Source organism: Tympanuchus pallidicinctus, unplaced genomic scaffold, assembly GCF_026119805.1.
Source record: "Tympanuchus pallidicinctus isolate F22 unplaced genomic scaffold, pur_lepc_1.0 scaffold7, whole genome shotgun sequence".
Classification (NCBI taxonomy): Eukaryota; Metazoa; Chordata; class Aves; order Galliformes; family Phasianidae; genus Tympanuchus; species Tympanuchus pallidicinctus.
In genome coordinates, this window is record NW_026294791.1 from 13379357 (window position 1) to 13450329 (window position 70973).

Here is a 70973-nt window from a genome sequence, read left to right on the forward strand (position 1 = left end):
GTTTATAGAATTAAAAAGAAATTCCCTGCTATGTGAGTAACTGGATGTTTAGACAGCCTGATATAGGAAATAGTATACAGTCTCTTCGTAGGAAAATTTGATGCAAAATCAGTTTCCTGTTCTGATCCTGCCCCATCAGAGCTTATAGTAATGATGGGCAAGGGAGTAGCTCTCCAAGGAAAAATCATGCCAAAATAGAGGGCATGGCACAATACAAAGTGCTGTTCACAAAGCATCATTTTATTTATTTATGTAGGGAGGTGGGGGGAGCTGGAAAAAATATCCTTGGTTGCTTTTGTTTTTCAAATGAGAAAATACAAAGACTAGAAGCGCTGGCCTCAAGTCTTTCTACTTGTGCCAGAGCTATGGTTAATGCTGCTCTGCCTTTCATCTATACTAGGAGTCCACCCTGTGAGCTGCTTTACAATCAGTGCAGCCCAAGTGCAGATTCATTTTTCCTGCTTACCTGAAAAGGTAATCCACATGTGATTTACTTTTGCAGCCCAAATCCTGAGTTCTGCAGCAGAAATCTAGTATTTTGTACATTGCTGGACATGGCCTCAGTCTTCATGCAAGTTCTCTTCAAGCCTCAACCCAACTAAGCATTACACTGCTGCATTTATTGACACCACTAGCCAATCTTCTTTAAGCAAAAACTTTTATATGAGAGTATAAAACAAGGTCTCCCCATCATCATTTTTGTGTACCAGGCAACATTCAATCACCATCCAAACAGGAAACAAAACAAGTGGTTTACTTTTAAGTAGCATTTTATTTTCCTTTAGCTTCGTATACTGAGTTTCAGCCTAGCTAGCACAAACCATGCACTACAAGTAGCTCTAGAGACAAACACGTTCATGATATGCCGTTGCAACATCACTGGTTCTAGAAAGCACAATTTTACATATTTTGCAGAACACCAAACTAATGAAGTAGTAATTGCACAAGAACATTGCATTATAATGGCAAAAACAAACAAATGTAAACCTTTGCAGCATTATTCATAAATACAGCACTTACCTTGAAACGTTAGGCTATACCCTTTCTAGCTAACTTGTGTTACAGAGGAGCTCTCTGAACAAGGGCTTGCTGTGTTTATAAGCCAAGGTCTGCTGAGAAATACCCCAGTGCCTTCTACAAAACTGCAACTCAATCTTTAAGCCAGGTGGTGGTTCTGCTTTGGCCAGCACAATCCAGATACTTGCATGCAAGTTGTGTCAAAAGAATTTGCCCAAACCAAACAACTTATCACCTTTTGGATTCATACAACATGCTCTTGATGTTGTTCTCCAACAACTTCAGGCAGCCAAAACTTCCCAAAATGAAGTCGTTCGTTGACTACAACCAGGTTTTCTCTAAGACAACACAGGTAGCTCTTGTTATATTACAGCACCGAGAAATTCATGTTCCAATTATTAAACTAAAAGTTTACAACTTAAAAACATTACCCTTGAACTTTAAGTTGCTGGATTACTATTAGAGCATAGTCTCTAAGTCAAAACTTCAGGGTTTTTGGGCTGTGGCTGCATCCACGCTAGACAATCAATCAGTAATAATGCTGAAAGCCCTTCATCGCTCATTTTCTCATGGCCTCTTCATCCCTCAAGCAACGTCTAGTAAGAACTGCTTGTAAATCAGAGGTTAAACATGAATTGATTGTCTGATCCTGTCTGGATCGCTTTGTAATCTTGTAGGGATTATGTTGTCTTTGGGATTTTTATTCTTTAATTTCTATTTTAAATAGCTTAATTGAGCCTACGTATAAACCTATGTTATTTAGACACCCCTTAGAAGTTTGCCCTCTTACAACAGGGCTTCAGGTATCACTTCCCTCAGTGGCAGAGCAGTTACAAAGAAGGGTGAGCCACCCATCTGATATTATCTGGAAGTAAGAAGAGAGCATAATGAACCCAGCCATGCTTCTTTGCTCTTAGTCCACCCTCCACAGCTAGCTACGTGACAGCAGCAAAGCGTGCAGCACGTCTCCCTGCAGCACTCATGCCTGTGTGGGAGCAGTAATTGCTCTTGTGCTTTCCGTAATGTCACATCCTGACGATTTATGGTTGACTTGGATATACACATGCACAGGTATTTGGTCTTCCCATCACAGCTGGGTTTCTGGCAGAGCTTTAATAAACCATCAAACTACCTATCTTGAAAGTAAGAGGAGTAAAAGAAAAGGTAAGTATGAACTATTTCATGAACTTTGTAAACACAGAAAGCAAACAGGCCACAAATTCTGTCCAGCCCAGCCTATAGCCCTTCTCAAGAAAACTCTCAAAGCATGAATACCATGCACTGGAGGGTCTCACTATGTTGTTTACATTTTGTTTCCATGAACAAAGAAGTTTCTCATATGTGCTTACTCCAGTCACAAAAAAAAACTAATTTCAGGTGTCTGAAAAAGGAAAATTAAAACAAACAAACAAACAAACACAAACGAGAGAGAAAGACTGCAGCATGAAGGTTTTTTTTTCGTTACAAAGTGTTTTTCCATCAGGCAATTATTTATAAGAACTTTTGTTAACACTGGAGTTGAGGCTCTGGAACAAAATGGATATATTGTTTACTAGCTTTGTCAGTCGATCTGCTCTTACAAAACTTCTCCCTTCCCCCTCCGGTTCTCAGCCAAGTCAGTCTCTTGAATCACTCAGGAGTTGCCATTTTCACTAAGATCTCCTTTCCCACAAATTGTCCCTTGAATAATGCCATCTTCAATGTACTGCCCTGTGGTGTCTGTGCTCCTGCCAAGCACAGTTGAGGGGATTCGTGATGAGCGTCTCTCCTGGTTCTTATCATCAGAGGAGCAGCAAAGCATTCTCTTCATGGTACCCCACATCTCATCATCTTTATAGGAATAAATTACTGGATTCATAACAGAGTTCAGCAGGGCCAGGAGAAGAAACCACCTTTTCACATTCTGAACCCCACAGTTGGTGCAGTTCAGGCCATCGAGCAGCAAGACAACCAGGCCAGGAGTCCAGCAGACAACAAATGCACCTAGAAATAAAGGAGAGTGAGAAAGTCAAGCAAAAAAAACAACCAAACAAAAAACCCTTCAGACTGCCAGGGGGTTTCTTTTTACATCGTTTGAGGCTATGTGTTCATCAAAAATTTACAAAAAATAAAAATAAAAAAAGGAGAGGACAAAACACTGTCAGTAGCAAAACTGTAGCTACAACAGCTTCTCTGCCTGGCCCAGAACACACAACTTGCAGGAGCCTGCAGGGAGAGAGCATCCAGCTGCTGGCAGCCCCAGCCTGAACACAAGTAGGAAAAGATCCTCACAATAGCAAAATGTCCAATCTGGTAGATAAATAAGACCTCTGAAGATCACAGCTAGCACTTTGAATGGAGATGCTGTCCTCTCTTCATTTCTCCCTTGTACTCCACGCTTCCCACTTCCTCCACTTGTAAGGGAGAATAGAGAAATAAACTAATAGATGAGTTAATGAAGATGAATCAAAATGAGAGTGGTGAAACAAGACGACAAAAGCCCAGCCCTGGAGCAGCAGGATTGTCCCCACCTGGGGGTGAAGCTGGTAGGGTGGGGGGGTTAGGATGGGACATGGCAATCCAACAGGCTTCCAGCCCCAAGAGGGGTCCCAGCATGTCCCCACCTCTGCCTGCTTCCTGCAGCACCACCAGCTCCCAGGTCCTCGCCTGGGAGCCCACTGAGAACACGGCCCTGGTGATGCTAACTTAGCACAAGCCACAATTGCTGCCTGACATACTGAAATAGAAAATTATAACTGTGTGTGAAAGCACACTTCAAATATTATACTGAGGAAATTCCAATCATTTATAACATTTTTGGCCTTAAAAAATAATGAAACACATAAGGATGATAGCAGCTACATGCTAAGAAGCTCTCCTGGGATTCTCATGATCTGTTTTGTCTATTTTGGTCCTGCTCATTTCCAGGAGACTGCTGATTGTTCCCATGCCCAAGCTGTGCCCAGAGCCCAGAGCAGCCCGGCTATTTGCAGGACCCAGTCTAGAAGCACCTCTGGCATCCAGCACTCATCCAGTGCAGCACCTGCTTGTGTAGCAATACACACAGCCCCCAGCCAGGAGTTCAGTGGGCACAGTGCCCATCTGAAGGGCAAGCCATATAACAGCATATAAAATGAACTCATACATTATACTGGATACTGAGCATTGTATCCAGGGCAACACAGTGCACATCTTGATGGAAAACGATCCTCTTGCAGATATTTCTTTTCTTTTGAAGAGCTTCAAAAGGAATCCAGGTGAAGTGCAATCAGTGAGTTTACTGTGTTCCTAGAAGTACTATGCAGAATGCAAAGGCAAGAGACTAACTCCTTCAGAAAACACATTTTCTATTCTGCTGTGCCAAGATGTTTGTGATGCTAAGTACCAATTTCATAGTGTTAGTTTAGAGTTAATGGTCAGCATCAGTAACATTCCTCCAGCACCACTGGCACCAGGAGCAGCAGGCTGACACCACAATGCACTTTCTCTGGTCAGTCCCCACACTATGCACTGGTTTGGCCCCACCATGCTGAGTAAGCAGCGGTGACAATAAGTTCTACAGTCTGCAGCGGAGCAAACATTGCACTGATTTACCATCCTGGGGCTAAAGGCAAATCCCACCCACGGCAGCCAGCACTGAAACCAGACCACCCAGACCAGAATGACTACATGAGAGGCTCAGCAAGTATTCGGACACAGTGCTTTTGCAGGCCACCAAGGGTCACTGGTGAACTTGTTGGCAACCATGCCAGTTCCATGCAGAAATTAATGTGGCAGCATGCTCTTCCCTGAGCAAGCACAGAAAACATTCTTTTCACAGTACCAAAGCATGCAAAGTGCAGCACTGCTTTCCTGAAAGTCAGCAGGAGAAGCAGACCCAAAGCCTGGTTTAACAGAAGTCACAGAGAAACCCCTCCTTCAAACAAATCCTGAGCTCAGCAGGTGGACTAAGTCAATGAATTCCCAGGATACAGAGCAGGAGACCTATCAGTATTGCAAAGGCAAAAGGGTGCAGACAGCTCTATGCTATCCAGAGCACAGCATGCAGAACTTTAATTCCCCACTCTGGGAGGCTGCATCCTATCCATGACCAAGGACAGGGATAGAGAGGAATGCAGTGACAGCAGTGGGGCTCCTACTTCAACTCCACCCAAAAAAAGCACATTGTTCTGTAGGGATACAACCTAAATCATTCACATCCTACTCACAGCAAGGTGCTGGTGAAAGCAAGGCACTGAGACTTACAGCCTTTCTAGGATTAAGATATTTTTAACCGCAGACCTTTCAGAGGGAGCCATAGTTAAGCATAAATATAAGCCTTTCTTTTGTCCCTCTGGTGATTTTCTTTGCAGTCTTTTCATCCCGTAGCAGATCCTCTTCCTGACATTATGCCACACTTCCAAAACAATTTCTTTTCTGGGACTCTAAAATTCAGAGTGTGACATAAAGCAAATCCTGGCTGCAGCGTGAACCAGAATTACTCTGAGACTTCACGCTGGACTAATGGAGATCAGGTATCACAGTGCCTCAAGGTCAACGTGAGGATTTTCCACTGGTTTGCAAACATGGATTTCCTCGTAGACTGCATCATCTATACTTAAAAATGAAGGAATTCCTGTGTACCTGGAAGTGCTGCTGAGCCTTTGCCATAAATCTCTCCACATGCCAACACTAAGAAGGAAAATTAAAAAAAAACAACAAAACAAAACCAATCACAATCAATGTGGCAGCTTCCAGTTGTCCTTGCCACACGTGCACATAAGTTAAAACAGAATGTTACTGGTTAAACCATGTATTTACTAGAACTGAAAGTCATCTTCCTCAAGGAAGCTTTTTCATCAGGAATGTCACTGCCAAGTTCAGATGAGCAGTGGCACACACCCCACCTGGACATCACATACACCTGCCTGGGCCTTTCCTCTAAGCCACAGCTGCACGCTCTGCCAGTACTAAGGCAAAGCTAAGGATTTTAGCCTCTTTTGCTAGGTTTCCCATTTCCAATCATGCAACTCCTCACAGTTTGGCATGCCAAAGGAATGCTATTTCTGCTGCTTCTAACCTGGAAGCAGGTTGGACCTGGGGACCAAAGGCAAAAGGAGAAATGACAGGGACCTCAGTCCAGGTCTCTGAAAGAGCTATGCAAAGAGTGGTGCAAAGAACTCTCTGCAGCTGAGATCACCATGCACCCAGAAAGTTAAACTGAAATAAGGGCTCACTGGCACCTAACTGCAGGACCAAGGGAGAACTCCACTCATAGAGGATAGCAATGTTTTGGAAGCGATGCCTTGCCTCCACCTCCTTCCCCAGGGAGGAGAGTAAGCCAACAGCAGGCAGACCGCATGGCAGCAGGATTTTGTCCTGAAGCTGCCACGATGCCAAGAGAGCATGTTAGCAAGCACCGTCATTCTCATCACATTTCTTCCAGCAACAGAGCTTCCTGGAATTACTCTTAACTAATATCATATCAGGCTTTTATTGGAAAGCATCTTCACACATTTAAGAGCAAACCACTGAAAGTAACTGCCTTGAGCTGAAAACCCCAAATCCACATGTGGCACGCAGCTATATGTTGTTGCAACAGTGGAAATAAGAATAGCTTTAAAAGCATCAGAAATGGTCACTTGAGGGCTCTTTTGGTAATCAGAAAGACCAGAAAACATGGCTATCCAGTTTCTAATGCCTTTTGCATAATGTGCTTGGATGACTAGGCCAGGAATGCATATTCAAGCTGTTCTAAGAAATCCTTATTCCTAGAAATAATCATTTTATAAAAAGTCTGACAGAGCTAACATTTGTAGGATTGGTATGAAGGAAAATGCTAAGAAACATTTCCTCTGACACTGGAGTTTGGAATAGATGACACATGTATTCATTTGACTTTTATGGAGGTAATTTCTGTTTTGATTTTGCTTCTGATTGGACATGTAAAAATGATGAGCGTCAAAGCAGCGCACAGACTTTCTAAGTTAAATTTGCCTGTCCCAGCAAGCTATGCCACCAGATGCTTTGCCTGAATCATAGTTTAATCTGGTGGCTTAGGAGCCATTCTGGAAGAAAGAAAAAGCTGACATTGATCTCGAAATCAACCCTAAGGCCCCTTATCCCCAGCAAAACTAAAAAAGAACTTGAAAGGAAGGACATGAACTTTGAAGTAGGTTATTTCTTTCCTGAATGCCTAAGAAGGAGCAGGAATGGATTCATACTGCCTCAAGAAACAAGTGTAAATAATTACACCCAGAGGGCTTTGTTCTGGTCTTTGGACTTAATCCTGCAGGTGCTCTCCACACCGCTCACTCTCTCTGCCTGTACCAGCTCAATAGCCTTCTTCCCAGTACAAAGACCTCTTAGCTCTGCTGGGCAAACACATACTAGCACTAAGAGCTAACAGAGTTATTCCCAGATTTTACTCAGCCCCGTCCAGCTTTGCTTTATACAACATTACAGCAATAGCCTTCACTAAAGAATGATTACAAATAAATCTCTGCTTTCCTTCTTTATCTTAAGGATTTCTTGTCCACACATCTGACCTCAAAAATGGAAAAGACTGGCGTAACTGAGGTTTGTTGAGGTAAAAGGGAGATGGCAGAGTAGCCAGCTGCCTGCAGTACAGAGCACAGCAGAAGGTCTGGGTGAAACTTCCTCAGTTCCAGAAACATCTCTACTACTGTTCCTGAAGGAGCACAGCTAAGCTAGATGCAAGTACAGCACCACTGTACAGCACATAGCTGTGCCCCATGTACATAGGAACATCAACTTCCCCCAAATCTCCATCTGTCCTGCACTGGCTCGTACAACATCAGAAGTAAAGCCATATTCATGGCTTCAGAGTCCCCATCACCTGAGCCAGTGGCAGCCCAGTTCCACAGCAGTGAGCTGCACAAGCCATACTTAAGCGAAGTCTGTCTTTTACATAACATCCCATTCAGATTGAAGTCTTCCTTGGTAAAATTCACCACACCAGCCAGCATTTTCTTCCAACAAAACAGCCATCCACTCTGGGCCCCTCTAATTAATTTGAAAAGCAGCTGCATCACAACGAGCTGCAGTAAACTGAGCTGCTTAACTATCCAGAGCATCTTCAGGGCAGATTCTAAGCAAAATCTCAAGATGAAGGTGAATCTTCCTCTTAGGAAACTAGTCTCTGGCAGGAGAAAAAATCACAGATCCACCAAGCATCCTTTTCTATCCTTTCCAGGGAAGGTGCATTTGCAAGTAGAATAGCTAGTGAACTTGGGAAACAGCCAAAAGGATTCAGGACGTTGTGCAGATATAGAAGAACATCTTTTGGAAAGTATTTTTCTGGGTAGCGGTGATTCTTCCTAAGCCTTCCTCCACAGCTATGTTACAACTCACTCTTCCCACCAACAAAGAATGTATAATTTGTATTTTGTAAAAAGCTGCCTACAAACAAGCAGCCTGAGCATTTACCAAACAGAGATGCTTATTTTCTAAGAGTTGACTGGCCGTGTACCTCAGGCTGCTGTTTCAAGCAACATTTATTTCACAGTTCAAGTTGGACAGAAGGCTAACGAACTTCAGGGCTTTAGTGAGTTTTCATTTTGTTTGTACACATGATTGGCTACCTGGTTGGCAGCCTCTTACCTAAAAGAGTCATGACGGTCTTCATAAGCTTCACAGGGGTCCTCCTGCGGCTAATAGATCCACTAGTGTGCGATGACAAGACATTAGTTTTCCGCTGGACATACATGTAGATTCTTATGTACACCACCACCATAATGAAGAAAACAACAAGGTTTAGGACACTCCAGAACACCAAGTAACTTCTACTGTAAATAGGTGCCAGGGAAGAGCAGGCAGAAATGTCACAGAGGCAGTTCCAACCCAAGGTAGGAACAGCACCCATGAAAATGGCAATGGCCCAAATAGATATAATTAAGAAGGTGACTCTCTTCTTCGTGAGATTACTGTGGATCTTCATCCGCATGATTGACATGTGCCGCTCAACTGCTATGACCAGGAGATTCACCAGGGAGGCCGTCAGGCTCGTGTCCAGAAGACCCTGACGCAGAAACCAGCGGTTAACAGTTAATGTCTTAGACACAGGACCAGTGTGGAACATCAAGAAGACATAAGCAATCCCAGCAAAAAAGTCTGCAGCAGCTAAATTGGCCAACAAATAGTAAAATGGAAAATGAAACCTCTTGTTCTTGACCACAGCTGCTATGACCAGTGAATTCGAAATGAAAATGAAGAGGCAAAAAAATGTCCCAAAACACAGAACACCAATCAGTGGTGGCCCTGTCCACTCATCTGCTGTGTGAGTGTTTGTCCTATTATAAAAGAAGTCCATGCTCTTATCATAGTAACATTCATTCATCCTGGATTACAGCCCCTGCATCCTAGGAAGGGAAAAAAAGGAAAAATTAAAATTAACTACCAGTCCTTGCTTGAATCACCATAACTAGCAGCTTTCTGGGGCAAGGGAACTAGCAGGGGGCAAAGGAAGGAGTATGAGAAGGCATATATTTGCAGGCCTCAAGAAGATCATTCATATTGTACAATTTAATGCAGGAGGTATTTGTCCACCAAAGGACTGCAATGCACGATGCTTTGATGAACTACGAATTTTCCCAAAGTCTTCCTTGCTTCTAAGCCCCCAGCAGTCCCCCTGCACTAACAGTCACACTGTGCAGGCAGCAATGTGGAAGTTAAGAGGTTAATAGTGACTTCCTGGAGGTCAAAAAAGTCTGAGCAACAGCCAGGCCCTTCTGACTGTGAAACCCCATGTTTGAGCCACAGCCCCATCATTATTTCCATTTCTTAGTGTATCCAGTCAGGACAGAGAAGCATAAATCATAACTCTTCCATTTTACTGGCTAAACAATGAAAAGCCTATTACTGGAAACGTCTTTTTTTTCCATTATATATTAATGAACGTAATAACATATGCATATAAAATGCTAAAGGCATATATATTCTGAGCATGTGCCAGTTATTTACTGCTACAGGATTTAAGTAGATGTGCAGAAATGGGAAAGAAACACTGCACATATTTGACGGCACTGAAGCCACAGATTATTTTATTGGGCTGTCAACCCAAAGCCCTGTGAGCAACACACCCACCCACCAATTATCTTCAGACCCAAAACACAGTCCCCTAACCAACTGCAGCTCACAGAACACCCCAACACAGCAGTAGCGCGGGGCTGTTCTCTTACACCCACTCAGCACTGCTTTGGACTATGAATGTGATGGAGGGGGAGGTCTGGTTTCCAGATGACAGCACAGTTCAGCTTCTCCAGTGAGGTCAGTGTCAGCTGCCTGGGCAATCTGACTGCATTTTTTGCAAACCAAAAGAGCTCAAACTGATTCACGTAGGCAGTGGCTGCTCTTGGAGAGCAAAGGCTTTGCAGCCGGGTGTGAATTGATGTAATTGATGTCTGATTATCACTAGGCTTCATGTTTTCTGTCAGAATCTGAGTAAGTGTTTTAGCAATGATTTCACTAACAGATCCTACATAATGTTTACCAAACCCAGGAAACCAACTGCAGGACAAGATGCTGGTCACAGCAGGCACCACACAGAGCAGCTCCCAAGGACAGGAGCTGCAGGGACACAGTGATGCTGGGGGAAACACAATGCCAGGTCCATAAGCCTCCTCAGGAGCCTTGGGGTGTAAGTGACACCAAGAAGAAGGCTTAGCGGGGCCAAAAAGAGGAAAAAGTAACAGATAAAATGGGCACAGGCAGAGATGTAAAGCAGGCATAGGCTTTTTACTTCTGTAACTAATTCTGAATACAGATAAAGATCAGGTTCACTTAGGTAATCACAGGCTAATAATGGACTAGCAGTTATATTTCATCTCTGTAGTGACTGAGAAGCAAATTAAGCAACCCCCAGCAGGCTGGCTAACAATTCACATTTATATTAAAAATACTTTGAGTTATAAAAGATTTGTCTTCTTTTATTTAAGTTATACTACACTGGCTATTTCCTCCAATATTTGTCATCTAATTTTAAATCAATTCATACTGCTCCACCATTATTACTTGCAGCAAGCTGAACACTTTTTGAATACTTCATTTTCCTGAACTTGCTCCTTGCCCCTTCTGGTTTCAACCCTACACCACGCAGTCAGCAGGAAGGCCAGCTGCTTGACATTGGTTTCTATTTTATCATCCTCAAGAACACAGGCAACCACTTTTTAAGAAAAAGATCTCTTATTTAAAGCATCAAATTCAAGTAGCTAGAAGTAAGAACAGTTGTTTAAGGACAGGAAGGGGAAGGAAGCAAGTAAATCATCCCCTGCACTGAAATATTACAAAGCAACTCTCCATCTAAAAATAAAGGGGTTTCAGCAACTCTTGATCTACCATCAGGAGTCACAGAGAGATCCGTGCCTCCCTCTTGCTGCTCAGCGCAGCATGGTAGAGTTGAGCAGTCAGTAAATCTCACATTTTTACTCAGAAACTACTCAGAACAAGCTGCAATTAAATCTGTAAGTGACCAGAAGGCCCCAGGCAGCTACAGAAAACAGCCACTGGAGCTGGGAGCCCTGCCCAGTGCAGGTGGCTCCGGGCTCACCCACTGAGGCAGAAAAGGGCTTGCTGAGCCTGGCAGGGAGCTTCTGCAGAACAACACAAGCGCCTGCATATAGAACTAGCATTTTGGGCAAGAACAGCAGGGGAAAAAAAATCTGTGAAAATTACAGGGAAGGATTTCTGAACATGTATCTTACTGTGTAATCATCTCAAGAGGTGGATCTCTTGCTTGCAAGTGACAGGACAGTAAAGAGATCTGCAAACATTCTTTTGTATCTTATCTGGGGAATGAGCTTAAAGAAACCTGTAATATCAACTCCGAACTTTAATTCTAAATACTACAGATTATTGAGATGCCATCCTCATTTGAAACAGTTCCCTCCCCAAAAAGAACAAAAACACCCGTCAGTACTTCTTCACTAAAATAATCGTGGTACACTCACTGTCACACAGCACAGCTCAAACGACAAATGACTTTGGAAGCACTGCCTTGTGATGTTGAGCTAACGCAGGAGGAGCAGAACACCGTTCAGCTGAGGTCTCAGGCTCACAGTGCTGGCTCTGGATATGTCCAGGCAGAGGCTGCATCCAAGTGAGAGCTGAACAGCTGAACAGCTAGTGTGCATCCCAGTGCTGCAGAGCTCCAGGCTGCCAGTACCAGTCTATGCATGCAGAGCACACCTCACTCCAGAGTCCATCCAGAGTGTGGGTATTTCACACCTCCATTTCACTGCTGTGTCCTCACAGCAGAACCAGGCTGACCTCAGGGCAGCTGTATCCTCACAGGTGCTGCACCACATGGGAGGAGATATCCCTTATTTCCCAGAATGGCACAGGTTAGCACACTGCAGGATTTGATTCTCCAGGTCATCTCTTCTGCAGCCAGACAGGAGATCGTTTTCTTAATTAGGGCAGATCTAAGCATAAGAAGAAAAATAAACGCATTAAATATTAGACATTTTAGATTAAGTATTTTTAAACAAATAATTGAAAAATCAGTCATAATATTGTTAGTCCAAGTTATAAAATTAATAGAAACTGAAGCAGTAGAAAAAAAAGCTAGACCTTTTATTTTGGAAGTAGCTTTCACCAGCTTGATATTTGCAGCTTTTGTGGTGAAAGACAATAAGCAATCTCCATTCATCACCTCTGCATCGCTCACAGTATTACAGACCTCCACAAACTCTAAATATATGACTGTATCAGTCAATATGACTATGTCAGTCAATGTACAGTAGCTATATACTGTGTATTCTACAGGTGGGCTATTCTATTTGCTTGCAGCAAGTCACTTGAAAGTGAAAACTTTAATAGTGCCAGGAAGCATATCCTTGTCAAAAAGGCAGTTTTCCTCAGTCTGTTTAATGAGTTCAGTTCAACTAACGGTGGCTACAAATATCAGGAGCTGACAGACTCTGAAGTAAGCTTTCCTTTAGCATACCAAGTACGCATACACTTTGTGTGGGAGAAGTTATCTGCTCCAAAAATATCAAAAGATTTGGTTTGGTTGAACTGTTTGCAAACATAAAAAGCGTGCGTTCTGAATGCTCCCCATTCCAGGGTATCTTCAGCTCTGCTGACTGAAAGACAGCTTGCATATCTGATTCTACATTTCTCTATGCAAGAGCACCTTGTGTGAAGGATACATTCTGACTTGACACTTTGATCAAAATTAACTTGGCCTTCTCATCAGTTTCTCATCATTAATGCAGCCAGTTCTGAAGGAAAACTCAAACAGCATTTTAGTCAGAGACTTTTAAGAGAAGGTCATCCAAAAACTTCACCTGCAAGCCATGGAGTGATTCACAGCACACACCACAGCTTCCCTGCCTTTCCTGCCCAATGAAAGTCACGTTGTTTCAAGGTATTTGTTATAAGCTCATGGCAAAGCTGGCATCAGCTGGGGACATGAAAAGCTGCTGCCCTTCTGCTGTATGAGGGCAGCAGGACAGGAGCAGACAGGCTGTGAGGAGCAGTTAAGGTGCTCTCCAGGCTGCAGCAGGGCAGGAAGGCAGAGCAGCGCCATAGGCCGCAATAGGACAGAGCCCTAGCAGGTCTTGAGACTGATCATAGGACAGCTCAGGCACACAGGGCTGATCACACTGACACACACATGCAGCAGGCACTGCAGGCAGAGAAATTAGGCAAACAGCTCTGAGTCCTGCATCCCATCCATTGCTTCAGAAAAACACCATGCTGCAGCAGCTGCCCACCTGCATGTCCTGAGCAGAAGCTAAAACAGAAATCCCACAGGCAGCAGATGGCCTTGCAGCAACACTAGCCTGATACAGGCTGGGTGCCTGCTGACCACCCTGCAAGGCAGCACTTATGCCTTAGCACTTATGCCTTAGGCAGACAAGGACACTCCAGATCTCCTCTGTTTCCAGACAGCTGGCACCCGCACACTTCCATTTCTCCAGCCACCGAGAAGCTCCTCCTGCCCTACTCCGTAGGGAAGGCAGAAGGCAGGAAGGCTACCTGCAGCAGCAGCACCAGATCACCAGTCCAGCAAGGGAAGCAGTTCTGTGTTCCACTCCACACCCTGAATGCATGCATGGCCACGGAGGGAAACAACGCAGCCAAATGATTGCACGGTAACCCAAGAAACCCATTCAGGTTACTCCAGCTTAAAAAAAAAAAGAAATGCCAGTGCTGACAAGGGCGTGTAATGCAACCCCAGCCAAAAACGTTAATATGTAACTGTAAGAAGGAATCTGGTGAGGTAAGCTCTCACTTCACTCTGAGTTGTCTTTAAAAGTTAATTGCTATTATACAAAGATCAGTTTAGAGAAATGGGTGAAAAGGAAGTTTTTCCTTAAATCCCCGTTCTCAGTCAAGTCAGTTTGTGATGCACACAGAACATAATGTTATCCGTGAGCACCTCAGACTCTAAACCAAAGACCTTTTATCTGGTACCATTAGAGGATGCGGTGGAAGCCAATACACATTTGGCAGGTTTTACAGAGACAAATTATCTCAGAAGTAACCATTTTAAGTTTGGTTTATTAAGGAAATTCTATGGGCGCTGCCCCTGCTTGGAAGAGCACACCACACAGCCCACTTCAAGGCACTAAGAACACAATTGTAAAATCCATTCTTTTAAACGCAGCTCTGGAAGATGGGAAAATCTTACTGTAAAGTTATAAAGCTTAATGAGCATGCTGTTGAACATGGAGAACTTACTTATTACTACAGAAACCCATTTCTGGCTGTGGTTGGCTTTTTTTCTTCATAACTTCAGATAATTGACTGCAAACGCAGATCGAGCATACACAAGTAGCATTACTATATTATTCTAAAAGGAGTTGAAGACCGAGATAAGGAGAACAGAGAGCCACATCCATTTCCACTCCAAGCCTGCTTCATTTCCATAATGTTAAGCTGATGGAAATGCTCAGACTTCCTCCAGGATTCTCATCTCATACATGAACAACCCATTTTAATGGCATCATAGTTTGGACTAGAGTGGGAAAGGATGGGATGGGGGAAGCCAAGAAAATTCTGTAGGCATGTTGCATTTCTGAGACATATAAATAATTTCTCTTTGAATTACTTATGTGTTCAGCGTCTCATTAGGTGGCGGAAAAATTTAAGGCTATTAGACAACTCATGAAGCCTTATTATTGTTTGCAGGATGCGGGGTATAAACAAAAGAGTCTTAAGAAAAGCATTAAACCTACCAAAACTTTAGGACCTCAAAACTAAATATTTAAATTGCGAGGACGGGAAGCAGTACCGCCAGCCATGGACCACAGCGCCTTGTACACACAGACTGATAAGAGGCTGGAAATCACTACTGCACCCAGCAGTGTCACCCTGTGCATGCCTGTGGCAGTGCTGGTGCCTTGCAAGCTGCTGCCAGCTGTGAGGACAGCCAGGCTGGGAAGCATGAAGGCACCTACATGAGTCCTGGCAAAGCTCAGCATCTATCTCCTGGCATGCCTCCAGCACAGCTACCCCACTGCTAAGGTTTTTGAAAGCTCTGATCCCTACAAGCAGTTGTTAGGGACAGCTACCAAGCAACTCAATAGTTACCACAGGTTTAGACTTCAGACTTTGGTAATTTAAGACTTTCTGAAATTATGGTTTACTAAATCTATATATGGAGTTCAAACTAAAAACTTCACTGCAAAGCTTTCATTTAAAGTCTCCTTTAAGTGTGGTTCTGGAAGGAGCTGGCAGGTCATCCTATAATGTGGAAACAGACACAGTACTTAAAGTATTTAAAAACTGTACAGATAGCCTTTACAATGTGAAACATGCTCCTAGAAAATACCTGCTCTGCTTCTAAACTAAGCTGGCCATTTCTCTAGATCCTTCTCACCAGTAAACTGATCACCAGCAGACCCATTTCTTGCAGCCCAGCACACAGAACTCAAATGCTGGACACACAAACCCTTTCAGCACACTCACCATCAAGTGAGCTTTCGTTTTTCATTCTCAAGCCACTGCTGATTAGAAAAAGCCACCTGCATGAATCTGACCAAGTGACATATTCAGAGCCCTGGTTTACAAGCACATGCTTTGCTGGAAGTGGTAGGGATGTTGGGGTTTGGAACATACCTGCTAGGCATGTGGAAGTGGACCTAATTGCTTTAAAAACAATCAGAATTCATACCGAGGTATGAATCTTGAAGACCAACTGCTTGTATGGGCATATATTCTCTTTGATATCCAGTACTTCAGAAATTATGTTTTGTTATCTGATAGCATAAGGACTATGCCAGAGGGTGCTTTCAAGAGTTAGTTGTCAGAAGAGGACCCAGCCAGCTCAACTGCCCTGAAGCTGCAGCCTGCTGTTCTGCTAAGAGCCAAATGCATCCGCCAGCTTTACATGAGATAAAGCCACATATTTTCTGATCGCGTTTCTTTCATTTTAGTTCATTTTCAGCACACAAACTCACTGCTTGCAGATGAAGTTTTTCCACCATATAACTCATTTTCAGTTGTGCTTCTTGCTAACCTCTCAGAAGACCACAGGAACATGCAAGAAACCACATATGCTCAAAGAAGCAAGCTACAGCAATACACATCAGCAGCCTGTAACAGTAATCACCCTTTTCTGGGCTCCCATTGCAGGGGGAGAACAGACTGATGCACACTCGCACAGAAGGTGAAAACACAAAGGTACGAGCTCTTTTTTTTTCTTTTTTCCTCTTGATGCAAAAACAGTTGGAAGTAGCCGTGCAAAACAACATTCACGAATTTCTCAGAGCATCATGCAGCTCGAGGCCATACCTTACAAGTAACTTCAGAGAGCACAGCAAACATCCGTACGCCGTACTTACTGCCAGCGCCTCAGCGGGACACCACGCGCGTACACATACAGAGGCGAGCAAAGCCAGGTGAAACCCGCGGAACCACACGTGTGCGTGGGTCTCCCGCTGCCGTCGCACCGCGTCGCAGCCCGTGTGCGGATCGTGCTTCGCCCTCCGGCAGCCCCGAACCGCTCGGTTCCGCTCGCGGCGGAGGACGGCAGGCGCTCCAGAGTCAAGAGTTGATAAGACTGCAGAAAACGCTGCTCTAGTCCGCTACGAGAAGCGTAGTTCGCAGACCCCGAAGCCAATACAGCCTGCAGCCGAGTCGTTCCATCGCTGCCGGGCTCCGCTCTCCGGCCCCGCGACCCGCCCGCCCCCCGGCCCGGCCCGGCGGGGTGCCGGGGCCCTGCCCGGTGCCGCGGCTCCGCTGGAACTCACCGGCAGCCTCCGGAGCCGCGCCCGCCGCCCGGAGCCGCCCGCCCGCCGCCCGCCCCACGCCGCCTTAACCCGTCCTACGCCGCCCGGCCCTGGCCCGGCCCGGACCCCGCTCGGACGGAGCACCTCCGCGTGGAACGCTTTATGGCTGCGCGTTCTCCCAGGGGCGCCGAGGGGAGCCTTCCCACCTCCCGCTGAAGCACCGCGACGTACCCAGAGCCCACTGGGGGGCTGAGACAGCTCTCACGTTTTGGGAGACAGTGGCAAAACCCGAACGAAGAGCACTGACTTCCACGAGCAGCTGGGGACAGCACCAATAGGTGTACAGACTGCTTCCCTCCAGCATCACATGTAGATGGATTTATATCAGCTATAGAAGAACAAATAAACAGAACAATCCCATACCCAACAAGGTGATGCAGAAAGCATAAGGCTCACATCATCCTGGAATCTAGGAGCTAGCCCACAGCTTTACCACGAAGGACAAACTAAGCACCAGTGTAGGTGCCACAGGTCTGAGCACTGGGTCTGTCCCAGTGCTGCCCACCTGAGTGATTCACCAACAGCAGGGATATGGCCTAGATGCACAGGGCCATGCACGTGTCTGCTGGAGCACTGACAAAAGAAAGTCACAGAATGAAGTCTGATTTCTCATGTTTTACTTGCTACCAGAATGTCTAAGTACCACAGCACTAGAAATAGGTGGAGCCCCACGCATTAACATGGCACACATTGTGACACACCACCTCTACCGCAGCAGTTTTTGCTATTTTGTTCATAAGGGGAAGAGCCCAATATAAGAGCTTGAAATTGTAACCCCCTTACCGAACACTCACCTTGCAGCTGGCTCAGGAAGCTGTCTTCTCCTCCCTCCTGCCCTTTGCTTCCAGGTCTGTCTGTTCACTACCTTCCCTTCTGCTTCTCTCCTTTTAAGACTTGTTCCCTAGGAATGAGAAGCTCATCACATACAAGGCAGCCAGAGCTAAGAGCCTTTTCTCAGGGCTGTTTGAAAAAAACCTATACTCAAGTCCTGCTTCCATTACATCACGTTACTCCTTAACAGCTGGGTGGCACCACCCATCAGTCAGCTGTGGGATTCAGGCCCACACTAATGCACAGAATTAGGAAGCAATGCACTCCAGATTTCCTGTTAAGATCAACCCTCACAGAACAGAGAACCAATGAGGAGCTCCAATAACTGGCTCTCAGCTTTCTTTCAAGAGAAAAGCAGGGGGGAAACAAAAACAAGCCAGCCAGGTGGTGAAGACAAATTGATTTCTAAAATACATTAGTGAACTGTTCAAATACGCACCAGGCCTTTAACCTTTCTCCCCAAATTACTCACACACTAGGATCATTATCTGGCCTAAGAAGAGCATCCAAGGGCTTGCACGTTCTAGAGCCTCAATTGTTTTCAGATTCTTACAACACACTACCCTGCCTTAGGGCTGCACAAATTATTTTCTCTCCTGCCATTTGTATCAAGTGCTGGCCACTCTACAGTACAACCAAATCACATCTCTAGAGCTGAGAGGTGATTACAGCTGAGAAGGTTGCAGCTGGGTTGGAATCTTCCATCATATGCCCATTATAGGCTTCATAGGAGCACTACTGAATGGATAAGGCATTTGCTTCCTAAGCCAGCAATTGTGGGTCTGTGTCCCATCCAGGGTGCCTAACTGCATCAAGTGAAACATTACTGAATTTCTCATACCTCTGCTCAAAGGCAGCAAGTCAGACTTTCACGTCTAGGGCCTTACCTACTGCAGGTAAACCAGTAGTGCTGCCAACAAAAGCAGAAGCTTTGGACAACACCATTAGCAAGCATTTCCTTTTCAAGCACTGTGTTTTAGTTCTTTTTACTGCTTGTAAATAACAGAACATGAATTTGCCAAATTCTAGTTAGTTTCTAACCATTATCTTATTGCACAACAAGCTCCCAGCAAGTCCTCTCTAAGACTTCTTCCTGCCAGACAGCAAGGGTGAACATAGGCAGTATTTTGAGGATGAATCTTCTGTAAGCAGCAGCTGTCAGGAAGGTAAGGATTTTGTAGAAGTTTTGCCAGCATCATTTCCTTTTTACTCTAAACCAAGCTGCCACAAGTCCTACTCAAGCAAGTAGAATGGTATTTCAATTCGCTTGTGAAAAATCACCAGACAGTCTTTCATCTTTTCATCATTCTTTAAATTATGGAAGTTTATAACCATGCAAAAAAAAATTACCTATAATCAAAGCAGTAAGTTTAATTTAGACTCTGTACATCAAATACTGCGGGCAAAATAGCACAATAAAGAAGCCTCACAACAACAACACAAAACCAACAAATTTCTTTTCAGTAAAAACTGTTAAGAAAAGATTGTGATCTATAAGTGACATATTAAAACATTTACAAAAGGAAGAACAACAAAACAGCAATCACTTTGCACTTCAGTGCAGCTCTATAGTTTTACATAAGTTTATTTCAAGGTAATGAATTGTGTTAATCACGGTCTCAATGTTGAACGCATCGTTTAAAGAGAAGGGAATCCTTTCTTGCCAATAGTTGTAGTTGCCGATAGTCCCCTTTTTACACGTGAGGTTTTTTGTTTGGTTTGCTTGGTTTTTACTATATGGAATTACATTTAAATGTCATTCATATATTTCTCATGAAGAACTACTGGTTCTGCACCACTTTCTTTTCTCTTAGAAGTGTTCAGCAAACAGAGCTCCCAAACATCTCCCAAGGATTGGTCTTCTTTAATGCAACAGAACTCGAGGCACGAATGCAGTTCTTGACAGCTCTCCTCCAAATAAAGCTTCTGGGCTCTCATTCTGGTCAGTCAGCTGGTGTTATATTACTGGCTTTTCTTCCCCCAACACCTCAATTAGTTAAGATCAGCCTGTTCACAGTGAGGCAGGTCCAGATAATGGGTTCCATTGCAATTTGGAGAATGATATTTCTCCATATAGCTATGCTTCCTTTGTACATATTAGTGGTGAATTTCAATGCATAATCATCAATTGATAAGTATTAAGTTGTCATCGCTTTCTCGTCTGCAAAACAAAAATTCACTCAGTAAGGAATAGAAAGCATTTACCCATGCAGAAGTCAAGAAGAGTTTTGCACATTCCACCCTGTGCTCTCCCAGTTTCAGGATACAACTCTCAACACACGCACAGTATGTTGACAATCAAACAGGAAACTGTTACAAAGCTACTTGCAGTCCAGCTATCAAACTTCTGCCCTTACCACACTCCGCAGCATATTGCAGTAAAGCACATTTATTATGCTCAAGTAGATAATAATCTTGCACAGCAAATTGGATGTGAAATTTGAAGTCATATCTTGCTAGCATTTTGCCAGAGTACATCAAAAGTATGAAGCTGTACTTCACAAAAGCTTCAGCATGTGAGCAGAAGGATTTGTTACACTAGATAAGACTCAAAAAGCTTTCACATTCAGCACTATTCCTTCTCCTACAGCCTTGGCTTTCCTGCTAGGTGGACTGTGCCCACAGCCATTTTGCACACAAGTTGTCCAGCACTCAGAGCTGTATTAGATTTCCTCAGAAAAATGAATTAAAGAACAGATTTCCAGACCTGATGAGTTTCAGATGAGACCTTTGTATCTCACCAGGGAGCCTCACTAAGATCTCTAAAGGCTTGAGTTCAGCGTTTCCAACATTCTGACAGATTATGTTTGCCTCACAAACATAACAGATCTTTGGAAATAAGTACAGGTCACTTGCTGAATCACATCCTCTTGCTGTATGCTACTTCCTCCAGCCTGGTGGAAAAGCTATTTAGAAACAGAAGGCTTACAAAACCCTAACCTGCAAAGACTTAATTTGCTGTCTTCTTGGCAATTCCACATCATGCTCTGCCATCCTGCGATCAACATCCACCGGTTTCTGCACAGTGATTTATGTATGAGCAGAACACTTCAAATGTGTTTAAACTCAATGAGCCCCCTTTCACCATTAGCATTCTAAACATCTAACACCAAGTAGAACACAAGAGGAATAAGGGAGTCCAAGTACTTCATAGGTAGAATTCCAAGTACTCCAACATTTGTGTAAAAGAACTTTGCAGTGAGAAACTAACTAGTGTACTTGCAAGGATAACACATATCAAAAACACCCAACTGACCTTCTACAGCAGCAGATAAAAGGCATGGAAGTTTGTTCTTTTCTGTAAGAAGCATTGCCACAGTCTTTTAGAAATTCATGTAGATCTGTTGCTGGAAACCCACTTTGTTGGTATTTCTGAAAAATAAAGCACATTGCTTACAACACACGAGAAGTTATCAGGCAGTAGATGTTCTAAAGTCTCTAAAAGAGTACAAAAGCAGAAGCTATTTGGCTCATTAGTTTAATAGGATGTAAGAATTAAAAAAAAAAAAATGCTATTCTATCCATAAACACCATGTATGTAGTGGGAACAGAGCCAACTACAAGTGATGTAGAATTCACATTGCTCAGAATCTCTCTTACATTTGTTTACTGTCTATGAGACCCAGCAAGCAATCTTTAGGCGTACTTGCATCTCTTGCTCCCATTAGCTGCTGTGCTCACTGGGTTCATTTTCACTAGAAACTGCAGTTCTGAATTCCAAAGGCCCCACTATGAATGTTCAGCATCACTATGCATAGTAAATGTTCTGCAAAACATTGGTTCAGCATGTTGAAATGCTTCCCTATTGATACACATTATGTGCTCAGAGGCAAGAGCAACAGTAAGGAACTATTTTGCAGTTCAGAGCACCCAATAAACTCAGAAGCACAGATAGTTAAGTTATATTTGGAGATGCTTAGAAAAATGGAGTTTTTGCTCATTCTTTAAACTGTGGTTCATTTTAGACCAGGCCTTATTCTGCTGGCTTCTTTACTTAAGACCTGGAGAGTACTTTCCACGTTTGCCTTCCCCTTGGTTACTGCAGCTACTGGGAGCAGGAAGGGGAGTCAGCAGCAGAAAACAAGAACAAAAGGAAATGAAAACTCCCTTTCACTTTTAGCCCAAGATAGATTGCACAAGTTTACCTTGCAGAAGTAGTGCTCTTTGTTTGGAGTTATTTTTGTTTAAGACAAAAACAAAACAAACAAAAGACTACATTCCCCAGCAGCACATAATCCCTGTCTGGATACCTATACAAGTTTAGAGCTACCTGTTTGGAACTACTTAGCAGGAATGTGGTTAGCTTTTCTCACAGACAGCATTAAACCCTCCTCAAACTCAGCTTCTGGTGCCATGAGAAGAAACACTGACTCCAAACAAGACATATCCAGTTCTGTGTCACCATACTTACAATCTGATTCTTTCTACTCTTTCAAACACCTTCCAGTTATGTTTCCATTAGCTACTATCTTTTCAAAGCCAATTTCAGCAGCAGAAAGTACAAAACAGAGGCTCACATTACAGATGATTTCCCAAGCCAATTATTGGTTAGTCACTTGGATGATTACCCAATCATCATCCCAGGCTAAGCTACACAGTTTTAATTTGCTAACAAGTCATCATAATTAATGCTTAATATTATGGTGCTGATGATGAACAAGAATGAATATGAAGCTGTTAGAAATGCAATAGAATACTGATGTTTTACCTTTATGGTGTCATAGGCGTCGGTGATCAGAGCAATAAAAAGGCTGAGGATCATGTATATAAACAGAATAATGAAGGAATACAGATATAACCTACTGAACGTCCACACCAACATGCTTTTCTGCTGGATTTGTGCAAACGTTGCAAACATATCATCACCATTGACCAGAGAAAACAAACACTCAGCTACTGTGTTCAGGTCTTCAAACTGGAAGATAAGGAACACAGGGTCATATTAGAATTCAACAATCACTCATCCAGATTAAAGGGAAGATGAAAGTGCTATTATAAAAGTATTTTTTTAAGCAGGCAAAAAAAAAAAAAAAAAGCAGCCAGTTGAAATATTCCAACACCACCACACTTTGTTTCTTTTCTACACATTCAAACATACATGTCTACAGTAACCATGATTACATTGCTACACAATTCTGAGCACTTCACACCAACACCAGAAACACAAGATTTATTCCCAATAAATACCCTGCAATGCTCAACAGGTACAGCAACCAATAGTTTTTCTCTGTAGTTGATCAGTTATTTAGATGTTGCAACAACATCATCCATCATTCAGAAAGCCCTCTGAGCTGTGGCTAAAAGTTACAGCAACTGAGGAACTGTCTGGATAGAATTATGGTTTATTTCAAGGACATTATCTCAAATATCTGAGATATTCCTTTTCCCCAAGCTCTGAAGCTAAATTGTCATTAACTTCTGTACAATGACCAGGTAAGTTCACTTCCCCTCTGCCTCTGCAAATAACCAGGTCTGTTAGCAATGCTTTGTGAGCCAACATAGTTAATGCACAAAGTTAAAACATTGCCGTAATTGATGAAGTAACACAACTACAGTCACTTCAGTTACAATCCTATATTGAGATCAAGATGTCAAGATGCATATGCTTATAAGAAAAACATACTATTGCACAAGAACAACAGGACTGGTCTTACTATTGCTCATTTTTTCTTAAATTCTTTATTTTTAAATGTACAAGACTCAGCAGCACATTTGTATCTAGGAATACAAGGGGCATGGCACATGTAATTCTTGAGCAACTGCTGAGTTCTGATGCCAGAGAGAAGCCTACTAAGCAGAGTTTACCTGAAAGACCTCCAAATTGTTGCTACACAGCAAGCAGGATTTTTGCTCTCTCTCCTCAACTTCAGTAACAGAAGGGGGGGAGTTACTAAAAAGAAAACTCTACCATATTTTGTTTTTGAACTAAGGTTTTCAGGATCTGAGAATATGTATAGATCTTCTCTCCTCTATGTGTGCACAGATCAGAAAGGACAAGTTGCACAGCAAGCATGCTGCCTGCCCCCCATCAGACTCTGCACAGCACCACGCTGCCTTCCAGTGGAGCTATGCAGAAACGTTCATAAACAACACCCAAAATCCTTCAGAAATACAGTTGCTTCTCTCGAGAGCGAACCTGTGAAAGAGTTAACTTTCCACAGATATATTATTAACTATGCTTCTTTTTACTCAGGTAACCAGTGTATTTGCTGCAGAGGTTGCAGGGAAGTAGGAAGAATAGCATTTGCGCTATGTCTCTCATAAATAAAACTGGTCTCTATCATTACAAATAATTCTACAGCACATAGCATATCAGAGAAAGGCACTGCTATCAAGTTGAAATACATGCAGACTGAACATTGTTTCTCAAAAGAGAAAATTACACCAAATTTGAGGAATTCAAACTCTGGGCATACGAGAAGCTGAAGCAAGCACTGCAGTGTGCATCTTCATCACTACACAGTGTGTGTAATCAGAAAAAAACAAAAACAAGAATAAGTCACACATTTGTTACTCATTAAGGGATAGTTAGAATTGATCACATTAGAATTGATCACGTTAGAATTGACCTTCTTTTTTGTCCCCTCCCCTCCCCCGAAGAGTCACATTGAGCATCAACCATGAAAAGAACCCAAAATTCACAGTTGTTTTTGCATGTATTGTGAAATATACAAAGCTTTGCTACTGTACTCAGGTTTCTGACAAGAAGAGGAATGCCCTAGGCAAATATTGCTTGTTTGAACTTGGTATCAAACAAAACATACCCTCATAGGAAGCAAAGTAAACACAGAAAAAGAAGTCATTCCTCCTTTTGAGTCAAGATTTAGTTGCTGTAGTTACATTGCTTGGGAAAAAATTAGAAAACAAAGTCAGTCCGTGAGATTCTCAGAAATGGTAGCAGTGAACTTCATCCCAAATGCGCCGGAATTACCAGAAGAGGGCGAAAGAGAACAGAGCGATGCACCTTCAGCCCGAGCCAGACCCCGCCTGGAGGGCCCATCCAGGCAGCATCACAAACAGCCTTGCTTTGGAGATTACAGGTCAGCACAGTTTAGAGTACAGTTACTTTGTTAGAAGAAGCAGGTGACAGAAGGTGCACATGGGAGGAGAAACACAGCAATGTTATTTCATGTTGGAGCTTCTAACAACACACACACACACACACACATACACACACACACTAGAAATAGGTCTTAAATTTCTAACTAGGAGCAATACACAGACATATACACAGTTAGACCGGGGAAGAAATAATACTGCTGACATACCTTCTCATGATATGGTCCCAATACAATCCAACCACAGAAAGTATAGCCAAGATAAATCATCCCAGCACAACAACAAAACCTTAGCACTTTGGGTAATGATGCTTGCATAGTTAAAATGAGCACCTACAAGTTAGGGTAGAAGAAAGGAGGAGGAGAAAAAAGTTACACGTGAAAGAGACTTGAATAAGAGTGACAGGTATAAATTTTAACTGTTGAATATTTTATTTCATCCTTACGTTGTAAGTTTGAAAATATCCCAGGTATCTGATGACTCCAACCCAGACAAATAAAGTTGATGTTCCAAGTAAAATGCTGCAGACATCATAACTTCTGAGATTCTGAGGGATCCAAAGAGAGCAGATGGTCAAGTTACAAAGCAGAAGGCATATCAGCTTGATGAAGTTTCATCAGGTCAGACAAATAAAGCAGTGCAGCCCAATATTGAAAGGATGTTGCCACATCACAAAAATAAGACCAGAACAATTTGCACTTCATTTAGAGAGATCACCCAAATACACTAATGCTGTACATGGAAGCACAACTATACCAACATTCTTGAAGTTTCGCATGAAGCCCAGAAGAACTAGAGCCCTGACTTTGGTTACTGTACAGTTCTAAAAATTGGACTGAATATCTCAAAATTTTTATTTTTAAAAAAGGTTAATGTGCACTATTGTTAGGCCAACAAGCTTTCACTCTCTATTTTGTAATATGTGAGCCATCATTTAAATGAGAAGTGAACCTCAGGACTACAAGCCCCATCTGTGCTGCAAGCATTAACAGATTTGAAAAGGTTGCCAGCTGTTTCAATCTAGATCACTTTCACTACCAGCAATGTTTATAACCAATTCTAGTTGCACTTGGTCTTGGCAGAAGGCTAGAACTGGTGACAGTAAGCACACAATATTCACCAAATTCAAGATTTCCCATCCTCATCCCCCACCTCACCACAAAGCTGGACATTGGTACATGCTTCCTCTGAAAGCCACTCTGAGCATTTGCCCTTTGAGCATCAGTACACATGAAGCAGCAACAGCACACTACCCCCCCATTTTTCCAGGATACAAAGTTTTATAAACATGTGAATTGTTGACACAGTTTTCCAATAAAACTAGAAGCTGCTAGCCAGATAAAACTCATCAGTATCAGCAAGATCAGATCCGGAGGTCAAGGACTAGCAGCTGACAGTGGCTGTGCCTGTAGTTTGGGCAGGTCACGACCACAGGCTACAATAGCCATGTTTCTAGTCTCAGGAAACAGACCTGGTGTATCTGAGGGGGTGATTCCTGACACCCCTGTGCAATATGCACAACTACTTCTATGCTTTCATTTGGCCCCATCCCTAGAGGCATTCAACACCAGGTTGGATGGGGCCCTGCACAGCCTGATCTAGTGGGTGGTAACCTTGCCCGTGGCAGAAGGTGGGCACAAAATGATTTTTAAAGGTCCCCTCCAACCTAAGCCACTCTATGATTCTTACAGGAATAAGATAATGCAAAGCTATTAGTTAGGAAATGCCTACACACAAGTTCTAAACCAGGGATTAGGGGATTTAGCACTGTGGAAATAAGAGATTTAGCTAGCTTACATGGTCTTGCTGAAAGATTTGGGGAAAGGGAACTGAAACCAGTCATTAGTCAGAACAGCCCAACACAGCATTCATTTTATGGTTAAGTTCACATATCCTTTTTGATGGATGGAAGAATACCATCATCACCCATAAAAGAGGTGTTCAGAAAAAAAACATAAGCCCAAGAGTTTGATGCTACAAACAAAATAAGTCTCAAGTGATAAACACACAGAGCCCCAGATGGCTGCCTGTATTCCAGTACAGCTACAAATGATGTAAGACAAATAAAAGCTAACAAAAAGTAAACAAGACGACAAGTGACTGCTGCAGCTCACTCTCATTTGTCCCCTAGTTAAAACACATTACACTTGATTCTAATGAGTCTAGTACTTCACCTGAAGCACCTCTCACCTTGGCTTTTATCTCCATTTTTAGGATTGACCCAGTGATTGTCATCACATCACTGATAATTACCAGGACATACCAGCCATTTATGAACTCCATGCGATCAGTGTAACTGACACAACGGTTGTATTTCTCCAAGAAGAAGTTCACAAATCTCTGTTGAGAAGCATTTATGTGTTCAGTTATAGGTCTCCTTGCAAAAAAATATGTACAGATGCCTCAATACTGAAGCAATACTCAATATTCACATACCCACTTTTGCCCACAGTATTTGCTAGAATAACAGCATAAAAAAAATATATATATATCAGCCATAGCAACAGAAATGAAGGGGGGAACATTAAAACTGGTTCAGACCAGTGAAGACCAACTTTCCACAGAAAGCTGATTTTGTAAATCATCCTTATTAACTTAGCCACAGCTTGTTAACTTCTTTTCAACCTCCTTCACAAGCAGTTTCTATCAACCTCCAAGAGGAGTAAAATGAGAATTCACTGTAGCCCAAATAGAGCTGTAAGGCAATTCTCACTTCCAATAGAGCCAACAACATCACCTTCTGCATCACACTGTCTGCTCTCACTTGCTCTTTTTGCTCAAGAATAAACACCCTCAAGAGAGGCAGCGTAATAATTCATATTATGGTACTACACAATCTGAAGTAAAACCCCTTTCTGCCATAAATTGTTCATCACAGACACTTCCACGTCCTTTCTAGAGGGAGATGCAGTAAGCACAAGATTTTGCACCAGATGTGCTGGTTGATAGTTCAAAATATTACTACACAAAATTAGCAAACAATAAGAAAAAAGGAACATTGGTATTACGAGCAGTGCACTTACTTGTCGTAGCCTCAAGGCAAGAACAACAGATCGTGAGCACAGGATGAGAGATGCTAAGCAATTTAAGATGACAAATCCATCAAAAACTAGAATATATAAACTGTTTTTCTGGAGAACTGTAAAAAGTCAAGGAAATAAAATAGATTTTGTTTTGTCACATCTCTTTAAGCACACGTTGTTACAAAACATCATCTATTTTGCATTTAAACACTCTCATTACTTCATGGGATGAGGTTTAAAGATATTCCTTCCTGAGCCAATACGCCTAGAGCACAATTACATGGGTCACAAGAATGAAAAGCATGTTTGAATTTTTCAAAATTAATAAAGTATAATAAAATTATATTAATACAGACATATTTTTTTTTTCCCCCATTAAGGTCATCTGTCCATCTTTGTGCCAAGTATTTACATAGGGTAAACATATAACATATCTCAATATCCTTAAAAGCCAATCAATCAAACAAAAAAAAAAAAATCCCACCTCATTTCTCATTCCCTGACCTACAGCCAGAAACTTGTTCACTTTCTGCACTGTGTTCTTTCTATGCACAGCTTTAGAACCCAAGACACATGTTTTCCTTAGTTTACACTCTCAGTTGTTCCTACCAGTTTCACAACATAGATGTTTAACTAGACAAGCTATAGTTAAAAATTGCTGTTAATCATTGTAAATAGTGTTTTAGCTTGATTTTAATACTGAATTATGCATGGTCCTTCAGTTGGTTATTCCATGTAAATAAACTACTCTAGACAACTAGCTGAAAAAGAACTGCCAAGAAATCACTGAACATAGATGCACACCAGAACACTTGATGGTTATTCAGAACATACTACAAGATACCACTCTAATATCAGTTCAACTTTATCAGAGAAACATTGGTTTTGGCCAAGCAAAATGCAAGCTGTTTGACATTGTCATTAACTGAGATCCTATGTAGGACATAAGAAAATTATCACTGTGCCACAGCCCTTTACAGCAAGTTTACAGGAGAAGTAGCTGCATAAAGTACAATACAGTGACTATTCCTGTGAAGCAGGCTTTAATACTCAAGTCTCAGCCATCAGATAAAGCCTTAACAATAGAAGAAGTGTAGATATCATCCTTGCTAATATATATCATTAAATTTAACCACAACAGAGGAGGAAAAAAAAAAAAAAGTAAAAACTTCAGAAATAGCATGCTTCAATTACTCAGAGAGAGATACCTTTGAAAAATATGAGGCTTCAGTTAGGAATTTACCATTGTTAGTACATTTAAGTGAACTATTCAAATAATCTCAGAGCAACAGAACAATTAAAATCCTTCTTCCAGATGGAGCCTGATGCCAACACACACCACACCACTATACAGAGATGACTGTTAGCTCAGTCCCCTTACAGAAAAGAACTATTTCCCAAGATGTAATTACAAAGAAGTAATGAGTTGTATTAGGCAAGGCTTTTTGCTGTAAGGGCAGCGAGTGGGCAGGATGAACAGTACAGAGACAGTTTGGTTAGACTGACTCTTTCAGAGCAGGGAAAACACTGGGAGAAGATGCATAACACTGCCATCACAAATAAGTGTGCACCATACTTACCAGAACCGAGTATGTGCCAGTCTTTGCATTCTTGAATATCAGTATCACTGTTAAAATAGATTTTGATTTTTCCACTGTGAGCTCTATTGTTGAAAGTAATCTGGAAACATAGAAGTATATCAGAAAGAAAACCAGCAAAATTTACTTTATAAAACAAGTCTTGCTAAGTGTTTTGACATAATATACATCAGTACTTGTTAGTCAGGTAGGTTTTAAGAAAGCTGTCACCATAAATAGTGTAGACATTTGAGAATATGTACTGAAAAAGGACAAAAGCGATGTTTCAAGAAGTCAAATATCAGATTTAACCTTTAGAAATCTAACAACTACATATCCTCTTCTCAAGCTAAGAAATTACCAGCTGGAACTAACACTGTCCCATGGAAACATCTTGAATAGCCTTAGGTTAGAAGAGGAAAGTAAGGACCAGGACATGCTCAACTACTTTTCCCTTGCAATCTAGACTTAAGGATGATGCTTGTGGGCCCCTAAACTCTGATTATACATACAGTGTTGGAAGTGTCATACTCTATACTCACAGTATTTTGAAATGCATAGCAGTCAGGCAATTCACGGGCATGGATTGTTTGTAGGGCAACGCCTTTCAGCTTGAAGGAGATTTTAACCTGTATAAGCCTAAATGTTTTCAAGAAGTGTATAAATATATACACAGATATACAAATGCACAAAGCATAGAAACTGCAAAAAAAAAAAAAAAAAAAAAATCCAAACCCATCCAACTTACTTAAAAGTGGGGGGAAAAAAAAAATAATCCTTAAAGCATTCCTCCCCCCATCTTCCCCTCCAAACCAGTTTACCTGTAAAATTCAAGGTTGAAGAATGAAGAGTTCAATTTCACTTCAGTGTTCTTACTGGCTAGCTCCTGGGGCTTTAAGATAATACAGTCTGTGGGGAGAAAAAAAAAGAAAATCTGTAATGTTAGAAATTTCACCTAGAAAGAAGCACAGAACTGAGACAATCAGTTTCCATCACAAGTCCTAATCAAACAAGTACTCAAACAGAGCCCCAGCTCAGGGGACCACACAGCAGCTGAAGAGAAGCTTTAGTGAAGCCCCTGTGCTATGTGATGGTAGAGACACCAACCTACTGAAGTTACAGCCTTACCTGTGTCCAGAGATCCATATTTGAACATTTCAAATGGGATGGAAATTTAAAAAACAAAACAAACAACATCCCAAAACCAGGGAAAAAAACAAAAAACAAAAAACCCACAACCTAATGATGACAGCTGAACAGCTTCCTAGAAAGGAAGAAAGGAAGGAAGGAAAAAACATTAATTTTCCTGTCTTTTTCATTAAAAAAAGCTATTATAAAAGCATGAGAATTTAAATACTTCACAATAAGACACTTTTTAGTACAATGGTATCATACCTGTTTCTGTAGAAACATCTATGTTTGGCTTGTCATTGGAAGGAAGCATCCCACCTTTCCTGTACTGCTGTTTACAAATTTTTAAGCCTGATCCATCATGTTCGTAGCCAAGTGTCCCCAGGGATATGTTCTTTAATTGTCTGTACTAGTTTAAAAGCAACACAGTACCAGAAGTTAACAGAGATGCTTGTCCTTTTGCAAGAGACAATAACTTGCAGTTACTTGTATCAACACAACTTGATAAAAAAACACTCTCAACTTGAAGACTTGCATGAAAGAACAGATTTTGGAAAGTTAAGACTGCTGGCCACTAACAAGTATGGTTGGTGTGCTGGTATGCTGGTTACACAGTGGCTGGGTGCCCCGTGCCCACCAGGATGCCGACAAAAAAAAAAAGAAAAGAAAGAAAGAAAGAAAAAAGACAGACAGACAGACAGACTCCTTGTCTGCTGGCCATTTACCAGACAAGTTTTATTAATTTGCCTGGTAGGGACTTCAGTGCAGTCCTGCAACTAACCACACAGACACCAGGGATATCTTACAAATTAAGCTCATGAGGGTATTCATTTTTACCTCACTTGGAACTTCAAGATCCTTAGTTCAAAATTCAACACATTTTAAGAAATCTGATGCTGTATAAATTATTTTTCTATTTTCAACTTAAATACCAGTGTGACAGCCAGTTAAAAGTACAACACTAAGAAATTTTAAGACTCACGTGACCTATTTTGATTCAGCGTTAAGGCCTAAGTAACCATAAGCAGTCTGCAGAGCTCCATTTCTTCTCCACAGTAATCCCTTCACTAAAGCAACCATCTTACAGTAGGCAGAAAATTAATGTACCCAAATTACGACTGGCTCTCTGAAGAAGTTGGGATTGGAAGTACACACAACCCAATACAGTTTTTATTTTAGTCCATAAAATCCACTCTAAGAGCAAAAATCAAAGCTATGCCCTGTGTGACTACAGAAAAGCAAAGCCTTCACTGTACAGCTTGAAACCATGGAGCATGCACAGAGCTTGGGCAGCCTCCAAAAACAATTTGACTTGCCCACTTTACACAAGCACAGAGGCAACTCAGAGCATGTCTGTGAAGAAGGTACTTTCTTTCTCCCTTATTCTAAATACAGCTCAAGTCACCTGGAAGGCATTACTGAGCTAGTTTCTTCACATGAGCTTAAAAACAAGGACTAGAAATGCAAGTAAATACAGCAGTGTCAAGACAAGCATTCTCCATGCATGGATCCACTGAAAAACAACAATAACCATTATGGAAATCTAGCTCAAAGCAGCTCAGGGACAGACCCGTGTGTCAGCCCATCTCAGCATCAGCTGGCAGCATGCAAGAGTAGGCAGTTAGACCAGCGGTCCTTTAAGGAAGGAGGCATAAACAGCTAGTAATTCATTAGGTTTTAATAATTACCTCATCAAACACTTTTGCTTAGGGCAGCACACAGCACTGGCTATGCATTTAACTTCCCAGGAGGCGCAGAATAAATAAACACAGGAAGTCAGACAAGGCTTCCCTTCTCTTAAGAAGTTTGTTCAGCTAGTTTTGATACAAATTAAACACCAATTTTTTTATTTTATTTTTTTTTTTCATATGCCTCACTTGCTGCTGCACTTCCTCCTCCTTCCTATGGGCACTTTTCCCCACTGGCCCATCACATAATACCACTCAGTGCTCACTAAGAACTGCACATGGTGTGTCCAAGGACTGTCCTCATACAGAGCCCTGCTTTGCATTGCTGCTTCCAATTCCCAATACGTTTGGACAGCCAGGAGGAAAAGCCACCCTCTGTACCCAGTCAGAATACAACCGTAATTCAAACTGAGGAAGCCAAATCTGATTAAGGCAGGTCCAGTGAACGGAAACAGCAATTCACCCCTGCTTCACATCGCTCTCATGGCATCTCCAAATCACTGAATCTAGCACCTGTCACTTGTTCACATATGTTCTCAGACCCTGTTTCTCTGACAGGGAAACACCTGGCTCTGAGTTGCACACACACACCTTTCAGTAAGTGCTATAGAACAGTATAAGTAAAATTTCCACTGTTACATTTCTAAGCAGCCAGGATAGAGCAACGAGCAGAGCACCCTGTTCTTCCAGACCCACTGTGCAGCTGGGCGCACACAGCAACTCCACTGGCTTCTTCATTGCAGAAGCTTCCAAACTGGGCCAAACACAGGAGTATGGAGAGCTGTGCACTCTTCCAAGTGCAGATGTCTGTTGTATTTTTCTTATTCCTACCAAGTAGGAAAATATCCCACTAATACACATATAAGCCTAACATTTACTAAGATTTTACAGCTTCAGTCGTAAATAGCTGTGTGTTATCATCTTCTGTAATACCATATCCTTCTACTTGCTTTTCCCCATTCAATGTTTACTGGAAGTCAGTTTTTAAAGACTTGCACACAATAATAAGCTTTGGAAACAGCACAAGCCACTAAATAACCCAGATTACACAATCTTTTAGGCTCCTTAAAACAACCAATCTGCATTTATACAGCATAGATATATTATGAAGAGACCTTTTCCTGATGCCTGTATCATACACTGACTCATCCTTGAGGACATAAAGCTATTCTTTCTCTATCTTCTATCTGGACTTCATCTCTGCTTTAGTGCCTACAAAAGAAGGAAAGCAAGAGAAAACAAGCAAGGAAGTAAGAACAGCATAGTAGAAATAGAAGCAACATTGAGAATTCAAAGGAGGATTGAGAAAACTACTGCAACACTCACTTTAACATATCAGGAGACAGAGTTTTATCCTTGCCCAGAACAGCAGAAGTACTTTGCATTTGTTGATGGTTCTGCTGTAGCCTACAGATATCCAAGAAGCAGCGAGTCCCCACAAGTGGGCATTTCACAAAGTGGCACAGCCTTCACACACAGCATCTCCATGTGCTGCTGGGCCCAAGGCAGGGGAAGGGTGAAGTGGTTTAAAGCTACTTAGTGTTCATGCCATTTGAACTGCGCCAGGGCCCATGACCATCTCAAATACAGGAGTCTGGTCTCATTTTACACACAGACAACCTCTTTCATCTCATGACTCCTGGATGAACTCAAATTAATATAAAAATATTCACTGAATTTTCATCCTAGATTTATTCACCTTCCTCCCACAATTGTAAAGTAGCTGCTCTTCAAAGCACTATCCTTAACCAGTCCCCCTACATTCCTAGAAGTGCCATATTCCTCAGTTTGAGGCCTCTGGCACTTGCTACAAAGCTGTGATTCAGTGTAGCTGTAAGCAGAAAATTTTTTGAATACCATGCATAGGTACACCCAGACCCTTAGCTCTTCAACTAAGATCTAAACAAAGGTTGCAGTTCATGGAAGATGACTGATTTTCAAGCTTCCTGGATTTCAGCACTAAATGAATAAAATTTTGTCTTGAGCTCATCTTCAGGAGACAAAAATGCAGACATCTACAGACAAGCTTTGTGACACCCACCACTCACCAAAATATCAAACTTGAAATTAAAACGGAAACTGAAAAATAGAAGCATAGTAAAAATCTACTAGTATTATAAATCAATCAGCTTCAATACTCTTCATTATGAACAAATACACTTACCTGATCAATAACATAAAATATGCTGTCATAAGCATCCTGTTGGGTATATATGCTGCAGCTGTAGTCATCCTCATCGACACCAGAATAGCCTTTCAGGAATAGGTGCTTAAAAGCAACAGTGTTCTCCTCTTTGAACGAAACCACCAACTGGTTACTCAAACCAAAGAAGACAAGCTGACAAGAGAAATACAAATTGAAGTTTTGAATGTTGTTGAAGCCGCAACATTTTGGGAGCAATTTGAAAGAATAAATACAAAATAGAAGACTGTGTGTTACTGAAATCCTGCTACAAAGGGAACAGAGAACCTACCTATTTACAATATTAATTATGGCCACAAGGCTAATAAAGTCAAGGTTACCATATGCTGAGCATGAAAAACAAATCAATAAGATCTACTGATTCTAAAACTTTGAGCGCAGCAACTAAACAGAGAACTGGCCACTGCTTTGTTTTATGCATCCATTACCAGCAGCTCTATCTGGGATCTGCCACAATTTCTGCGGATGATGCAGAGGGCAGAAAAGCAGCCTCCTAGCCCAGAAATGTCCTGCTTTGCTCCAGGACAGCAGCAGCTCCTAAGCATGGTACACAGCTAGAGAAAAGTGTTATATGGGACCCCGGAGCAACAAAAAGCATCACTCCCTGAGCCTGATATTTCTTAAGGAAGCTGTAATAAGCAGCAGCAGCAGACAGCAGTTACTCCTCAGAATTTGCATTGGCCAACTGTATGGATGCCCCATTTCCATCCACCATGGAAAATAAACAGTCTAGAAGTTGAAATCAATCTATAAACAAGATTTTCTTCATGAATATAATATCTGGAGGATATCCTGGGGTCCAAAAAGCTAGTTATCATCCCAGGCTTAAAGTGAAGTGAAACTGGCACATTACTGTATGGAGTTTCCAAGAAGCAGAGAAGTAGTAAGAGAAACTGCAAACAAGGGAACCATGAACTCAGAATTCCCCCAAAGCAAGCAAGCAGGCTCCACTAGCATTCAGATTTCTACACTGAAGGTAATGGAAATCAAACACTCTTCACTGGGATTCTTCATCTGTTGTCTTAGGCAGTAATTGCTTAGACTGGGAACAAACTGAAGGGATGCATGCAGCAGTACTGCTTAGACCAAGGCCTTCTAGTTGCATAGCAAAGCCATGACCAGGATAAAGAAAAAGGGATGCCAGCAGTGCCTGGTATACATTACCTTTAGATTAAGTACTGAATCTTCACACTTTTAACCAATTTCTAAATTAATTGTAAAAATTATTATCCGAGTGCTACAAATGAGTCTGCAGCACTCAGGATAACTGGAAAAGGATCAGGGGTGTTCCAACCGCAACACAGAAAACAAGCATACACAGCAGGGTTTGCTCAGGGGACTCCCCAGGGCATTTCAGCACAGTTTTAAGTAAAGCTCATTCTCCAAATTGGAACAGAAGTAACAGAGCACTGTTCTACTCACAGAGGGCCATGAATGGCTGGGACAGTACCTTCAGTGCATTCCTCAGGACTCAGCCTGAAGGCTACGACAGGTCTACTGATCCTGAAGGGTCTTGTGAAGCTGTGATGCCTCATATTTCAACTGGAGCAAATCTCATATTTCATCTGGTCATATCTAAAAGGATCAACCACTGCAGCCCATGCCATACTGGGACACCAAGCCCACAGCAACAAGGCCAGAGACTTCATCCAATCTTTCCAGCAGGGATCCGGAGGGTGGAAGTGCTCAGCAAAGGCAGAGTCACATAAGCATGGTAGAGCTTTGTCCTATCAGGTAAGCCAAATACCAGCCTGAAATCCTCTAGTTCAGTGAGTTTTAAGGAGTTGTATATTTATCTACACTTGCAAAGTGTCCGGCATCAGTGTCCTACATTTCAAAGGTCCGGAAAAAAAAATACTGATGATTTTTCTACTCACACATCTGTCCTGTTTTGCTTCCCTCACTCTCCAGTCAGCATTTCTCAGTGGACTGCAAGATAACCAACCACACCATGATAGCAGTGTTGTTCAAACACCTGCTCTCCTTTGCCTCTATTTATGCTGTCCATGGACTGTTCCAAACACTGAAGCAAGAGATGTCTGATTTCAACTGTTCAGCCATCAGCAGGCAGACTGTAGCAGTTTCACATGGAACACTTATACTTGATGTTCCTGCTGCGTTATGAAAACCATCCCTTTTGAAATGGCCCAGAGAAACAATTATGTATGAATGAAATAGGAAGCAGAACATGCAGCAGTACTGCAGCAGCAAGCACTTGGTAAGGTCATGCTGGATTTCGTGGAAAGGATGAGTCATTTGTTTTAAAACAGTACCTTAGAAACAGCTAATTAGCTGGTCAAACACTGCCCCAAAACCTTCAGCAGGCATTTGTAATTTAGGTTATGTTATTTTCCCCCTTCCATACATGCCTTCCACAGCACTTTTTTCTTTCGAGACTGGAGCAACAAGCCTAAGGCAGTAAAGAATGCCCAGGGATGGCAGAGTGCAGGATCACAGACCTGCTTCTCCCGCATGACATCACTGTGCTTTCTAAGAGTAACAACAAGGTAAAGATTACCTGAGAGGTCACCATAACTATCTTCAAAATCTGCAAAGCCAGCTTCCATGGTATCTGGTGTCTTGCTCTGTATTTGTCACAGGGGTTCATGAAGTAAAACTTCAAATCCTCTTTTAGAGCCGTCTCTTTTAGATCTAAATCTGACTGAGCCATCATATTTCTGCCATATAAACAATATGTTAATTAGAAATCAGCAGAATGCTTCAACAAATGATTTCTTCATGTTGCAGTTTCACCTTAGACATTCACATTACATTGAAGGTGAAGTTCTCAGTGTTTTGTCTTAAAACAGCAAAAGAAGCATTTCCCTTCAATCACATCATTAAAATAATTCAACTGTAGCAACAGCTATTTCCCAGGAAGCAGTCATTAGACAGAACACTTGAGAGTAGACTTGGTACAGCTGTTACCTGCTTTTTAAAGCTGAAGCTTTGGGACAAGCAGAGGCTGCTGTTAGCACCTCCCCGAACAACTCACATTTCACCACCAGAAACAAGTGCTGAAAAAAGCTGAGTACAGCACACTGGTGTTACAAACATGCCATTTTAAGGGTTAAAGTCACAGATATTTATTTAAATACTTATGCACGTCATATATACACACACACACACCGGAGGAACAAGCACAGAAGGCTGTTGTAGAAGCCTAGAATCACAGATATTTCTCCTTCTGAACAAAATGCCACACTGGAAACTCTCCCCCTCTCCCAGATTTCCAATCCCTTTTACAGGACTGCAGTTGTCAGAACTTCACCACCCCACACAAAGGTCAGAACGAAACAGTTATCAGTTGTTGGGAGAGAGAAGTTAAAGAACAAGCGCATCAGAGGCAGCCATGCATGCTAGTTACCAGCCACATTAGCCATCCGCCAAAATACTCCCTGTGTTCTGAGCTTCAGAGAAGCAATCACTTTCTCTCCAGATCAAAACAAAAATGAACAAACAAAAAAAAAAAAACCCACCTCATTCCAAGTTCTTAAATGCATTTTTACTTCTTTATTCTCACCTGCCTTAGTGTTACTGCCTGAACTGCAAGCCATGAAGCACACGTGGTTTGCCAGGACCAGCAGCCTCCAAGCAAGAGAACGAGCTGAACACAGCCAAAGCATCACAGTGCTGTTTCCCCCACAGCAGGAAGTGAAAATTAATTTTAACACTCAGATCTCAAACGTTATCTTTATTACACCTCATATCAATCATTCACAGAGATGACAGGAGGTGCGCTGCCTTTCATTTTGAGGCACGGAAAACACAGGAAGGTTTTTAAAAAGAAAACTTGAAGAGTACAGCTCTATTTAGCCTTATAAAAAAAAAAAAAAAAAAACAACCAGCAAACATTACTAAAGCTAGCCCAGTATAAAAGAGAAACTTAGAAGAAAAAAGACCACCTAATAGAAAAACATATCACAATTATAGCTGGGAGTACTCTCTAGGGAGCAAAGCACATTTGCATTGTAACCCAGCCTGACACCCCACAACTGCTGCCTTGTGCCGGATTCTCTTCAACAGGCAGAAGCAGCACTGCTATGCACACATAATGATGAGAGAGGAAGACCCAGGCTAGAAGCAACAGGAGCAGGTGGGAAGGAAATAGCACACAGTCTTAAGCTGGGTCTGACTTAAATTTAAAGCAGGAAAGTGTGACAAAACTTCTCCAAGACAGAAAAATCCTCCCCTAGACTTCCAGTCAAGGCTGAAGGAACAGCCCTTAACTCAAACGACAAGCCTTCTGACAAGGGCTATTTTCTTAGGGAATTCACGTACATACCGTAAAAATACGGTGCGATTTTCCAAAGCCGACTTTCAAGCCCCTGCAGCTACTCTAGCAGCTTGACAAACAACAAACTTTCACTTCTGCACAGCTTCACCCAGCGCGCAGCTGAGACCCACCGGCGCTGCCCTCAGCTCCCTCCGCGGATCAGCTGCGGAAACCCCCAGCAGGGCAGCAGCGGAGGGCAGCTCGCGGCACAGCCCGCTATCAGCCCGCTATCAGCCCGCTATCAGCCCGCTGTCGCCCCGCGCCCCCCGCCCCAGGGCCGCGCTGACCCCGCTCACCCGCAGCTGGGGGCCCGCCCAGCGGGCAGGCACTTGAGGGAGATCTCCATGCGGCGCGGGTCGCGCTGCCCCCGGCGAGACGGACGAAGGCTGCCACAGAACGACCGACCTCTACCGCACAACCCCAACCCACCGAACCGCGGCCCCGCCTGCCCCTTAAAGGGCACGGGCGGAGGAGGGTGCGTCATGGGCCGGGCCCAAACGACCCGAGCGGCTGTTGCCCGCCGGGAGCGGCTACGGTGAGCTCTCATCAGTGCCCGGGCACCTGCGAAGCCTTGGTACGGAAGCCGTGGCCCAGCTCTTAGCTCGATGAGGTGACAACCAGCACACGATGTGTTGAGGAGAAGAAAGATTTAAAAGCCCCTGCACCCACACCAGGTCTTACACATGCACATTCTTAGGTTGTGTGTTGTCAAAGATCTGTAAGCAGTTGAAAGTGCCAACAGAACACATGCTTGCTTATTGTTTGCCTCTCAAGGCCAGGATGCCATGAACCTCCTTGAAAAGCTTCAGAAGTCCACGACCTGAAGCAGCTGTCAGAGAAGTTTCAGCACAAAGGCACCTGTAGTGCAAGGCTTTGCACTCACTCACTGCTTCCCATGGCACCCTGCACAGCTGTTACCAAGAGCCAGGGGAGACCAGCTCCTCACTGTGGCACCCAAGGAGCCTGGCTCCAGGCAGTGCACATCTGCATGCTGTAGGTACTGCTTCAGAAATTACATAATGTACAATCGTATGTATTGTTCATTTTTAATCTTATATACTAACCTGGCAAAATATTTACTCTTGAAATGACCACCCATACACACAGTAGTTATCGCAACTGCAGGTGTTTATTGTAGTGCATTTGCAGTAGGTAAACATCCAGACAAAAGGTGTTTAGTGTGCACTGTGTTGGTGTGCAGCATACAGAATTTCATTGCATGATTTCACACACACTTATGGGATTGTTGCTTAAAATGCAGGTTATCTAAAATATGCTTTCCTTTGTCTTTCTATTCTTCTCCTATAGTGAAGAAACTATAGGAAATAAGGCATCCATTGCATGGTACCACAATGAGCAAACTATATAAACTAAGTTGACAAAACTGTACATGTGTAAGATCTAATGTTCTAGACAGCCACAGACAGTACCAGGTCATACAGCTTGGTAGAAAACATCAGTTTCTAATGTGTGGTGAGATGACTCTCAGAGTCTATGTCTTTACCTTAGTCCAGGTTTATAGACTGGTATACTAAAGGAAGTTCTCTACTTAAAAATAAATACTTTAAAAGTTCTTCTGCCTGACTATTCCTTAAAAAATGTCAGGCCAGCATACTGCTCAGCAGAATGCTATAAGGGACCCTTGGCTGGGGCTGGATGTGGGACATCCACATCTCTCCACTCACCTCACCCCTCCGACTTCATTTCCAGCCTTTCATGTCCTCACCTCTCTGAGAGGAGACTGCCATGTTCCTCACATGGTGCTTCTCCTCATACAAATGTTTGGTTGATGCTCAGAACCATATTTGAATGGCTTGTACATCAATCCCCTGTACTGACTCCAGAAACAAGTTTCACCAAATGTCATAGATTTAATTTTTTTTTTTCTTGAGTATTACAGATATAGAAAACTGCTTGAGGGCACCAGACTGCTTTAATTCACTCAATGCATGAGAGAGAATGCCTTTAGTACTGAGGGCTAGCTTGATGCTCAAAGTCACTGTTGCCTGATGCTATTTATTTGTGTTGAAAGTTACTGCCTTCCTAGTCTACCCATTTAGTCTAGCCAAGTCTGAACACAGACAGCTTGTTAATGCCCTTTGCAGTCTAGAAAATTTTAACTGAGGAAACAAATAGAACAAAGCTAAAAAACAAACAAACCTGAACTAGAAGTGAGAGCGCCTGACCAGAAAGGCTGCAAGTATATCACAAGCTTTTGCCACAGGTTTACACTGGTTTTGGGGAAAAGCATTTAGACTTAGGGTGTAAGATTTTCCACCAGCTCTAAACTACCCACTTCCTGCAATGTGCGCTGCTTCAGAGCCTCCATGGTATGCTCCCACAGACCATCAGATATGTTCACTAGGACCTGTGCAGGAGAAGGGGAAAAAACGTCAGGTGCACACACCAAAATAATAGTTATATTGTACAGGAAGCCTTGAAAATGCATCTGAACTATCTAATTAGGTATCTGGTGGTACAAAACTACCATTAACCATCTTAAAACATTTTTAACATGTGAAAGACTTTGGAGGAGCCCCATGTGTATTGCAGGGCCACATGACTATTGAAGGAACAGAAGCTGTATCACCTTTACCACTTGCGATACTTGTTTGTTCCCACAGATCGTTGTTTCAAAGCCAGGACACAAAACTGAGCTGAAGGAGCAACGTCCACTAATTCTAGGCAACCGCAACGTCAGTCCCTGGTCTAGCTTCCAAGGACAGAATCATGCTACTTCCAGATATAAGCAGTTTGGAGCACTGATGTGCATAGCATGAGGAACACAGACAGATCACATTTGCCACCAAAATAAAATAATTAAATGATCAGTTAGGAAATAAGGGTCCAAAGCCAGGTACTTTGATGCCTGCAGCTCCATTTGCATCCAGGGCTTTGTGGGCTACCCAGTCCTCCTGAAGAACAAATTGCTTGAGAGCAATCAGGTTTTAACTTTCAAATGCTCTTCTAGAGTCCTGATCCCTGCCTCATGTTGTTTCTTGCCTGACCACACGGAGAGGTGTGACAGAAAAGGAAATATTAACATCAGCACCCTTTACCCAGGAGCAAGAAGGCCTACTCCACTTCATCCTACACTTTCATCCTAAGTAAGGCAACTGGTCAGAACAAGGCTCTCAGCTCTAGGCAGTGTTGCTGCAGGCTCTGCTCTGTCCTGGCTCCAAAACGTGCCCCCATCTCCTCTCCTTCATAGATACATGACAATTAACAACACATCACCCTCAGAAAAGCCCATAACAAGGAGATGCAAATGTCTTGGATCTTTTTAGGAAGCTGCAAGTGTTTAAGGCTCCCACACCAAGGGGCCCTTCTGCAAGCAAGGCTCAGAGCTGCAGCCAGCTGGGTTAAATATAAACCACATATCCTGCAATTGGTAGTTCTGAAGAAACAAAGTGTTAAGTAACTGAAGCATTACGCTCTCCATAGTGGAAGTTAGGCAGTCCTTCTCTAAGAGCTGTGATAATGATACTTAAGCTGTGTACCATTTTAAAGTCTTTTCAAGCTGATTTTTTCCAAAAGTTTCTGGCCTGCTACCATCTAAATTTGCAAACCTCTGGGTAAAGTGTAATTAAAAAGTGGATAAGAGAACACAGAATGAGTTCAGCAAGTCCCGACTGTTGGTACAGAAAGAATTAATATTTGCACATGACACATACGGGGTTCCCAAGTTACTGTGTGTATTTACAAGGGCTGCTCTGAAAGTAATGCCTCCTGTTTTATTATGTTGGCCCACAATGTCAGTTGGATGTTGGCGGGATGACAGTAATAGTTGAACCTTCCCACCAATATGCTGTTACATTTTGTTTCTGTGTGATAGATGGCAGCAGAGGGCAACTGACATGGAAGCCTGTACAAAGCAAAGGTGTGTCACTGAAATCCTCCATGTGGAAAAAATGGCACCCATTGACATTCCTTGATGCTTGCTGAATGTTTATGGGGACCAAACAGCAGGTGTGAGCACAGTGATGCAGTGGGTGGTGTGTTTTAGCAGTGGCAACAGTGACAGACTTTTCACTCCAGTGTTTCATTATAAAGCACTCGTTATTGAGTAAATAGTTTCTTATTATTGCAGTGTTTTATTTTTTTCCTTGCCCCCCCAAATCAAATATGCTTCATAAACACTGCACCAGGGATATTCTGTGGTGTGTTGCATTTGTGTACATATTAATGTATAATTTTAACATAGGTACTTACCATTACAACAGCAGAAGAGAGATATAGAACTTTCCTCTTCTAATCTGTACCTTCCAGAGTTTGGTAAGTCTTTGCACTGTGATACAAATCTCTGAAGTTCTGTCTCTGGAAAGCCATCTTGTTGGTAGTGCTAAAAATTGATAGTTAAACCTTTAACAAGGCTAAAGCACAGAATAGCCTAAAGCAATACAATAAGAACATAAAATAAGACTTGCCTCCCCTGACCACTTTTCAGGTATTATTCAAGCATGAAATTAGAAGATTCAGAGAACTGAATATGAAATTTCTACTTTTCAGTTGATAATAAGCTTCCATTAGGAGAGGAACTCAGATAGGCTTATAAGAAAACCAAAGTAAAAATCTCTTGCAATCACTCCATGCCCTCAAAAATAGCTCTTGTATTCGTTCATAAAACTGGCTTGCACAGCAAGCCAAAATATCAAGGGGGATGAGAGTCTGGATAGCACCAATCTTGTCTTTTTTATTGCAAATAAATTTTAAGAGCTCTTGCTTACCTTGATAGTTTCATATGTATCCGTAATGAGTGCAATGAAGAGACTTAGCACCATGTAGATGAACAGACTGATGAAGGAGTAGAGGTAGATTCTACTGAATAACCAAACCAAGTAACTTTTCTGCTGCATTTTTGCAAAAGTGGCAAACATGTCATCTCCATTTATCAACGAAAAGAGGCATTCAGAAACCACATTCAGAGAACGGAACTGGAAAAAGACAAGGACATCCACAGTTGACACTTTATTTGGGGCCCTAGACTGTATATAACCTGAAGGAGATAGATATATGGCTGTGGACTGGCTCCTCTGAACATTTTGTACACCCAGAGCATGACAACACGTAGTGCTAACAGGAAAGCACGCATGGAATGAGCAGTTGGTCCCTCCTATACACAGAAGCAATCAATTCATTCTTTTGTAAACTCTTCCTATTTGTAAGCCAATTTCACCTTAAAAAAGGATAATATCTCCAAAGCTTTAGTCTGATAACAGTGTTCTGCGAGATCAAAATGGTTTCTCAAAATACCACGCAGGACTCCCACCATATGACTGAAAGTCACAGCAGCTTCCACTCCTGACTCAGAGCTTTCACAACCAGAGGGAAGTCTGACCATGTTGTGACAGTCAGGCTGCCCAAACAGTAGCATCATGTTGAAGATGAATGATTTTTGTATTAAGGGAAGTCTTGACATGGAAACTTAGAGGATAACAGCAGTAAACTCTTATTCATTTAGAATCTATTCTATTATTCACATTGTATTTTTAATCTTGAGCATGTTACCTTCACATGGTATGGCCCCAGTACAATCCATCCACAGAAACAATAGCCTAGATAGATCATAGCAGCACAGCAGCAGAACCTCATGACGTTGGGTAATGCTGCTCGCAGCGTTAGAATGAGAAGCTGTAGAAAGCAATGCAAACATTAAGAATTCAACCAGGCATTTCTTCGTGTTGTCTTATAGCAGCAAACAGAATAAATACCAACAGCATGAAGATCTCAGGAGATCCTTACATTATACTTCTGAAAGAAACCTAGGTAGCGAATGACTCCAAGCCACACGAGCATAGTGGATGTTCCTAGGAGTATGCTACAAACGTCATAACTTGTCAGACTCTAAAGGAAAAAAAAAAAAGAATCAGGTATTATAACAAATGACAGGTTTTAAATTGCAACTCTCATTACTACAAAGATATAACACGAAACTTTGTTTTCCTTAAAAAGCTCTCCCATTAGAAATTAGTTTGGGGCAATATGTTGTAGAGAGCAGAAGTGTCACCAAAAAATAAGGGAACTTTCAAAGCGTTACTCATTCCACGTGCCTTTAAAAATTACTGTTGATGAACCAGATTCTCACCACGAGCTAAGTGCTATTTGCTAACAGCACAGCTGGACTGCAGCTGCAGATGCAGACAAGCCCTCTCAATGCAAAACTCAACAGGTCCTGCTGCATGGCCCTGAAAACACCTCGTGCTGTTCCCAGACCTGCAGACACTGCTGCTGCAATCTGCTGCAACTGCAACAGCAGATTCCCCATACCAGCTTGGGAATCTCTCTGCCACATTCCAACTTTGAGTGTAAACCTGATTTTAGAACTACAGAGCAAAAACAGCTCTTCCAGGATGTAGATAAAGCTTTATATATTTATTTTATATACATATATATATATAATATATATATTTCAAAGTGTCAGCAGAGTTCAGGTAAATACTAAGGAGGATTTTGCTGTGTAGCAAAGGCCTGTGAGGTATAGAAAGTTGTCAAGGAGAAGAATAATTAGCTTTTAATTAGTTCTAACCAGAGCTTCATGTATATTTTATCAGCACTTAGCTGGGATTTTTCCATCTATACATACTGGTCCATTTTCATCCAAGTTACCCTACACTTTGAATTGAGCCTCTTTTCCAAAATGCTCACATCTGGACACCTGACTTGAATAAAAAGTGTTCACTCCTTTCCATGAGAGAATGGACCTCTTCTGAGTGAGCATGGACCTCTCTCATCTTAGCTCCTTTCTACTTCTAAGTTTACAGCTCCTACAGTAAGACAGAGCAATGTGTGATAATCAAGCAGTCACCAGATTGATTTCAGCTCTGTCCTTTCATCACTGCCGTCCAAAGTCTGTTGTGTTGTAATGCTATGCTTCAAAGTCTGATACAGATTCAGTAAAAAAAACAGCATGATCTGAATACTAGAGTGCTTCAGTGTAACATATTGCAACTTTTGTTGCCCAACATTTCATATTTATTTATTTTCTGTAGTTAGTTAGTTTAGAAATTGAAGGCTAAACCAGGCTGTGGCTGAGCGTTTGGTACATGCTGGAAACCATAAGCTAGGAAAGCAGAAAAGTGGTGCTTAAGAAGAAAATCTCTATGCCAGTTAAGCACCTGAAAGGAGCAAAGAGAATTAGAACTATAATATATAGGGATACTTGGGAACAATACACTTGAGTTATAATTCCAGACAAGAAAATAGAGTTTTGAAATTTTTGCCAGTTGGAATCGAGTACAGCCAGCCTAGAGACCTCAGAGATTTAAACCTAGGTGAGACAGAAATCGCCTCCACCTAGCAGTGTAAGTATCTTACCTTGGCCTGTATCTCCATTTTGAGAGTTGATCCAGTGATAGTTAGGACATCACTAACCATAATGAGGATATACCAGCCATTGACAAATTCCATCTGATCATTGTAAGATACTTCTTTCTTGTAATAATATAGGAAAAAACTTACAAATTCCTGGGGGAAAGGAAAAGAGGGAAAAGTTATTAGACTAATGCAAAACACAAAGACTTTCCAAAGGAAGAGTCATACCCACTCTTTGGAGCCGAATTCCTTTGACCACTGATCGCGTGCAAAGGATCAGCGAACTCAGACAGATGAGTATGACAAAAGCATCAAAAATCATCATGTAATGCGTATTCTTCTGTACTGCAGGAACAAAAACATACATGTTTATATATATATAATCATGCTTTTATATATAATCAGATGCATTTCATCTTGAGTATTGAAGTATGAATCAGTTTTTGGTGTTTGCTATGTTTATCCTTACATTTTTCCCACAAAAGCTTGTCTGACGTTTTCAAGAGACACACAAGTATATCTGCACTGCCAATACCAATCCAGCTAATTTGGAAAGGTTGACATCATCTCAAAAATGTCATATATCTAAGTGTGAATGCTGCAGAATGGGAGGTAGGACTTGTCTATTTTGCAAGCACTGGAATGGCCCTTTGAGCCAAACATTTGTATAAAAAAAACAATCTCAGGAATTCTACAATATGTATCTTCTCTTCCAGAACAGAATTTGACTATCAGTTGGCTCTTCTGTCCTTAGTTTGCACTACTACTCAGATAGCTATGACCATCACTAAGCTAGACATGATCTCTCCATATCTTTTTTTACTAAAAATAACATTCTTGATCATTTACAGACAATTTTTGCACCAAAAAACTACTGGTAGACATCTTTTTCCTTTTTATCCTTATCATACAGCAGAATCTAGGTGGAGTTAGTATGAGGATTTGATTTTTAATTCTAAAAGAATTCCTACATTTTAGAAAAAAAACTGAAGAAAATTAATGCTAAGGATGAAAGAATGGGCAGCAGCAAGTCTCCAAAATGGGGTGCTGATACACTAGTAGACATCACAGAGATACCAACTACCCAGAAAAAGCCCACCTTCTTCTTGTTTAGAAGTCTCTGGCACGTGTACTGGTGCCAAACAAGATGGTTCTGCAGGTTGTTCTGCATGGTTCAGAATAGCAGCATTTGACATCACCACCTTCGTATTTTTGTTTGGCTTTCAAAAAATAGTACAGAGTACTTCAGGAGATGATACTGAAAACTGTCAGAGAGGCAATCTACATCAATGTCAAATGCAGATTATTATAGAGGCCTGCTATCAAACCCTTATCCTGCTGCACAAGTAATCTCTTAGAGGTAGCATGCCATCTGGTGTACATTTATAACACGGCATCTAACAAAGCCAGCTGATGGTTTAGCAGATTGTATGTTTGCTTAAACAGCACGTTTCATCCTCTGTGATGCATTTCATTGAATTCATAAAATTAATTCCAGGTAGAACCTTAAAAAAACAACTCTCCTTTTCTTAATACCAGCTGTTGACAAGGGAATTTCCTAATGCAGGTACAGCAACAAAATAGAAAAATAGACTTCTTTCATCATAAATAAATAAATAAAAGCCCCAATGAAAAACAAGTGGAATTTAAAATCCTGCAAAGCTTCTGGTGTTCAAAGAGATTAATTTACAAAGATCTCTGGCAAAGTTTTGACTGGAGATAATAGCTCCCAACAAAGGGTGCTCCTATTATCTACTATTTAAGTAGACACTCAACCATGCTGCACATCTCAGTTAGACTCAGATACACGCTAAAGTATGTTTAAGCAGCAATCAGGAGTATTTCTAGCTATTTCACTCTAGCAGCCCTTCCTAGCAGCACAACAGTGCTTCCTTATCTGCCTGCTGTTAAGTCCTGAAATAAGAGTGAATCAGGTTCAACTTTCCACCACTATCGCATGTCCTTCCGTTGCCTGGTGCTAGAGCAATGCTTCACAGCCTGCTGTAAACAGTGAGCAGCTTAAGCTCAACAGCCAAAACCAGAATGATGAAAACATTTTGGTGCAACAGTATGGATGGTATAAGGTTTCACAGTTGTTCAAGAACAATTCTTCCCAAAAAAACAAACAAACAAACAGGATTTGGAGTGTACCTATTAGACAGTTTATGTCAATAGTGCCTCATCTTTAAATAAAGGTTAACTAGCATGAAAATTTAAGTTATATCACTTACTTGATCCAGAAACATGCCAGTCTTTACATTCCCTGATCTCTATTTCATTGTCTAGACTGATTTTGATTCTTCCACTGTGGGCTTTATTATCAAACACTATCTGTAGTAACAAAAAATTAATTAAAAGTGACTGTTAAAACATTATATATTTAGTATATTGTACTGCTAAGTTTGCACAATAATTCAGAATAATTCAGAATAATTCTCCTCAGGCAGAAGTTATGAAAGTTGCTTATGATTAAAGTAATTCCTGTTAATTCAAGTCAAGTCTTGATAAAATGAAAAACAAGTCTGGTATTACTTGATTAAGTAAATACCAAAATACAGGTGGAATTCTTTTAAGTACAGCCCCACATCCCCATGGTCTGAAAAAAAAAACGCAACACATTCCTAGAAACATCTCTCTAAAGAGAAGAGGTTCATGTTCTTCCCATACTTCAATGGGATTAGATTACAAAACTGTAAACTGAACTGTAACCCGAACAAGCACCTGAGGACTGTATCACATGTGCCCAAACCCACAGTAACACGTGAGAGTAGTTTACAGGGTACTAATTCATGGCAGAGTAATCCAGCCTCCACTGAGGACACTGAATGGTGCCCAGCACTCCTCAGAAAACATCTGCACTGACTGCATATAGTAAATAAGCATGAATGGTTTCTCATTTTTGAACTGAAAGACACAGGGGAGACATCAGTGTACCGTCAGGGTGAAATCATAACAGTCAGGGAGCTCATGGTGACGAACGGTCTGGAGGTTGATTGCCTTCAGATTGAACATGAGTTGCACTGCCACTAGCCTGGAACAGGGTCTCGCATTAGTTTTTTGCAAAGAAAATGCACAAAAACATCAATGCAGGAGGTATTTGCTCCTTCTTACCTGTGAAAATCCAGAGTGAAATTCAAATTGTGCTTTCCCACTGTTCTGTTGTCTAAAGACATCAATGGCTCAATGTAGAAGCAGTCTGCAATGGATAAGTACTCACAATAATATCTCGGAGGTTATCACGCTCTTTAACTGTAATCTGCCCTTCCCACTCCCAACGCTGTGAAGTGCAGTTGTCTAGAGCAGTAAAGATAGCATACTTAAGTGATGAGTCACTTTGGAGTCTCGGTTACAAATACATTGGCTTTCTGAACATCAGCCAAGTTATTCAGCATGAATTCACCCGGAGGCGCCTGAAATCAGCCTTGTACAGTCATAGTGCTAACAGCATCACTGTTTGTGCAGTAGATATAAAGGACTGTTTCCCTGAAAGGAAGGTTAGTTACACAGTCATTTTCTTACCAGTTTTGGCTAGTAATAAGTTCAGTACAGATCATTTGATACAACTATAAAATACTGGATGTTCACTAAGAATGTATCTTCAAGTGTAGGGTCCCTCCTCCCAAAGAAATAATACAACAGATTAGATTCATCACCAGTCACAATCTCTGGGTCTATATCAAAGGTGTCATTTCCAGGACAGATGGTTCCTTGCTTGTAGAACTGCTGACATACAGCCAGAGCTGTCTCTTCTGCTCCTTTCTTCTCATAAGCATGGTTTCCAACAGAAATGTTGGGCAACTGTAAGTACTAAAGTTCAGAACAAAGAGATTAACAAAGTTAGATGGCACCAGAACTACCGAGCTCTTGGGAAACAAACTAACACACACAAAGATAACAAGAGTTTAGATTTATGCCATAACCTTTCTTTTTAGTTAAAAGATCATCTAAAGAACTTAGAAATGTTCGTCACACTACAGCTGAGTCTTCATATACTTTAAAGCATGGGTGTACAACCTGTTGGCTCTCCTGGGCTGCACTGAATAAAGAGGAATTGTCTAGGACTGCATTTACAAAGGTCAATCCAAAAGTAATGCCTCTTAATTATTTCCAAACTACAACTGATACAAAGAGCATAATAATACTATGGAATAGAGCACATTCTCAGCTACAAAACACTCTCTTTCAGCACGGTCACCACTATTAGCTGTGCATTTTCACCAGCAATGAGAAGGAGGCCACATGCCATACCCAGACAAATCTGTGCCAGTGTAGGTGATCTACTGTTCCTTTTGCCACTGCTGAAATGCATCACCCACCACCTCACTGTGCTCACATCCACTGTTTGGTCTCCATATGTGTTCAATGTGTGACATTTTTTTATAGACTCCTTAGAGTTGGAAGGGACCTTTAAAGGTCATCTAGTCCAAATCCCCTACAATGAACAGGAACATGCACAGCTAGATCAGGCTGCCCAGAGCTTGATCCAAACTCACATTGAAAGTCTTGAGTGATGAGGCATCAACCATATCTCTAGACAGTTTGTTCCAGTGCCTCACTACCCTTACTGTAAAAGACTTTTTCCTCACATCTAACCTAAATCTACCCTCCCTGAGCTTGAAGCTATTTCCCCTTGTTCTACCACCACAGACCCTGCTAAAGAGTCTGTCCCTTTCTTTTCTATAACTTCCTTTTAGATACTGAAAGGCCACTATCAGGTCACATGGCAGCCTTCTCTTCTCCAGGCTGAACAGTTCCAGCTCTCTTACCTGTCCTTCTAGGAGAGGTGTTCCATCTCTGGGATTATTCTGTGGCCTTCTTCTGGATGCACTTCAACAGGTCCATGTCTCTCCTGTACTGAGGACTCCACATCTGGAGGCAATACTCCAGGAAAGGCCTCAGCAATACAGATCAGAGGGAACGATCGCCACCCTCACACTGCTGGCCATGCTTCTTTTGATACAGGCCAGGATGTGGTTGGCTTTTTGGGCTGCAAAGCACATTGCTGGCTGATGTCTACCTTTCCATCCACCAGTACCCCTACATTTGTTTTATCAGGGCTGCAATTTCCCTTTCATCTCTAGCTTGTATTAGTAGTGAGGGTTGCCCCGATCCAGGGGCAAGATCTTGCATTTTTCTGCATGGAGGAATTAAATAACACAGCTTTCCTTCACACACACTTCCATGCCAGACACCATGCTGTCAGACTGCCCCTCTGCTGCCATTTGCCACACTGCAACCACACATAATGGGATAGTGGTGGGAAGGTTCAGCTTTACTGCCACTCCGCTGAAATTTGTCCCTAACACTGTGGGCCAACATAATAAAACAGGAAGCATTACTTGCAGAGGAGCACCCACAAAATATATACTATAATTTATGTATATAATTAAAGCAATAAAAATACAGAACTAGCGGGACATTTGACCTTGTTTTTGTGAAACTAGCACATCAGTCCATTTTGATGGAAGTGGTTGCAATTCTTAGTGAGTTCTAAAGGTCTTCAGTAAAGATTTTTGATGAAATTTTACTCCTGTACTTCATCCTTGAGCACAGTTGTTCACAAATGTACACACTGCAGAAAGCAATGACATAGATAAGGTGTGACTGTGAAGTGAGGAGTATTTCTCTCTGGTGAGAGAGGACTTATAAAATCTGATAGAGAGACTACAGAATGCAATTCTGTACATTCTATTTGAAAATTCACGTGTAATATGTTTACGTTGACTGAAAATGGAGTCGCAAATAAGCAAAATCTGTATAATTTTTGGCAATCTTGAAGCTCTCCTTATGACCCAGTTTTAGCCCAGAGAGGGTTAGTACTGCACTGGTGTTCAGTTGGAGCTGAGTGATGGTTCTGCAGAGTGGTGGCTCTGCCATGATGGTGTGGGACAGGGGCTGGCCGAAGTGCCAGCTGTGCCTGGCTGCATGCTGCCCAAGGGCCACGAGTTGCACACATCTACTTTAAGGTATTTGACAAAAGCAAAAAGTGTAGGATTTGGGTCTAAAGCCTTTTTGCTGTGTGTTATTTTTCTTCTTGTAATCCTTGTAGAAAATGTAATTCAATATTTGCAAAGCACTCTGGCTAAAATCCAAACAGCTCATTGAGAACAAAATCTATTGATCAGCTCCAGGGATGTCTGCACAAGTCCACTGCTCTGGCAATGAGAGCCAGACTGTTTCTTTTGCTGAAAAAACAGCAGATTTCTCCACTAGTTCATTCCAGAAATGGCTTTACCTGAAGTAAAGCCATATCCAGATGTGGAGTCCTCAGTACAGGAGAGACATGGGCCTGTTGAAGTGCATACAGAAGAAGGCCACAAAACTAATTTAGCAACTAATATAGCAACATTTTTTATCTTAATGACTTATGGTACAGGAAGAGCAGTGAGGTCTGAGTCATTTCAGGTTTTTCCTAGTCTTTCACTTCTGTTCCATTTAACTCCATGTTACTTTAATGCCACTAAGGAAATATGCCTCCCACAGCAAGAAAAATTGAAGAGTTGAAGTACATTGACTGTGGATGGGGACTGAAAGTTCACTGCAAGCACTGAAGTGCAAATATGTTTGAGCGAGTGCCTCTGACACTTGCCTTTTACAGAAGACTCAAATTCATGGATGTGCCAAAGAGCCATTTCTCTTCAGAGCCTGTCTGGTGACCAGCACATTGTGTGCAGCATTTACTCTGGTTGGCTTGGCTACAGGTTTGTTTGTTTGTTTTTTCCCTCTCTCCAAAAACTGTAATTGAATCCATTAGGAGAAAAAAAAAGATGGAAAAAAAAAAAAAAAGTGGGAGGTCTACAGCCTCCTGTTTAAGAAAATCCAGCAGAGTAGTCTGCCATTCAATAAAAAATCTTAAATACTCAGCAATCCCAATTTGTTAGCTCAACATAAAGTCCTGTAAACAGCATAAGGAAAGCAGTGTCTGGAACCTCATCTTCTCATGAAAAGTAAGTCTCCAGGACAGCATTAACTCAAAATGTGTTACTTCTTGTTTATCACATTACAATTTTCATTCAATAGATGGGACACAGCCTTTCCCTCTACCAACTACGTAAGCAAGTCAGTATTCCAGCATTAAGCAACAGGCACATGCATTCAATCTCAGATACAATCCAGAAAGAAAGAGGAAGAAGGTGCATCCAGGTAAAGAGCATGTATATTGCATTCATTGCAGTGACAATCCTTACCTGATTGATGGCAAAGAATATTTGGTCATAGACATCTGTCTGTGTATATACTGCATAGGTATCATCCATTCTGTCCATGTACCCTTTCAAGAAGAGATGTTTGAATGCAATAGTGTTCTCTTCTTTGAAGGCAACCACCATTTGATTGCTCAATCCAAAAAGTACCAGCTGAAAAAGACATTTATATTTCCTATTCAAAGACAAATCGGGCTTCTGCACTAATAGACAAATTCTGTCCTAAAACAGCTAGTTACCCTCATCATGCTGGTAAACACGGCACTAACATGCAGGCTATTCCATTTCAGAGCTGGTCAAAAGAAAGCTTTAAGGAAACAATGGTTCCTTCAACAGGATGACCAGCTTCCTGGCTAAGGACTTGCATTTTCACAAAGAAGAGGATACTATCTCAAACTCAATCTACCCATATATTGTTACGTCTTTGTTACTTCAGCCTGACACTAATATAATTTGCCTTAGGAAACTTAAGTATTTCTCAGAGAAAAAGGTGGGACAAGACATAACCAGACCTCATTTTGAAGTCCTGACTCCAGTGCAGAAAAAGGCAAATTGAGGACAACTCAAAAACAAACACAAACAAACCAAACAAACAAAAAACCAAACGTCTTTCTCTCAGGTTTGAGTAAAAGGTCCCTTGACAGCAACAGATGAAAATGGCGCTTTAACAGGATAACTTCAGAGTCATCACATACTGCAACAGCTCATGAAGTTGGCATAAAACCCTGCTAGCTGCTATCCGGGCTGGGAAAGTTTCCCAGAAGAATGTGCTCTATTGTTTGCAGGAGCTCACAGCTCTCTTCAGCGCCTATTGTTTCACAACCAGTGTCTGGCAGTATTATGAAGAAACTCATCAGAGGTAAGTCTGAACCAGCAGTCTACGGATCAGCTTTATGGCCACAGGGCAAACTGGATATTTAGTTTTTGATAAGGATAACTCAGCAAAGACACTAAAGCAGTCAGTGGGCAAGCTGGGTGTTGAAGACACACAGGAATGCACTAGCAAATCAATAGCACAAAGATTTAATTACCTGTTTTATCTGAAAAGTCCAGATCTTATTTAGATTCTTTTGCCATAAAATTTTATTTCTAATTGTAAAATGGGACAGATAACAACCAGAGGGGAAAGGGGGAAAAAAGAAATCCTTAAAGATGGTTTCTTTCATCTCCACTCTCAGGAAATCTTTTTCAGTCAGTAGTTTGAGAAGTATGTCATCCAGGATCCTGAGATCTATGCTACATCTATGTGATCAAGACAGTTCTGCAGTCTGTCCTTCAGTCTACACGCTGGCCAAGGAAAAGCCTTTGTCATCTGCACCCCTCATTTGAATTCATTGGATCGAGTCCCTGCTTACTCACCTGAATGGTAACCATTGCTATTTTGAGCAGTTGAATCCCAAGTTTCCAAGGTTTTCTGCCCCGAGCCCAGAATTTTTCACATGGGTTCATGAAGAAGAACTTCAGCTTCCTCCTGAGCTGGTCTTCTGCCAGCAGCTCCTGTGGCAGTGAGAGGTGTTGTCTGTAGCTGCAGATCCCTTCCTCATCCAGAGCGCTGCAGCTGCTTACAGCTACTTCAGGAGTCTCCATTGCTGAAACAACAAACGTCTGTGGCGGTTGGAAAACATGCAAGCATTAATACAGCAGCATTAGATCAGCCTGCGCTGACAACCTGGGCCCCAGAGCTGTTTGTCTTCTGTGAAGGTACCCACATGTCACACTGAGCTGAAGAGCTAACTCCTAGTGCACACGCTCTGGAGGCAGAACCCATACAGGTAACTTAACATTCAATTACAAATGGAATTTCTGTCCGTTTGGAATGATGCAGTCACTTATGGAAAACCTCTCCCCCTCTCGTTCCCCAACACCAGCACTACATATGCAGGACATTGTGACTCACTTCCTCCTGTCCAGAAGAGCACTAAAGCCTCTCTGCAGCGCTCTGGACATGTATCTCTTCCTGGAGCTGGTGTTCCCCAGTTACCCATCAGCTGTCCAGTACCCAAAAGAAATGCAGTTTTCAAGACAAACAGTGCTTTTCTCAGACGTCACTGATAGCATCATTCTTCGCTGAAAGCAGAGCCCCAGTGTGCCAAGTGCAATTCAGATACATTACCTGAGCCACTAACTGGCACTTAGCACCACTATATTGATTGTTACATCCATAAAAGCCTGAATGCAAACCACTGGTGATCATGAACCTGGCAGTACGACTGAAGGTAATGGTAAGCATCACGAGGAGCTCAGCTGTCAGGTGGCAACAAGTTCGGACCCGGCGGTCAGACACCGCCAGCAGGGATGGGGACAGGCCCTGCTCCGGTTTCCCAAGGCTGCACTGCCCGGGGGATGCAACGCAGCGGGGATGCCGAGCACCTTTCTCTCAGCATATCGGGCCTTTCCACACCAAAATGCTCTGCCACCGCCGCGCTGCTGTCAGTGCATGCGCCTGATAACAAGAAAAGTACTTCTTGACCTCACGGTATCAGCTGCAGAAGACACTCAAGACAAACGCAACGCACGTTTTCCAGCCAGCCTGCACGCTGAGACAACGCGGGCTCCGACCCCAAGGGATATCGCCGCACACAGCCCGTCCTCTCCTTGCAGCACCGCACCGCACCGCGCCTCGCCCCCTCCCCCTCGCCCCGCAGCCGGCGGAGCGCCACGGGGCCTCCTCCTCGCAGCCCTCAACGTACCCAACCGGGACAGAAGCGCGGGTTTCCCCGGGCTCGCCCCCCGCCTCCCGCCCCGCAGCCCAGGGCGAAGGCTTTGATGCAAATACCTGCGCTGTGCTCCCGCTGCGCGCACCGCGCTCCGGCGCCCGGAGGGGTGCAGCAGCTCGGCGGCCTCCCGGCCCCTACCGCCGCCTGCAGGCAATGCTCGCGGAGCGGCACCGCCCTGCCCGGTTCTGGTTCGGGCTTTTGCGGCGGGAGGGAAGGTAGATGCAGTCGTCCTACAATTTGTTGTACCAAATCTTTAATTAAACCAAACAGAGCAAAACACAACGCGATGCAAGAGACCCTTCCGGTTACGGAATTGCAGTTGCGAAGGGTAAGCGGCGGGACGGGGCACGCACTGATCTGGGAGCGCTGCGGGCACAGGGGATGACGCTGGGGCAAAATGAGTTATCGCTGTGCACCGCGCGGCTCCTCACTGAATCACACGGCACCCAACCGCCCGCCCGACACACGCCCAGCACAACCCAGCCACCTGCCGGCAGCCCCTCGCGCACCGCACGCTGGGGCGAGAAGCTTTCCTGCCCCTCTGCAGATCAGCCAATAGCGATATCCCCTCGTGGGGGCGGGCTCGAAAAGCAGCGAGCTTATTGCCTGTCGGAAACGTCAATCCCGCCCCCCCCTCCCGTTGCCATGACAACCGCACGCCGCGCAGGTAAGCGGGGCTCCAGGCGGGCTGACGGGTGGCCGCGTGTTGGAAGGCTGAGCTCGTTCTTTCCTCGCCTTCGCTGCAAACAAAAACCTCTGCGGGTTTCTACTAACGAAATCTGCGCCTGGCTCACGTAGGCTCAGTTCCTTCAAGATCTGCGCGTGCGGAATAAGTTACACTCACGGGCAGAGCGGATGGGGCAGTTGCCAAAGCTTCAGCCCAGGCTCACAGAATGAAGCTGCGCTTAAGTGCCTACAACCATTTGTTGCACTACAAACCTGAGGTGTGTTGTTTGCCAGTCGTGTAGAACTGTAGAAAGTAGATGAAATAAAGCGAACATTGTACATGAACTTAATTATGTAGCAAGTAGTTAATTATTGAGATGGTATTTTTAGTAAGTCCCTAAATGTTTACATGCAGAAATGCAGGCTTTAGCATGTCAGTGACACCACCAAAAGAAAAAAAAAAAGCAGTGTATGTTTTTAATAATTTCCTTGTTGCCATTCTGTTAAGTTGACCTCATTTTTGTCACAGCAAATTGGAGTAAATTAGTCTTAAATTAGTAATGTACACAAACTGAAATCTAAATCATTCAATTAAGCAAGTATTGAATCTCTCCGTGCTCTCCGTTCGGACAGCAACAGTTGTGCTGCTGGCAGCTGGTGCTCCTTCCATCTGCAGCACCTGGCAACATCACGCCTCTGTTCTACAGCCATCAATGTCTGTGTCCATTTACCAGGGAGGAGAACATTCTGAACTTCATTTTGCTCTTTATGATATTATAAAGTTCAGAATGTTACATCCAGCTACAGCTAAATGAGGCTGCACAATGTCATTCACAGCTTCACATGGGCTTTTGCAATTAAACACCATAACGCTGTGTCTCACTGGAAAATTTGCTGAGAGATTAGGCTGAACGTATGTAATGAAAAAATGAACGTAACGTGTTACTGGTTACATAAAATAGCAGGTGGTTTATACATCAATGGATTTTCAATTCTTTTTAACTTTCACTTTTTGCACTCAATTTTTTTCAAATTACGATACTGTAAATGTTGTCCCTTTTTCAGAAGTTGTGGCAAGAGGAAAATCGATCGCTGTGCAGCTCATGTTTTGAAGTTCTCATCAGGTGCCAGCCTCCCGCAGGGAGCACCTAGAGGTTAGTACCATAATCCTCTTTAAACAACAAAAGTAAATCCAAACCTTAGTATATATAGCCAGTAAATGGATGTGGGCTCGATTATCTTTCAGATAAGTTTTTAGAAGTCCTGCCTTTGGTTTCTTTGGAGGCCTTAAATGTTTCTTGACAGCTGACAATCGAGTGCCCACAGGAAGACAAGTGGACAGATGCAATATGTTAGGGATACTGTGAAAGGGGATAATTACTTTGTGCTTTCTAACTGTTCTAGATATATCACCTTTCCAGTCGGTAAGGTTCTTTGCACCACAGGTGGAACCATACACAGTTCCCACTGATCGCTGTATTATTCATTTCCAACACTGAAAATGGGGACACTTCTTGTATTTGCCTACAGATGCACTCGCTCCCTCTGCCTTCATCAGCACTCCATCTGCGTAGTACAGCTGATTCTTCCAGTTAAAGAAGGAACCACATTACTTGGAGACCAAATTTTAATCGCTTTCATATGTACAAAATTCTTGAAGTCAGTCAGAGGAGAAAGGTTGTTTTTATTTGCAAGTTATCCTGCTAAAAATAGCCACGTGATTTATCTCAGCCCTTGCAGTGCTTCCTCTCTTCATGTGACTTAGGGTTTCGGTTACTCAGCAGAACTCATCTTTTCCAAATTGGCTTTATCTCAGTGTATAATTATGAAATGCCTAAGAAAGACAACGTGACTGTAACACACAGGATGCAGTTCGTGCCATCCTACAACTAACTTCTGAAACAACTGACCTCTCCTTCTAACCACAGGCACCACTGTCTGCTTTCTTCAGCAGCAGCATGGATGCTGGATGCTGGTCATAAATTCTATTTAAAACATATGAAGAGATGGATAGGGAATATCTTAAATAAATAAAGTAAAATGACGAAAAAAAAAAGAGAGAGAGAGAGAGAGAAAAAAAATTGGCTTTTTTTTAACCTACCTGAAGTAAGATGTAAGGTAAGTTAAGGTAGCCCCAAGTGTTTCAGAGCTGTAAACCAGGCATTACTAAGTGTAGAGGCACCTTTGAAAGATCATAATCAGAAAAATGTTAAATGTAACAAATATATCAGCAGTGTTTGTAGTCCTGTGCTTCACAAAACTACTGTGAATGAGGACAGAAAAAGAACGAAACCAAAAACTTCCTCCTTACAGTCATGTCCTTACAACACATGATTTACTTGTGTTGATTTATGTTTATTTTTTTAAATCTTCCAAAACCATCAACTCTTGCAAGGCAAAAGCTGCAGCATTCCAAGAAGTTAATCTGTTGGTGCTTGTGGAGTAGCACCCAAATTCTGTAGGTGTTTTGTACACATTAAAAAAAACAGTTCCTCTGACAGTCAGCTTATAGGCCAAAGAACAGCAGTAAATGCAAGAGAGGGAGAGAGGCTTCACGTTTCTTTCCTATTGCTAAGGATAACTGTAGCACAAACACTGGGAGTCCCACTGTCCTTATCCCAGCTGAATATCTCTAGCTGTCCAACAGTAACATCAAGCAAATTTCAGTACTTTTCATTTCAGTTTGGGACCCTTGTGGTTCAGTTTCACTGGATGCTATGCGTACCTCTTCCACATGGTGGTGCTGGGACTGTATTTACTGCTGGCGTGCCATCCGGTTTGTACAGTGGGCAGGCTGGGTTTTGTTTTTCGTTTTGGGATGGAAATGAGACTTCATTTATTACGCTGCTGTTCTCATCCTTACGCTGGATAGTGGGAAGGAGGGGAGTAAATGAAAGAGAAGTAGCTTTCTGCACAGTGTGGTCTCTAGCTGTGCAATTGTTGCATGTAACTGCATGATTTCTTTCCAAATCTGTCCTCCACAGAGCTACCACTGATAAATTAAATGGAAATGCAAAAGCACAAAAATGCTTTGTGCACCCATGTAATGATTTACATTTTAAGGAGACTGGCACAAGTACGAACAGCTATGAAATCTTCACCTACACTTTACACACCGCAGCACAAGTTCTCCAGCTTTCTTTAAGGTTAATGCTTGCTCTAACTTAACCTTTCTCTGCATTTGATAATCAGCCTGTGTATCTTAATGACCCTGAATGGGTGAATTTACAACTGTTATGTACCGCATAATTTATGTTTTAAATTCTGGAGTGTTAGCTGTGGATGAAAATTAGACTGGAATAATAAAATATATAAAGGGCCAAATTTTCACTCCTGCACAGTATATTCCACTGTTCGTTTACTATGTATTGATATCTATTTTCTCTATAGAATCTGAAAAACATGCCAAAAAATCTCAAATCTGGCAAGACCACCTTGAAAGGTCCAAAACCCTCAGCAAAGAAACAGAGAAGTGGAGAAGCCAAGCAGGCCTCAAAAGGAGAACAGAAACAGCCTGGTGCGTAAAGTACTGCAGATATGAAGAATGTAATAATCTGGTCTACCCACACACCTGCCAGCTCTGCTACCACACTGCAAGAGTGAGCTTTGTCCATTTTTCACCTCTGCACATAACATGATTTGCATGCTAATTTCCCAGGCAGGTGTGAGCAGGTAATTGTAAGGGGAGTTTTTAACGCATGGAATCTTGCAGTGTACACAAATTCCTTGTGGCTTCTCTCCAGTGAGAGCACCTGATCAAAATAAAAGCAAGCTTTAAATCTCCAAGTCTCAAAAAAATGCTAATGGCTCCCTAAGATACAGATCTATTTTAAAAGGCTTCCCTCATTTCTTGTGTTGAGTTTGAGCTGTGTGGAATTTATTTTGTATTTCCTCTTCACACTTTAGTTTTAAATGTACTTAAAAATTTTAAGCATTGCCTTAACAAGGAAGGAAATGTATGTTCCTAGTTATTTCATTAGGGAAACAAATTCTCATAACGTCTTGTTATATTTCAGAGAAAAAAGATGAAGTTGATCTTTCTATGGTTGGCATAGGTAAGTGCTATGATGACTGGGCTGTAAAGTAATTGTTTTGGAACATTTTAAACATTTTTAAACTTCCATACTAATAATGACATGGAACAAAAAGGAAAAAAAGGATATAAATGGGAAAATTAGAAACTATGTACATCTGTTACTGTGGTGATTACAGATGGTACCACTCTGGTGCCACTCACAGCTGGCTGTGCAGCAGGAAAGCTGAAATAGATATGGCTTTGTTTTTTATCTTAGGTTGAGAGGAGCTGGGATCAGGAAAAATGAAGAGCTTTACAACAGAATTACTGGATTAAAAAAAAAAAAGTTTGCATTTCATAGTAGCTACACAACCGAAAGAAAGCTTGACATTTTTATAATTACTTAATTTTTTATTTCATCAAATAATTATTAAATCCACTGAGGAGATGATTTTAGCAGACCATCTTTGTTTTTTACCATAGATCTCCATTGACTTTGACTAATGTCTTTTTGCTTAACAGAACAAAATACCATCTGCCACTTACAAGTCACAAGGTACTAAGTGCTTCCCTTGGGTTCTGAGCAAGAAAAATGCAGTTTTGTTTGGTTTTAAAGGCAGCCATAGTTATCAGTTAAAATATGAAAATATACTTTTTTTTTTTAATCTGGTTTATATTTCATCTATAACACAAAGTAATCTTGTAATGTCTTTCACATCTCTGGTTAGATTGCTCTTATGACCAGGTTTGTGTGGTTCTTTATTGGATATAACTTAAATTGCCATCTATGTAAGATTTATGGTTCACAGAATAAGCCCAAAGGGTTATTTTCTCAATTAGCTTTTAACAGTAGAGCTTTCATTGCTAAAAGCTAAGACATAATGGGCAAAACTAGGAATACAAAAAACAGGTAATCTGTAAAGACATCATACATCTCCTGCTTGCCTGTATAATCCTGTAGAAGCATGCATGAAAGTGAAATCTGGTTGGCTTCTGGTTGGCTTCACAAAAATGGGCAATTCATGAAAATGGACAGCGAGAGATTAACCAGATGATGAAAGTGTTACTGTTAAAATGCTGAACATTACGTTCCTTGAAATACTTGATTTTGTCATTAGGAAAGAATTTTAACTCCACCTGGTGGCAAGCCAGGTTAGATTTACAGTATCTAACCTGCTGCTGGAAGCAGGAAGAAATACTGCCATATACCACTGTCTGTGCAGGCTTTACACTGTCTGTGTGGCATCTCCTTCGTATAAGGCTTACAAATGTCTTTCACTTCTATTGGAGTTTTTTGCCCTTTTAAGTGCTGATAGAGCTATAGATTTTCGTGAATTACATGAATACAATTTACTACTGGAACACAATACAAAGTCTCTTTTTAGATGATATGTTATTTTTCTTATTAGAGTGCAGCACTCTAAAAATGCTCATTCTAGTAAGAATTTTAATAGCAGCCCGTGAATCTATACTATATATTTATATACAGATCCAAGAATCTATAACCTACCTGTGAAGATTACTTTCCTTTTAACTTGGACCTATGGCACTTGAGCACTGAAGAACACACCACTTGGACTATTGGCCCTGCTCTGCCATCTCTCATAACCAACTTCTGCTGTTTTTTAGAAGGATTAACCAATCACCTTGGAATAAACAATTTTTTTCCCCTGTCCATTCTCACAGACAAATTGATAAGCAGAGGAAGAATCTAGGTCTTGGCCTCATGAACTATAGAGAGGAGTTAGAGAGCTGACTTGGTCTGGTGATACTCATGGTGATAACCTCCAGAGGTCTTTCCCAGTCAACTTGCCTGTAACTCTGTAATTTGTGGAAACATCTTCAATGACATCCTGGAAATCTCTAAGATATTGAGAGGGAAACTGCAATATTGACTATGGTTGTGCTGAAAGTGAACTAGTGGACTGTACATGCCTATGGTGAGCACTACAAAATAGTGAATGTCACAGAAATCATACCTGGTCTAGGCAGGGTGTACCAGATGTGTCAGTTAGCTTATAGTCATGGATGCTTATAGAAGAGCAGGCACAGAGTGGCACTGAAAGAGTTTAGAGGATAAATGTCAAATTCATCAAACATTATACATTATAAGATAGGCTAATGCAGAGTTTTAGTTTCCCAGCTGACAGACATGAAGGATTCATAATTTTATCAGTCATTATTGGCATATATTAGAGACAGCTTCTCAGAACATGTTGAGGCTGCTGATCAACACAATCACTTCAATATAGATGCCAGCTCCAATTTAAAGCACACAGAAGAAAAAAATAAACAAACAAAAAGAAAAAAACACCCAAGTACTGGGAATTGAGGTAACATAGTATGTATTTCAAAGAAAGGAAATAGAACGAAACTCAGAAGATTGAAAATACCAGGACTTATCACAGAAGTCAACCCATATTAGTAGATTGCCCATTTTAGTAGGCAACAAAAATCTCACATACATGTCTGCATTTCTTTACAATTTTCTGGTTTATCAAGAAATTGAACATTCAAGATAAACATCTGCTTGCCTTCTCAGATGTAAGTATAGGGGTCTTCACAAAGGAGAGAGTCTCATAGCACTGGAAGATTCAGTTAACCAGGTCTGTACTGATCTTAATCAATTCTATTATGTAAAACGGTTTGTGCAGGAGCAGGGTTGTGTACATATGGCCAGCAAGAAGCACAGCATATTATCATCAGTTTGTGAGTGTTTGCAAAGTGCAATCCCCAGGTTACATAACTGTCTTTCTAAGAATACTGAAGATTACAGCATCAGAATTCAGATAAGAAATAGCTATCTTGTTCAGCATGGATATGACTAAACCTAACAGGTCATCTGCACAGCAGCCAACTGCTACTTATTCTCCAGCAAACTTGAAAATGAAGCCTTGCATCTGGTTTGAATCTTAGTGACCTTGCTTCAGTCTCACCTATTAGTTCAAAAACGTACCCAGTGACACTCTGAACTGATGAGAAAAGCATTTAAGTACAAAATCAGAAAAGCATCCTTATTTGAGATGGTATTGAAGCCATGTTTAGATTAAATACTGGCTTACTGTGGCACTGCTTTATACAGAAGAGATTATATATTCAAGGGCTGTTTTAAATAAAAGCCATACAGTTGTGTCCTCCACTAATGACTTCCCACGAAAGTTCATAACCACCTGTCAATCCAGAGAAAAATGATCTCTCATACTAGTAATGACATATACTCATTAAAAAAAAAAAAAAAATATATATATATATATATACACACACACACATATATATATTAGGTAGAATCTTTTCCAAGATAAGCCAAATGCAACATAATTTGTATTCCACACCTCTCAGAGTAACAAAAACTAAGCTGAAAGATTCAGAGACATTCGCCTAGGAAACAGTAAAGTCCTAGAGTTACTTATGTTTAAAGAACACTCTAAGTCCTTTTAGCATGTGATTTTTTCTTTCTTTCATAGGCCACCCAGAAATCTTCCCCTTAGTTTTCACTACAAGGACCCAAGAAATTTTTAATTGCCGGGTGGATGAGGATGTCACAGAAGAAAATTGTTTCAAGCTTATTAAAAAAGACGACATCATTCAGGACCTAAAAACAAGAGCTGCGATTTCAGATTTCCACCCTGTCAAAAACATTGTCCTGGTACGTAGCTTATTTTGTTCTCACTTCAAGACTTTATATTCTCAGAGTGCATATTTAACAGTAGGGTCTGTCCTTGTTTGACTCTGTACATACAGCAATGCTCTAATAGCCAAAGGTCATAGATCACAGCCAGCTGTAGAAGTTTCTCATGGCTCAATGTGCACTTTTTAAAAACTATCTTTAAACTGGTTTGATTCTGTGAACAGACAGAGCTGCACGTATTTCGCTTTCCCTGATTCATTGCCTTATCATTGAAAATCACTGAAACAGATTTTCTGTTTAATTCTGCATGTGAAAATATTAGTTCTGTTCCACACGTTTTGGTTACAAAATAAAATCCGTCTGTGCTGTTCAATTAACATGTGATCTTAGCAGAGAAATTAATAGATTAACCAAGATACTGATTTTACACAACATCATTAGTCTGCATTCTGCCAGTCCCATGTCTTTTTCAGATTTTTCATTTTTCCTCTCTCTCCAGTCTTCCACTAATTATTTTAATTGAAATAGGAATACCCAGGGGAAGAACTTCTGATAGTTTTTGATGCAAATTTCCAGTATGGACAGAACTTTTATCTTGTTGCTTCCGAGGAAGCAAAAGAAAACTTTCTGAAGGTAAGGAAAAACACCACAGTGTTATTCTGTCTTTGAACATTTCAGAATCTTGTCTCAAAAATATTCCAGGATTGCTATCACGTTCAGTTAAAATCTGATGTGCTTTGCAAGCCAGAACGTTCCTCTGAAGGATAACCTGGTAATGAAAAACAGATATATTGCTGTAAAAATACCTTTGGCAGTGAGAAAAACAATTAAATTATGTTCTACTTCAGAGGGCTGGTATTGCTGCATTTTTATAAGTGTTAATTTTCTCTTCCAACATCCGTGTTTTTGATTAAGACATACATTTAAGAAATTGTAATATATTGGATACCTTCAAATAAATATTGTATTTATTTTCACAGTATGTATTTTTATATATTCTTCAAATCAAACATATGTAGATATTTAATTTTAGACAATTGCATATATGCACAATTCCCCTTGTGTATTGCATTGTTAGATTAATAGAAAGGCAAATTGCAATTCCACACAAGAAGGCCTACTGTAGAAAATCACTATAAATTCTTTCTTTAGAGCAGTGTTTGGCTTCCAAGACAACTCTTGACTACACTGTAACACTCTTTAGTACTTAAATACCTAACATTTACTGTCAAATGGATGAATGGGTCATAACCCCACTGAATGCAGGGACACATTATAGCCAGATTCCTTGCGTTGAGACAGAAGAATGCAAAATGAAAACTGAAATCTGAAACATAAGCATATGAACTAAAAATTCAGTAACAAAATTTGAAAAAACACTATTTCTCACTGTTTGATGTCAGCCTCCAGAAACTGCAGAAGAAATGGACATTGAAGAAGAGAAAGAGGAAACTCCAGAAGTCTGTGCTTATAAGCGTCCTGTCTCCAAACCGTGGGTTTCTCTTGGCAGTGAAAAGGAAGTTGAAGAAGAATCTGTTAAAGAGCGTGTTAAAAAGGTGCAAATCTACCTATAACAAGTATCATAAAAACAAATTTATGTGAAGTTCCTTAAAAAGCAGAAGTCAGAAAATTGAAACCTGATTTGATTGAATCCTTAAAAAAGAAAGAAAGAAAGAGAGTGAGAAAAAAATATCAAACATAATGAAAATGAAGTGCTGCAGGAAAACTCAGTTCCCTTTAAGTCCTGCAAATAAAGCATGTGAGGTTGCACGGGGTTTATTTACTTCTTAAACTGTATGTTCAAAAGTCCTGATCTTCTTTGGTTGTTAGCATCTCTGCCACTTTTTGCTCAATTTGCTAAGTAGCCAGATTACAAATCATTGTAATTACATTCTAAGAACCTTGGTTAGTTTCCAGTATTCTGTATTCTACCTTGATGGCAAGACCTGCTCAGAAGTATTCTCAGTGTGTGCTTTGTCACCAAGGCTTTGTACAAAATGAGATCTGAAGCAGTGCTGGTTTCCTCATGTGAAAATACTGCAGTTAAATAACTCAGTAGGAAGTAGAATTTTTTACTTTTTATTTTTTTATTTTTTCTATTTGAAGAATCTTATGTACCCAGTTGGAATGAACCTCTGTGCAACCAACACTACCTCCTTGCCAGACCCTCCCTCCTGCTGTTTTCCATCTGCACTCAGTGTTGCATTATTCCTGACATTTGACCGTTGTCTTCCTCCCCTCCTCAGCTGTCTTTTAGCTTCCCCATCTCTGCCCTGACTCACCAGCCCTTCTTCCTGTCCTGCCATTATTTTGCACACTTCTGAAGGATACTGAGGAATTAACACTATAGCCTAACAGCCTGGGGGAAGGCAGAATAGAAAGTGTGAAATCCTCAATTTTACTTCCTACTACAACATCATATAAAATGACCAGTTTTTCTTGAGTAGAAAATTTCCAGATTTATAACGGTGGCCTGTTGAACAAAATAGAAATACTAGCCCACATTCCTTTCCAGTTCTCCATGACTTGCTGGGAAAAGGTATCTTGAATATGAATCCGAGACAAAGAAATACCCCTCTGCTGTCTGAAATCAAGTGCCTAACTTTCTCTAAGAGTGGAGAAGTTGTATCCCTCCTCTTTTTCCAATTGTCACTAAGGAAACTCCTCACTCAAAATGTTTGTTTTTGTGGATCTTCCCTCATGCACTTTCCTCTCCCTCTGCACTGCAAGTGAGGCTGAAATACTCTGCCATAGATCCGCAGTTTGAAACATGGGCTGAAAAGTTGGGTCCTAGAAGTCCAACTTGGTTTTAGAGGCGTTTCCCTGCAAAATTAATCTGGGGTGTAAATCCACCTAAACTTGTGTGGTTTCTGTTTTAGAACTGCCATGCAACTCACTTCAAAAAAGTGAATTTTGGAGGGAGTTCTGGCAAGAAATTTCTCAACCCTTTAGAGGCTCAGTTTTGATACTGCCTGAATTAGAAAATGTAGTTCTCTTATCCTGCTAGCAGTAATCCAAAACATTCACTGAAGACAACTTCTTTGTTTTGGAAATACAAACACGTTGTGTATTACGTATGTAGTTGACTTTCAAAGAGTGCTTATAAACATAACCAACTGAGCACAGAAACCATCAGTTGAACTAGTTCTACAGTTACATGAATGCTGCCAGCTCACAGAACAGACCCTACAAAAACTCTCTCCTCTGATATCTTCGGAAACATTGGTGTGGTTTTTTTTTTTCCAGATTAAGTACATGTTTTCTCGAGGACACAGGAAGTTTGGTGCACCAATTAGATTTACTGACAGGAATGCTTCACACGAAAAAGACAGTTATGTTGAATGTACTTCCTACCAAGACAAATCTTTCAGTATAAAAGTGCTTGAAAAAGATGTGGGTGTACAAATGGTTCCTGAAGTAAGAGAATCTAGTACTCAGACACAATGGTAAGTGTGAGAAATACTTATCAGCTTATTCATAGAATCACAGAATCATAGAATCACCAAGGTTGGAAAAGACCTAAAAGATCACCCAGTCCAACCGTTCACCTATTCCCAATAGCTCCTACTAAACCATGTCCCTCAACACAACATCCAGTCTTTCCTTGAACACCCCCAGGGTCAGTGATTCCACCACCTCCCTGGGTATCCATTCCAGTGCCTGACCACCCTTTCTGAAAAGTAATACTTCCTCATGTCCAGCCTGAATCTCCCCTGCCGTAGCTTGAAGCCATTCCCCCTGGTCCTATCACTAATGAATGAGAGAAGAGGCCGACCCCCAGCTCACTACAGCCTCCCTTCAGGAAGTTATAGAGAGCAATGAGGTCTCCCCTGAGCCTCCTCTTCTCCAGGCTGAACATTCCCAGCTCCTTCAGCCTCTCCTCATATGGCCTGTGTTCCAGACCCCTCACCAGCTTTGTTGCCCTCCTTTGAACACGTTCCAGGGCCTCAATATCTTTCTTGCAGTGAGGGGCCCAAAACTGGACACAGTACTCGAGGTGTGGCCTCACCAGTGCTGAATATAGGGGAAAAATTTATTAAGCTATTAACTGTTTCTGATTTCACCTAAAGTTATGCAAATTAACACCTCTGGACTTGCTCATTTATAAATTAAGAGAGCAGAATTTGACGCTGTTTTCTCTTCTTTCACTTTTTCAAAGACATTCTGGAAAAACTGAATATATTTCGCTTTTAATTTTACACAAGACATGGGTTTCTGTCTTTAAGATTTGTCTTTAAAATAAACGTGTACATGCTCATATTCAAACTTACTCCACTTGGTTAGGACCTATCCAAAAAATGCAGCCACACAGTATTTTCCTAGGCAGCTGTCAAATGAAGAGAAAGAAGAGATTCTGTCATCTGAGAAGCTGAAACAATTTCTCACATCAGTATGTTTAAGGTAAGGTTACTGCCATCAGACATCTCAAAGGCTGTATGAAACAGTGTAGAATGAAGGTGTGTGAAGACAGAACTAGTCTGTAATGGACCATCAGTCTGGCTGAATACTGAATATTTTTTACCTATATAGTCTCTCTTGCTTATTATTATATTATCAAATATTACCTTGATATTTGCTTCTATTAAGATGAACATTAAATCTATACCATATTAATTGGAATGGTGGCTTAGTATAACTTCAACCTGTTACAGTTGGTAGCAATAAATCTTTTCAAACAAACTGCAAAGCCAGTCTTCAAACTGCCCACTTGAGCAAAAAGTTTTACAGAAGAGCAAAGGCACTGTCCTACAGCCCTTAGTCATGAGACAAGTCCCACTTAGTCATGACTTCTGCACAAGTATTAGATGATTTTCCTGTACTTGTTATACATAGAACCAGAGTTAAATTCTTCTTAAATTCATTCCTGTATTTTGAATGGGAAAGAATTTGTAATGCATCACTGAGGATTTCGTTATTTTTTTTCAATAACACAATCCAAATTTTTTGTAAAACAAAAGCTGTATATTTTGTGTATTTATATTACTGCTGAGTTGTCATATCTGCATTCTTGAAAATGTTAACTGTTCTTTCACAAAACAGAATGGAAATTGCATTGCAGCAAAATGAAATTATGGATGCTTTTTCTGATGACTGGAAAGCCCTAGACGACGACATGAGCAGTTCTGGTGGCAAGTCAGACATCTGTCTCAAAGCATACCAAACATTTACAGATCTACACTATCTCAAGGACAAAAGCATTAGTTGCGTTTGTTGGCATCCAACCATCTATGGTAATGATTGAGTCTTGAATGATATGCATTATATGACAGATGTAAAATATGCATATTTCATAAAGTCATCAGAATTTAAATAGTAATACTAATTTTAAAAAGCCAACTTAATCAATATGCCTGTCTACACTGCACAGAATACTTAGAGCCAGCATTGCTGCCTGTGTAGGAAATTAATTCACCTACAAAATATTTGATTTTATGGTGGATGGATCTGTCATATGTCTTCAGGATCAATATTACACCATTAAGGAGCAAAAGGAAAGAAGTAGAGGTTTATCCTGATCCTTAGCTTCCACAATACATTGACAATCTTAATAGATGTAATCTCCTCAAAGCTGATCAGCAACAACAAAAATATAAATACATGATGGGTTTGTTTTTTTTTTTAATTGGTTTCTCAGGGATAAAGAAGTCACTCACCATAAGTAACTGTATGGTGGAATTTGATTTGTCTCCAAGAAAGTTTGCTTTCTCTCTCAATCAGGGATTATAGCAGAGTCAGCAATAAAACGGCCCTCCAAAGAAGAGAGAACTAAACCACAGCATGACTCAGTAATTATTTTCTGGAGCTTTTTTGATCCTATCCACCCTCAGGTATATAATGAAGTCTTTTACATACTCCAAACATTCATATAAAAAGAGAAAATGTGACTGCATTGCTTAACTATTTGTTCTTCCTTCTTCTCAGTTAATACTAGAGTGTCTTGATGACATTTACTGCTTTCAGTTCAACCCAAGTGATCCAAACATTATTGCTGGTGGCTGCTTCAGTGGACAGGTATTAATTTTGTTTAAGAGTAACATTAGATATTTCTGTCTTTTCTTGTAGTATAAAAAGATTGAAAAGACTCAGCATTTGGAATAACTGTCACAAAAAATATCAGCCTCAAGAATGCAGAACTCAAACAAGAGAATTAATCATTTCTATGAGTAGGAAAGTTTTCTCTTCAATTCTACAGCTGACAGAGAGCTTGTAGTTCCCTGTATTTTTCTTGTGAAATGAATTATAGAAATTCTGCTATGTTCTGATTATTCCTAAATTGACCAGTACTTCAAGATGGCTGTTTGCAGTACATCAAAATGTGCTAAAAATCAGAATGTGTCAAACTGTGCAGGCTTTTTTTTTTTCTTTTTGCTGTTGACATAAGTATAGCCGTTCAACTTATGGCACCATTTTA

At 41.5% G+C, this 70973-nt stretch overlaps 4 protein-coding genes across 7 annotated transcripts in view; 1 reads left to right on the forward strand and 3 right to left on the reverse strand.

Annotated features, from left to right (window-relative positions):
- Positions 1-752: 752 nt before the first annotated feature.
- Positions 753-17179, reverse strand: LPAR3 (lysophosphatidic acid receptor 3). 2 transcript variants are annotated; one of them, XM_052666328.1, is made up of 4 exons: positions 16788-17179; positions 11943-12416; positions 8599-9356; positions 753-3000 (listed from the first exon to the last, which is right to left on the reverse strand). In XM_052666328.1, the coding sequence occupies exons 3-4, from the start codon at positions 9332-9334 to the stop codon at positions 2651-2653; spliced, it is 1086 nt and encodes a 361-aa protein (XP_052522288.1). In that variant the 5' UTR covers positions 9335-9356; positions 11943-12416; positions 16788-17179; the 3' UTR covers positions 753-2650. The 2 variants fall into 2 exon arrangements, with proteins under 2 accessions (XP_052522288.1, XP_052522290.1); XM_052666330.1 differs by having other exon boundaries at positions 16738-17179.
- A 2237-nt stretch (positions 17180-19416) lies between these two features.
- On the reverse strand, positions 19417-39470 carry MCOLN2 (mucolipin TRP cation channel 2). Of its 3 annotated transcripts, none has more exons than XM_052666325.1 (14): positions 39319-39470; positions 37265-37424; positions 34708-34881; positions 31120-31264; positions 30546-30633; positions 30267-30363; positions 29728-29827; positions 28148-28263; positions 27315-27464; positions 25570-25671; positions 25334-25456; positions 22774-22980; positions 21322-21437; positions 19417-20226 (listed from the first exon to the last, which is right to left on the reverse strand). In XM_052666325.1, the coding sequence occupies exons 1-14, from the start codon at positions 39366-39368 to the stop codon at positions 20190-20192; spliced, it is 1665 nt and encodes a 554-aa protein (XP_052522285.1). In that variant the 5' UTR covers positions 39369-39470; the 3' UTR covers positions 19417-20189. The 3 variants fall into 3 exon arrangements, with proteins under 3 accessions (XP_052522285.1, XP_052522286.1, XP_052522287.1); XM_052666326.1 differs by lacking the exon at positions 39319-39470 and adding an exon at positions 39032-39203; XM_052666327.1 differs by lacking the exon at positions 39319-39470 and adding an exon at positions 38270-38359.
- A 670-nt stretch (positions 39471-40140) lies between these two features.
- On the reverse strand, positions 40141-56645 carry MCOLN3 (mucolipin TRP cation channel 3). The gene is made up of 14 exons (XM_052666633.1): positions 56312-56645; positions 54895-55124; positions 53521-53688; positions 49987-50140; positions 49445-49529; positions 49268-49364; positions 48565-48664; positions 46566-46678; positions 46337-46486; positions 44765-44866; positions 44531-44653; positions 43750-43956; positions 43235-43364; positions 40141-41390 (listed from the first exon to the last, which is right to left on the reverse strand). Exons 2-14 carry the CDS (start codon positions 55120-55122, stop codon positions 41371-41373), a joined length of 1677 nt encoding a protein of 558 aa, XP_052522593.1. The 5' UTR covers positions 55123-55124; positions 56312-56645; the 3' UTR covers positions 40141-41370.
- Positions 56646-58005: 1360 nt separating this feature from the next.
- DNAI3 (dynein axonemal intermediate chain 3) overlaps positions 58006-70973 on the forward strand; it is a 23034-nt gene continuing 10066 nt past the window's right edge. The window contains exons 1-11 of the mRNA XM_052666634.1: positions 58006-58072; positions 60309-60435; positions 60935-60973; positions 64398-64579; positions 65090-65194; positions 65965-66117; positions 67808-68007; positions 68846-68962; positions 69602-69792; positions 70280-70389; positions 70484-70573. Coding sequence (XP_052522594.1) covers positions 60321-60435; positions 60935-60973; positions 64398-64579; positions 65090-65194; positions 65965-66117; positions 67808-68007; positions 68846-68962; positions 69602-69792; positions 70280-70389; positions 70484-70573 — 1302 coding nt within the window. The 5' untranslated portion in view covers positions 58006-58072; positions 60309-60320. The remainder of the gene's footprint in view (positions 58073-60308; positions 60436-60934; positions 60974-64397; positions 64580-65089; positions 65195-65964; positions 66118-67807; positions 68008-68845; positions 68963-69601; positions 69793-70279; positions 70390-70483; positions 70574-70973) is intronic.

Bases quoted from the DNA above. Each gene is read 5' to 3' on its own strand.
- LPAR3 (XM_052666328.1), bottom strand. From the start codon at position 9,334: ATGAATGAATGTTACTATGATAAGAGCATGGACTTCTTTTATAATAGG. The intron at 3,001-8,598 runs GTAAGAGGCTGC...CTTTATTTCTAG, and splicing joins GACCGTCATGACTCTTTTAG to GTGCATTTGTTGTCTGCTGG.
- MCOLN2 (XM_052666325.1), bottom strand. From the start codon at position 39,368: ATGGAGATCTCCCTCAAGTGCCTGCCCGCTGGGCGGGCCCCCAGCTGC. The intron at 22,981-25,333 runs GTATGTCAGCAG...CTTATCTTCCAG, and splicing joins TGGGACCATATCATGAGAAG to TTTGAAGACCTGAACACAGT. The intron at 21,438-22,773 runs GTAAAACATCAG...TTTATTTTTCAG, and splicing joins ACGCCTATGACACCATAAAG to AAATACCAACAAAGTGGGTT.
- MCOLN3 (XM_052666633.1), bottom strand. From the start codon at position 55,122: ATGGAGACTCCTGAAGTAGCTGTAAGCAGCTGCAGCGCTCTGGATGAG. The intron at 50,141-53,520 runs GTAAGGATTGTC...TCTGAACTTTAG, and splicing joins TATTCTTTGCCATCAATCAG to TACTTACAGTTGCCCAACAT. The intron at 46,487-46,565 runs GTGGGTATGACT...CCTTTCCCCCAG, and splicing joins AAGGAATTCGGCTCCAAAGA to GAATTTGTAAGTTTTTTCCT.